The sequence below is a fragment of the Tachypleus tridentatus genome, chromosome 10, assembly GCF_004210375.1.
Source record: "Tachypleus tridentatus isolate NWPU-2018 chromosome 10, ASM421037v1, whole genome shotgun sequence".
Classification (NCBI taxonomy): domain Eukaryota; kingdom Metazoa; phylum Arthropoda; class Merostomata; order Xiphosura; family Limulidae; genus Tachypleus; species Tachypleus tridentatus.
Genome location: NC_134834.1, coordinates 140,070,073 through 140,142,161, shown reverse-complemented (window position 1 = coordinate 140,142,161; position 72,089 = coordinate 140,070,073). Strand labels below are relative to the sequence as shown.

Here is a 72,089-nt window from a genome sequence, read left to right as displayed (position 1 = left end):
AGTAGTTTAACAAGGAGTGTAGTGTTTAAAACGTATATGCCTAATGATAATGATTACGCCTAGTAACTGTTGTGGAAATATAACATAGTAGAGTAGTTGTTTAAAAAATCTAGTCTGTAAGAGTACATTCTGATAAAGAAGCGTGATATGTAGGAATGATTATAACTAAAATATAACCTTTAAGATTAATTATTACAGAGTTTAACAAATAATTACAAATTCGTATTTCGCTTCTTGTACTAAGAAATTAGAAACTTTGTGATAGCTAGACTTGAGTGATAATACAGGGTACTATAACCATAATAACAATCGATATTTACTTGTTATTATCGGAATAGTTGGGATATATCATCCATGAAATAAAATATGTTCATACTTAACCGGAAAGTTTCTTCTTGTTTTTATTAACCGTATAGACCCTAACATAAATATTTATATATACTATTAAAATGATCTGATTTTATCAAATACATTTTTTGTTGCTGTGCTTTGGCGTATCCGGAACATTTTATGATTTGGTTACCAAGTAAAAAGGTTGCCCAACCAACATAAAAATAATTTATTTTTATAAAAAAGATATTAAGAAAAATAACCTTATTAATACTATTTTATGAAATTGTTTATTACCAAAAGCGCTTACAGTAGCCTCGGACACACATATGTGTCTTAGACGAATCTCTGAGAAACATCTATTATATATCATACATAAATACTTGATACAAACATGACTTATTTTAAGAAAAGAACACGTAAAGCAAAAAAAAAACATACACTTATATTTTAAAATTAATAAAACACTAACCATGTCTCCACAAGAACAAACTCCTTTTAGTATAATTATTTCTTTAGTTATCGAAATGTTTCAATTGTTTTGATTTCAAACTTCTATTTTACAATCCATTATAGAAGAATATTTCAACTTTGATTATTACAATTTTCATCTTTAATGATGAATTATTTTAGCTGAAAAGTTGTATTTGAAATATTTTGCGGTTTTAGATCACTTTGAAAAGTTAACAACATTTGTTATTAACAATATTGAAGACTATTATTACTTAGTATAATGAATTAGTTAAATTTGAACTACATTGAAATCATAATCAAGGCATTTTAAATAATAAAATAATTTGATATATCAGAATGTTATCTAGTCTAAATTCATGCTCATAAAATTAATAACACAAAATCTGGTAGATTTTATTAACTACAGTAGAGAAATTCTGTAAAACTGGAGACTACAGTAAATAAAGTAATTTGTTACTGTATCTGAAAAATTTGCAGCCAAAACAACCTGTATGTTATCAACAGTAAATTTCTACTTTATTTAGCTCGGATTGTGATAATCTAAACTACCACATATTTTCAGTAGATATTTATGATTGGATCTTTACTTCAAATTTCGAAGCTATCCATTAAAATATATACCAGAAATAAAACCTACAATGTTGATTGAATTTCTCTCTATTTTAGCCGCGGTTAAACGGTTCTGAATTTGTATTGTCTTTTGTTTTTCAATACATATTCTTAGCTTATAGCTCCATCATCTCTTGGCCGATTTCAAATCTAATGGCAGTTTTAGATTTAGGAGGACAAACTTTATTGATTGATTGTTTTTTCACACCCAAAGTCTCGTATATTAATTTATTCTAATCCTGTCTAAAATAATTTCAATTAGAGGGTAACCTGGTAGATATCCTGACGAGTAATAAAATCGAATGGGTATAAGTGCGCCACACTTTTAGTACTACTGGAGAGCAAAAATATAGCTGATATAAAAGGGGAAAAAATGTCTCATACATTAATTTACTCTAATCCTGCCTAAAATATGTCATATACCTTGGCTATTGAGAATTCTCTCTTGTTTTCTTATTCATACCTAAAGTACGGAAACTTTGATGTAGAAATATGCTTAAACATCATAGATTATTTTCAAATTTGGTATATTGATAGATGCTTAGAACCTACAATTATATGTTAATATTTGGCTTAAATATAAACCACATATGCACAGTTCTTAACTTCAATTTTGACCAAACTTTCTGGCACACCTAGGCATAAAATCGCTGTAGAAATCACTCTAAAATGTTCACTAAAGCTTCACCTAGTAAGAGTGAATTTTGTAATTGCAAGCTCTATCACCTCTTTTACATTTAAGTTTTCAAAAGAATTATATGGATGGGTAGGTGACAATGATATTAAATTAAGCAATTAGCGTAAATGATGATGCTTGAAACGGCTGTACCGTGTTCATGGGAAAGATGACAAGAAACTGTTAATCTAGTTTCTATGGAGTTACTATAAAAAAAAAGTTATTCATACTGTTTTATAGAGGAAAACCAGCATCACATAATTTAAATAATATGGTTGGTTCCGTAAAGAAAAGATCTGTTCCAAATAATAGTGTCTTAGTCCTAAAGCTAATGTGTGTTACTGTCGAGCGTCAGTTTATTTGCCGTGTTTTGTTAGAGTGTATTTGATATTCAATAACACCTTACGTGTGAAGTAAACAAAAGCGTGTCAGAAAAAGAAATGAGCTACTTAAATGAATGACTGGTGGCCAAAGTAGTAACTACACTTATAGCAGTAATAAGTATTTTACAACATATATTCATGTCGCGATTTTTGTTCAATTTGGTGTGTGATGGTGTGTAACAAAATACGCGGCCTAAATAATTAATGAATGAATATTTGCTGTCAACTTCTCATCAGTGCTACTATAAGTGGTTATCAGTTTCTCCGCAAAATTTGATTTCATTTCTTTTAGTTTCACACTCAGTTATTTTCTGGCTGCATCTTTCTTTCGCATCTAAGATTATTGTATAGTTGCAACGTCTAATCATGTTTATCTGGAATTATTAGAAACAACAATTGTAATGAATGAATTCTTAGTTTAGGTGGCATAAATAACTAGTGGAAGGATACATTGGAAATTTCATTGGTTTATTTTGAAAATGGTTAGAACCGTTAGATGGTAGAAAAATAAATAACTGAATCAACAAAACGTAAACTAAGGAAAAATATTTGGAAAGCAAAACTAACGTCAATATTATCCTGACATCAAGATTGACTGAATAGTAGTTAAAGCGTTATCTAATACCAATAGTAACTGTAATATGATACTAAGGCCAGAAATATGTACGTTTTTATGTTTCGTTGTTGGCATAATTCTAGTTGGTTAACCTCAAACAGAGGTTAACCTAAGTTTGAAAGAGCAATATATTGAAGAATGCTGATATTTTTATAGTCGTTAAGAAAATCCACAATAAAGCAATTATATATATATGTATTACATAATAGCGTATGTGTTCAAATCATATTAGTAATTTATGTTAGGTTACTTTCGAAGGGTCATGACAAAGTTATTGTATTGTGTTATAAAACCACTTTAAACATAAGAAAAAAGAAAGAGATATAAGTACACAGAAATCAATATTTGATTGTTTGTAATTAAGCACAAAGCTACACAATGAGCTATCTGTGCACTACTCATCATGGGTATCGCAACCCGGATTCCAGTGTTGTGAGTCCGCAGACATACCGCTGTGCCACTGGAGGGCATACAACAATAAAACGTTAAAGTGTACAATAACCGTAAGACCGGCAAGGTCAGGTAGTTAGGACGCTTGACTCGTAATCTGAGGGTCGCCGCTTCTAATCTCTGTCACACAACACCTACTCGCCCTTTCAGCCGTGCAGGCTTTATTTACATTGTGGCGGTCAATTTTTCTATTCGTTGATTAAAAAAAAAGATTAGCCTAAGAACTGGCGGTGGATGGTGATGACTAACTCCCTTTTCTCTAATCTTACACTGGTAAATTGGGGACGGATAGAGGAGATAGCCCTTGTGTAGCTTTGCGCAAAATTCAAAACAAACAAGTTATTGTACATGATAGCAGGTTAACTTATTATAAGCTGTAATATTACATATTATACTCTATCAGATAGAGTGATTAAAGTGTGACACTAAGTGCTTACTTCTTATCTGAGCACTCACTGATTTAGATCCAAGTTGTATTAAAATGTTTTTGTAATATTAGTTAGTTAAATTTCTGTTTCTGTTTGTGTGTTGTTATAATTCATTCTCTTTCATGAAAAAAAAAAAAAAACAGTGTGACGAAAAGCAATAACAACATGCTTCAAGGTATGGCAATACATAAGAAAATTTATTGTGTACAGCTAAATTTTTATTGGATTAGAATATAAATATTTAGTATGGAGATGTTGTTTTTCATAGAGAATATGTTTTTTTATGGGAAAATTAGAAAATTACCCAAAACAAGTACGTTTTTTGTCTTAAATTGGTACTCTACTGTATGTGAGAAACAGTACAGTATCAACCATTCTGAGAACAGTGGCAGTGCTTGTGTCTTAAACACTGTGTTGTATATAATATGCGAAAGGTAAGATAAATTAATAAACATAGTATGCAGTGGTTCTCATACATTTATAATTAAAACACATTGCCTTCGTTGCAAGTTTTTTCATAAACGTTTTACTATCTATGTTTGTTTTGGCTATATGAACTACGAGTAATTGAACCCAGTATTTCGCATTTTAAGTTCATAAACTTACCGCTGATCCAATAGAGAACTCTTATACTTAAAATATACTCGGAGACATGACGTCATGATGAAAAATCTCTGAAAAAAATATTTTTTCTCATAATATACTCTAATTTCAATAAATAATAAAAAGCCTTCTAATAAATTCTTCCAGCTTACACATTATCACTGCTTCAACGAACGATAAAAATACCTTAAATAAACCAACTTTCCTTGACCATGGTATGAATAAATAACAGGAAGCCGTTGAAAAAACTCTTCAGAATTACAACATGCTCTAATTTTAATGAACCATAAGAACACATTTCTTTCTACTTACAATATATCCTTGTTTCAATGAATAATAAGATCTTTTTAAATAAACTTTTCCAACGTACGAGAATACTGATTTGAATGCACAAAAAAAGCTTTTTAAGAAACACTTCAAACATACAACAAAGGTAACCTTTATTGAAGGATAAGAAGCTGTTGAATAAACTCTTCAAACATGTAGCATGCCCTGATTTTAATTAAGCCTCTTAATAAACAATACCTACTTAGAATATACCTTGTTATAAATAAACAGTTAAAAACCTTTGAATAAACTACTTAAAATTACATGTTCTAATTTCAATGAACAATAAAAAGTATATCAATAAATTCTACCAGTTTAAAACACACCCTGATTTTAATAAACCATAAGGAGTCTCTTAATAAACTATTCCAACACACAACAATCTTGATTTCATTGAATTATAAGGATCCTGTTAAAAACTCTTCCAATATATAACAACCTTCATTTCAATAAACTATAAGGAGCTTGTTAAGAAACTCTTCCAACATACAACAACTTTCATTTCAATGAACTTTAAGGAGCCTGTTGATAAACTCTTCCAACGTACAACAACTCAATGAACCGTAAGGAGACTGTTAATAAACTCTTCCAACACAAAAAAATTTTCATTTCAAAGAACTATAAGGAGCATGTTAATAAACTCTTCCAGCATACAACACTTCATTGAATTGTAAAGAGGCTGTTAATAAACTCTTCCAACATAAACAACTATCATTTCAATGAACTGTTAGGAGTCTATTAATGAACTCTTCCAAAATACAACATTCTTAATTTATTAAACTATAACGAGCTTGTTAATAAACTCTTCTAACATAGAACAACTCATTGAACTGAGAGAAGCCAACATACAACAACCATCATTTTAATGAAATGTAAGGAGCTTATTAACAAACTCTTAAAACATAGAACACTTTTAATTGCTATGAATTGAAAGGAACTTGTTAATAAATTCTTCCGACATACAACAACTTTCATTTCATTGAACTGTAAGGAGCCTAGTAGTAAACTGTTCCAACATACAACAATTGTCATTTCAATGAACTGAAAATAGCCTGTTCATGAACCCTTGAAACATACAACATCTTTAATTTTAATGAACTGTAAGGAGTCTGTTAATCAACTCTTCCAAAATACAACAACCTTCAATTCAATGAACTATAAAGAGACTTTTAATAAACTCTTCCAATATACAATAACTTTCATTTGAATGAACTATAAGAAGTCTGTTGATAAACTCTTGCAATATACAAGAACTTTCAGGGTTATAATGCGACTGTTAATTTAATTTTCCGACATAAAACAATCTTCGTTTTAATGAATTATAAGAAGCCTGTTAATAAAGTCTTCCAACATATATCAGCCTTCCTTTAAATGAACTATAAGGAGCCTGTTAATAAACTCTTCTAACATACAAATCCATCATTTTAATGAACTGTAAGAAGCCTGTTAATAAACTCTTCTAACATACAAATCCATCATTTTAATGAACTATAAGGAGCTGTTAACTAACTTTTCCAATTCACCAAAAACTACTGTTTGAATGGACGATAAGCAGCATTTTCTGATTCTCTTGTCGCTGAGTTCGACTTCCAGCTTTTGCAAGTGAATTGATATATTATTAGGGTATTTTAATATATTCTCGTGGGTAATTTTTACAAGCTATCATTTCGAGAATTTTTTTGTAAAGAGAAAAGAAACAACTAGGATACCATGTAATATAAAATATGTATTCAATTGAACAAATTCCGACAAGTTACATTTGCATTGCTTTCTCTACCATTGGGATGTCTCATGAATAGTTCCTCTATTTCGCTTTATTACATCTCCGCGATACTCAGTAAATAGTTAAGTAACTTATTTTTTACTAGACACTGTGCTATGATAAACTGTATACTAGTTGCTTTACTAAACAAAATAGAAGGCATTTAAACTAAGATGAAATGTTAGTGAAAAGTTCTCTTCAGATCCTAAAGTTGCCATCTTCCGAGAGTATTCACTGATCATGGGATCTGGTTGGTTATTTGTTGCGTACGAATAAGGTGTCACGTTCTTCAGTTTTCTGTGTGTCTGTGACGAGCTTAATATCCAGGTTACCCAACTCCGGCCTATATTTTTCTTTCCACACATACAGATACACTAGTTTCCCAATTAAACGTTTTCTCAAATGCGAGTATTCTCTTTGTAATCTAATTTGTTTCACAGAACTGCAAATTTAAACTTTCTTAAAGTTGTTTTGGTTTTAATAACGGATTTTCAATAATTCAACTACTCCGACTTCGAAAACAATATTCATCTTTGTATCACGTAAGGAATTTTCGAAATCGGTAAAAAAAAACCTTCTTACTTAGATTAATTATACCACAAGTATAAAATAAAATATGCTTGGGTCATTTATACAACCTTTGTTGTCATAGTAACGAATAAAATTATAAAAAAATAAAAGTAATATCAAAATGCACGCACAAAATAATACTATTCAGAAATGACAAGTCATGCGGTCACATTTTTTGTTCATGATTAACATGACTTACATCTTATACTACCTCAAGATCATCATAGTTATGAGTCTTTTTCATTCATGTGGTTAAACACCTGTTTCTCTTGATCTCCTCTATTCCCTACCCTACTTAATGCATCCACATCAGAATGTTTCTTACCTCAGAATCATCATATTGCCAAAAAATGGCCATCTTCCTACTCCCGATAATGGATCTTCAAGAACTATTAGTTACCTAAGGAGTGCATGACTTGTGATAATGGTAAACTTTCTACCATATAGATAACAAGAAAATGTTCTAATGCCAAGCATTTCTACTAGACATTCATGCTGGTGTAGTGGGTACTTCATTTCTGGTTTAGCCAGCTATTTGTTCTGATAAGTTATTTAATGTTTCTACCTGATTTTGTCTAACTATGATAATGCTGCTCCTATAGTAAAACCTGATACATTGGAACTTAGAATAAAGTTCTTACTGAAATAAAGATGCTTCTAATAATGATTTTTTTTCTTAAACGCTTCTTTTATTTTTTATTTTCACTGAAAACTTATCTCTCTTTGTCAGTTCAGTTAATGCTCTTGCCAGAACTGGAAAATGTAGTGGAAACAATTTCTATAAAATCTTACAAGTCCTTAAAATATGCATATTTCTTTTACTGTTTTTTTACCCTTTCTTTGTAGGAGTTGGCATTTACTTGACCTCAGCTTTACGTTTGTCCTTCTTAATATGCTAAATACATGCTTAGTTACTCTAAGTGTTCTTCTAAACTTGTGACAACTATAACATCATATAAGTAACAGAAATATTCCAAATCTTTGAAAATTTACATTACATAACCCAAGTGCCATTTTATAAAACTGGTATTTCCTTTATCGTAATATGAAAGCAGTTTCAACTTTATCGCCTTCTTCTATCTTTATTTGTCAATAATTTGCAAGTCTATAGTAAAAACGTAACTACTTTAACCACACCTAGTGGCACAGCGGTATGTCTGCAGACTTAAAACGATTTGTGATTAATTAGAAACAAATGAACTAATTTAACCTCACATGCAGGGGCGTAGATCCTGGGGGGATGGGGGATACTTCCTCCTTCATTTTAGGTGGGGATATGGTGCATACAATTATTCCCCCTACAGATTGGTCTGTTGAATTGTTTTATTGCATCACAGGCCTACAAACTGTGTGTTTGTTCTTGTGATTCTCGTGTTCTTACCAATCGAATTACATAATTAGGCCTAGATGTAGGCTTTTTTAGTAGCCGAAGTGTACATCTTTAATATAGGCGTGCTTTTAAGTTTTTCGATCTAAGCGATAGTTCGTAAGTATCAGTCAATAGGCCTAAGTATACATGCAAGACTTGTAAGCACTATCACAGAATCTACCTACGTCTTGTATGTAGAAAATTAAGTAAAATTTTCATCACAACAGATTGAACAAAGCATAAAATTCAAAAATATTACTCTCAAGCGTAAACTCCTGTGATCTAGAACCGGTTTTATTGGCGAACGCCTTACTCTCCTTAGCTGCCGAAGTCGCTGACCATAGTGTACGTTTAGTGTACAGTTAACAACAGGTTCGGGCCGCTCGGATCCAGACGCGCCCTACATCACCCCCTCCGCTCCCTTTTAGTCTGAGCCTCGATTTTACAACAGGGCTCATTAGACCTGTGTTTGTGGCCCTCATTAATCCATGAAATTTCAGATTATCACCGCCCTTTAATAAAGTGCTGGTGCTTTATGGTAAAAGAACAATATATTCTTTTATCATAGATAGTAAAAGTATTGTATTTCCTTGTATAATTAGAACACAAAAGGAGCGATTTCAACGGCCTTAAGCCTCTACTCGAATTTTATTGCTAGTTTTTGTTTAGATGTTTTTATTTAATAGAAGTGCTTATAGACATTATATCACAACGTGTTTACCTTTTGATGAGCTTTAACAGGAATATAATATATTTGTGATTGTTTAAGTATTTTTTGAGAAACGTGCAATTACTTGTGTTGTAACTAGCACACATTATTGTCCCAGCGATGCCCAGGTGGTCAGTCGGCTCGGTAGTCACTGTAAGTTTCGCGCGTTCGACTTAAATACATTGTACAGTTCATTCCCACTTCCATTCTGTTCTATCTTCGTTCGTTGTACGTTGGAGTTTTTCAATAAAGACTGTATTTTAGCTTGTTGAGTCATCTGGTAAACAGATTCCAATTATGACAAGCAAGTGTCTGAAACTTTATGATATTAGACAGTTCTGCAAGCCAGTTACTAGTACTACAAGTGACTAGAAACTTGCCATACAGAGGAAATACCGTGTTCATCAAAGGACGAGTCTGAAAATGCTTGTGCAACTATTGCACATCATGAACTACCAGATAGCTGTGAAACAAGTTTGTTCAGTAATGGAAAATCTGACACTCCACAGATACAGCGTGGAAAGCCATATCATCCAGACGCACAAGTAATACCACAACAGAAAGCAAAATATCAAAATATCAACTTCCAGGGTAAGTGGTTTGATGAGTTTCCATGGCTGCACTTCGACAATCAGACTCAAAAAGTCATATGCTTTCATCGTGCCAAGGCGAAAAATAGAAGCCTTTTTACAGGAAAATTAGAGAGGCCAGTGGAGTATACCTTTATATCCACCGGTTTTTGGAACTGGGAAAATGCAAAATAGAAATTCAACGAACACCAATCCTCCTCTCAGCACAGATTAGCTATATCTCCAGAAGGTTCACTTGATGTAACTCCAGTGACTGTCCAGCTACATGGAAAAAAGAAGCAGCAGGAAAAGTGCAAAAGAAGTCTAGCCAAAATATTCAGTAGTTTACGTTTCTTACTGCGTCAAGGTTTAGCATTACGTGGACATACTGATACGGAGGGGAACTTCCTGCAACTAATGAAGCTCCTGGAAGAAGAAGATCCTGAGTTGACGGCCTACTTGTCAAAGAAAACCACATTATCATCACCTCAGACTCAGAATGAAATAATGGAGATGTTCAACCATCAAATACTGAGGAACATAGCACACGAAGTGCAGCAAAGTAAAATCTTTGCATCAATGGTTGATGGCACTCAAGATGTTACAGGTGCCGAACAGGAAGCAATATGTGTACGTTACGTAGATGAGAACCTTGACGTCCATGAGACATTTCTTGGTTTGTACAGTGTTTCCAATACAACTGGTGAAACAATATTCTCGACTATACTTGATGTACTGACTAGACTCAATTTACCACTGTCAGGATTAAGAGCACAAACTTATGATGGAGCCGCAAATATGAGTGGTGCGTACAGTGGAGGCCAAGCAAAAATAAAAGAGAAGCAATCGTCAGTTTTGTTTTTTCTCTGCGGAGCACACAAGGCTAATTTAATAATGCAACATGCAGTTGAAGCTTGTGAATGTGTTCGAGATTCTATCCAGTGGGTATGTGAACTTGGTATCTTGCTTCAGAGATCAAGCAAATACAAGACATTCTTTGAAAATATTGTATCATCAGACAGCTACAATGTTCCAGTTAAATACATCTGCTCACTGTGTCCAACACGCTGGTTGTGCCGCCTATCTGCAATTACATGTGCTAATGATCACTACAGTGACATTGTTGATTCTTTGTCTGAATTAGCAAATGAAAAATCAGATGTAGCAGTGAAAGCACGAGGTCTGCTGGACAGATTTGACAAAGAAAAGACAGTTTTAGGATTGTTGATGGCTCAGCATCCACTAGCTTTATTAGAGGAACTAAACCGTGCATTCCAAGCAAAATCAACGACAATATCTGGCATGATTGAAGCATCTGCAATGACAGTTGAGCAATTGCGGGTATTGCGAACAGAGGAAAATTACAACAAGATATTTGATGAAGCTGAGAAAAAGGTAATATCCCTAGGTCTGGTGCCTATTGAACTAGCACACCATTCTGCAACAGCTACAGATTACTACAGAAGCCAATATTTTGAATTTGTGGACACAGTCATAGATCATCTGACCACTAGATACAATGCAGGCAACAATGACTTGAGGCAATATCTGGCACTTGAGAACATGATCACATCTGGCAAGTTTGACAACTCGGTTATAAACTTCTATCCAGAAATCTCTGAACAACAGCTCGAGTTTCAGTTGCCCATGTTCAAAGGAACAACAAAAGCAGTATCTCTGAAAGGTGCGAAGGATGCTTACTGTAAAGTGCATGAAACAAGCTGGTAGATGTTTAGTGAAGTGTTTCTTCTCATGAAAATTTTGTCCAGTATCCAGCTGCGAATGTGAACGCAGCTTTTCTGCATTAAGACGATTGAAGATGTGGTTAAGGTCAACTATGTTTTAGTGCCGTCTCAACCGTATGGCAGTTTGTCACACTCACAAAGATGAGGTCGACAAGATAAATATAGAAGAGCTTATGAAAGAGTTCATGAACAGATCATCACAAAGGAGGTCTACGTTTGGGAACATGTAGACTAGGGAACTAAATGAATCTTACTTCAATGAAAAGTATGAATAATTATGTGCTACATTGTTAGTTAGTTATCACCATTAGATTCCATCTAGGAATATAGGGCGCAATCGCTTGCGGATTCTTCAACAAGTATTTAGGTGAGTAGGTTGTTAGCCCACAGCACCGAGCCGTCCCTAAATTAGCAGTGTAAGTCATCACCACCCGCCGCCAACTCTTGGGCTACTCTTTTACCAACGAATAGTGGGATTGACCGTAACATTATAACACCCCCATTGCTGGGAGGGCGAGCATGTTTGGCGCGACGCGGGCGCGAACCCACGACCCTCGGATTACGAGTCGCACGCCTTACGCACTAGGCCATGCTAGGCCGTGCTACATTGTATTGATGTGTAATTTTCAAGAGTTCGCAAAGACATTTTAATTATTTTTATCAAACAACATGAACAGTTTTTCAGTAGATATAAACTTTTCAAGGGTAATTACTAATTTTATTAATATTTGAAAACGTAATTTATGCAATGAAAGTTATTAGTAACCTTGTCAAGTATAATGGCCATCTTTTATACTGTGCAGTGTGCAGGAATAAATTCATGTGGCAGCTAATTTGTGACACATTTGTCTTTATTCTATTAACATTTTAAAAACTCTTCATAACTCCTCACTTATACAAACCTATATGGAAACCTTGAAGTATCGTGGCAACAATATTACTCTGTGACTACATGTTTACAGCTTTCAAGTTAACGTAATCAGAGGTTACCAATTTGCAAATTGAACAGTCCACATAAGTGGTTACAAAAATTATTCCCCCCATCGGGTGTAAAAAATCTACGCCCCTGCTCACATGTTTAGTGTTTATTTTATATTAAATAACGTATTTAAGGGCAATTCATTTAATCTTCCTGAAATCAAGGAAAACCTTAAACAATTATTTTTAGAACTATCACAACTGGCGATAGATTAAAAATACAACAATCCTCTGTTACTCTTTGTTCAAGCATCCCTTGTATGCATATTATAGACTTACTACTGTTTAATACAATCCCTGTTTTACCTTGTTTTAACAATACGTGTTTTACCTTGTTTTAACAATCCGTGTTTTACCTTGTTTTAACAATCCGTGTTTTACCTTGTTTTAACAATCCGTGTTTTATCTTGTTTTAACAATCAGTTTAATCACCTTTTCTCACAAATATATTTTATCATTTCTCTAGTATTTACACTAATTATTGTTCGTGCTTATTTTCTTTATTTCATAGAATATAATACCAATCTATATTATTCTGCTTTGTAGATCATTTTTTATATTTCAAATTATGCTCTTCTGCCGCAGCTATTTTCTTTTTGATACTATATGTTTAGACAGTATTTATTTATTTATTCTCACTTACACTTAAAACTATATAGGAATTATTATTTTTCAAGTTATGTCCTCTACTTTACTGCAACAATAATCTGACTTCTGCCAGTTACTTCAGTTATTATAGTCAGTCTTTCAAGTAGTTTTCGTTTTTACAAAATCTCCTGTTGGGATGCTATATTGGCTGATTTAGGTGTAGAGACATCTGTGTAGCTATGTATATGTCTGAAATGCTCTTTCCGTACATTATTTCACTTTATTTCACTATTGTCTACTTTTTTTCCCTTTCTCCTTCACTATCGCGATTATTGTAACAAACACTACTGGTACTGTCTCTAGGATCATGACTTTTCTTTTTAATCCTTTTACGTGAACACTTAATCTTGTTATCATGCTGACTTCGTGGTGTGTCAGGTACAGGTAGGAGTATCAGTGCTTTTGTGTTTCGACTTCTGACCCTTAGCTTCATTATTTTGTTTAATGCTGGTGTTCAGCATTTCACTCCAGATTGAGTTAACAGGAAGATGTTATTTGTTTTCACTTTTGCGCCTAAATCCTTTCAAAACTTAAAATCTTATTTCTACACGTAGCTTACTCATGGTAACGGATATTTCAGTGTCATAATCTTGGATGAAAGTATGCCCTAAAATACCATTTGTTTCCAACACTGTCTGCTTACAGATGTAGAAAGAATGTTCAAGTTTAAGTTTCACTATTTCTATTTGAACATTACATTTGTCTGACGTTTTAATGGGATGTCATATTACAAAAGTTAAGATACTTTTTGAAAAATTTTTCCATGCATTATCTAACAATGTAGGATATTTCTTCATTAAATCTACACTTGGTAGGGAAGATCGAATGCCTGTGTCAACTGAAAACTGACATTTTACGCCTTTTATTGTACCTATTGGCGTAACGTTGTTAAAACGATTAATGCCCAACTCTTTTTTGTTTTTCTTTATCTTTATAACTACTTCTCATTTTGTTGCATAATTCTGGTTGGAATACGTCTTTAGATCTTTTAAGAACACTGGTTTTACATAATTTTTTGTAAACATTTTATTAAAACTTTTGTTCAGCCTGTGGGAATTTTCTTATTTTCTACTTTTATTCGGCATCTCTTTACTAGCCACGTGGCCTCTTAATCCACAATTTAAAAATATGTGCTAGTTTACCGCATTTGAAACATATTTTGCTCTTGGACTTATTTTGATTCGTAATCTGTCAGTTTTCTCAGTCATTTTTGTTATTTACAGAGTTTACAGAAAAACGATAAGGTTTGTATATCTGCTTCTCGCACAGCTTCTCTCCAGTCGCTATATCAGGTATGTTTAACAGAGTTATATTATATGCGTTTGCTTCATTCAGGTTTCTCATGTTACATTACTCAGAATTCGTTCATAGTCTGACTTAAAGTGTCTTGTATTGTTAATTCGTGAGAGTGTCCTTATGCATTGCAATGTTTATTACCTAGCTCCTGTAATCTGTGACTACCCTAACTGATTCTTTTCTCTGCTGGGTTAAGCAGTGAATTTCTGATAGTACTTATTTAGTGTTTCTTGTTTGCACTATTCTTGTGTCACTTACGAACTAGATACTGAAAGTCTGCAGTTTTTGTGAGCTTGTCATGTTATGCTTCACATGCTATTCTTAGTCTTAGTATATCAACTTTCTGGGCGTCTTCCCATCCTGATATTTTAGCAGCTTCAATGTCTTTCATCAAATTTTATATAGAAAAGTAGTGTAGTACTCGTTAAATGTGTAAATCTGCCTATCCCTGCTCTGACACAGGTTATTTTATGGCAGCCTCAAAAACTGCCTATGTCCATCCATTACTTGTAGGTCGTTAACCCTTTTCTATTTTAATTTATTAAGCAGCCTTACTCATATTTTAGTTCGTTTAATACTACTTTATTTTAGTGCTAGATTATTTTTATGGCTAATTTTGGCTTTTTTCCTTATTCTTTACAACCTGTTATTGGTTACCCCAAAACCCTGAAGCATTAATTCACAAGAAACACTATCTAGTCGTTGGGTTCGACTTACATTTGTTAAAAATGAAGTTAGTTATTCATTATCAGAATATTTTGTTATATGTAGTTGCAGGTAAAGCTCACAAGCCACCAACTTGAGGAAATTTATGTGTAGAAGAAAGAAACAACTCGGAAACCGCATAACAAAAAACATATTTTTAAGTAAACAAATTGCGATAGCTCACGAGCAATTCCTCTACTAAAGCTGACATTTTTTCAAAGGTTCTACTGAAGAGTAGAAAGGGTATATTCTTTTCGCTCATCATTTTAACTATAGATTTATGCAAATATTTAATGTTGTGTTGGCGGAACCAAAAAGTTAACAACTGCACATGTTTCTTAGCTTTTCATCGGTTGTTAACCTAGTTCTAAAAACGAAACAAAACCACAATGACTGTTTCTTGGCTCCAAATGCGTATTTATCACGTAACATTAAGGCATCGCACCAGAACTTGGACCTACTGTCCCGATATCTGTGCGTTCCAATATCTTATCTGCATGTCTGATATGCCTAGAATCCGGGCTTCTCAAACTGCGCCCAGTTTATGTTTCCTTTCATAGATCACCATTCTATATGAATCAAGTTTGGTATTTTTATTTCATTATCACCTTAACTTTGAACTCTTCCCTGAACGTAGTGTGAGATATTCATATATACCTTAACAGTATATCCCAGACTATAATTTTCTCGTCAACCAGAAGATTTAATGGCTTCTGCTTCTTGTTAGTAAAGCGACTTGCTGGCTCATCTCTTTTATTTATCTAATGATACAGGCTTAGGATGCATTTTCCAATAAAGCACATGTAACGTTGCTATACGTTTTTCAGGCCATATTCAGCAACCTACTTCATTTGTTTGTTTGTCTATTTTGAATTTCGCAAAAAGCTACACAAGGGATATCTGCACTATCCGTACCTAATTTAGCAGTAAAAGACTAAAGGAAGGTCATCAACACCCACCGCTAACTCTTGGGCTATTTTTTTACCAAAAAATAACGAATTTACCCTCATATTATAAGGCTCCCACAGTGAGACGGATTTGGTTAACTAATATATAGTGTAGTTTTGTATGGCATTTTATTCACCGTAATTGTTACCAACTGAATTATATGTTAAAATGTTCTACTAAATGGTTGTTTTTCTTATAATAAACTATTCAAACATACCCTAGTTCCAATGAACGATAAGAAACCTTTTTAATAATTTCTCCCTACTTACGTCAACTTCCTTTTTATGTTTCCTTTTTTTTCTTGGAAATTGATTAAAACATTTTAAACATTGTATACTTTCCACGATATATAATTTTTACGATACGATTGTGTTAATAAATCAATAATAAACACTCACATGTTATCTATCATGTTTCATGGATTCATAACAAATATTTGTTGAATAGAAATTATTCATAAGACAACTGTATTTTGCAAGTAAATTACTGTGAGGTTTCATTTAAAATTTAGGCTGCTTGTACGAAGAAACCTTTTGAGTTTGAAAATATTTATAATAAAATTCCAAATCTGCTGGAGTTTCAAGACAGCAGTGGGCAACACGTTCTTCATCATGCAGCATCTCGAAATAACGTGGACATTGTGCAGTTCATCTTGGATCATGGAGGTGGTAAGTGTTAGTTTACATTCGTCTTTCTGTGGTAATTTCCATGAAAACATAAAATGTTACATCTATTATTGAATTTATTTTGATTACCATAACATTATTTTATTCAGAAATATTTTTGCACAATATGCATGAATAAAATAATGCACTTCCTAAAATCTTACAGACATACTTGTAAAATTATTTGAATATATTTCAATCTGACACCAGGTTGATTAAATTAAAATATATATGTGTATATGTACACACATATGTGTGTGTGTGTGTATATATATATATTTTTTTTTCCTTAAATAAAACACGAAAAACGCTACAAATTTTCAGTGGATTTTAAATCCTAAATTTTAAAGAATGATCTTTTACATTTGTACAAAATATCAGAATAACGATAATAATAATAATAATAATAAACATTTCATTGACCATGTAACAGTTATTGTAGTTTGTTGTTTTAATTTCACTTAGAAGAGCACTACGAGTTTTAGATAATAAATGTCAGTTATTAGAGAATCAATAATTAAATAATAACTGTTATCAGAGAAGTACTGATTAAATAATAACTGTTATTAGAGAAGTACTGATTAAATAATAACTGTTATTAGAGAAGTACTGATTAAATAACTGTTATTAGAGAAGTACTGATTAAATAATAACTGTTATTATGAAGTTTAAATAACATATATTACCTGTAGCAAAGCACTAAATAGCATATATTTATTTTCACAAAGACACTATGTTAATTTAGTTAATATGTACATATTGACCAAGACCACCTAAAAGTATTATGTTTATTGTCATCTTCAGCATGAAGGTAATTTTACAGTAACTTGGTTGTAAGAATCAGATATTCCCGGAAATATACATAAAGATGTTTCTTTTTTCAGACATCAACTCTAGAGACAAGAATGGCAACACGGCGCTTCACTTGGCCGTGGCAAATAACGCCTTGGAAACCTTAAACTGTTTACTTTCTTATCACGCTGACTCCAATGTCCTTAATAAAGACTTGAAAGGAGCCATTCATGTTGCAACAGAGAACAATAAAATACGTTTGTTACAGGTAATCTTACAATGAAGCTCTTATTCTTAAGGTCGCGCATCACTAGGTGATGCAAAATTACGACGTTCTGAAAATTTATAGTGCAATCAAAGTTTTATATGATACAAACAATAGAAGCAACATTTTATTAATTCCTAAGAAATAATGTTTTCGATTAGTACTGAGCTCATATGTGTATTGTAATAAAATCTACATGCAAATGATTCAGAATAAATTAATGATAAGCAAATAATTGAAAAGTTGAGAAAACAGGTATTACTGTATGGAACGTGGTGTTATAGACCTGCTTACTTTTCACGATATCAGTGAGGTAACTTAAAGTCATCTTAAAGATCATCTCACTTGATACTATTTTTAACATGCATTAATATCCGTTATATACAAAAATGCACATTATAAAGATGTAGGTAGACAGTTAGAAACCAAAATTAGAAAAATAACTGCACAACAGCAATGGTTAACAATCGTATATGCAGAATGGATGAAGATGGTTTTCGTCAACTAAAATAAAATTCGTGAAAAATAAAAGGTTTTAAAATCAGTTCTATTATATCGATACTTTCCTTCAAGATATTTGAAAAAAAAAAATCCTTTCTACGATAAGATTGAATAAAACAGGCCATCAGTATGGTTTAAAAACATTTCTATCCACTTATAAGAATTGCAATTTAAAACAAATATTGTATTTAGAAACTGCATTTGAATCACTTAAAGTGGTCACGGCGGGAATCGGGAAGAGCGGGGAAATTTAGGACTAATATTGGGCAATGGCAAAGACTGCAGTGAAGCATAGACGGAAAATGCGTAATTGGTGGGAGGAAAACGGTCTCTTGAAGATTGGAGGATGGGAAAAATAAACATTTCCCTAAACCTCTCATTGTAAGCAATCGTGCGCTGTAAAACTTCAGTGAACTTGAACTATGTTCCTTTTGTCCTTTTGAGACATATCTTGCTATCTGTAATTCCTCATTGTTTGAAATCAGCAAAGTGAAACGCCCTAAAATATATACTTTGCTGCCACAAAAATTAAAATGCTTATGTGAGTTAAAAGATGTCTAAAATCAAAAATTAAGTTTTCTTTCATCATTCATATTCCCGTTTGTACACCAGGAAGTTTAATGCATAGGGTCAGATGAACAATAGTTACATATATTTCACCCTAGATGACAGCACGTTATGACTGATGATACATAGAAGTAAATGTTGGTGGAAACAGTCGGGGCAGTTGGTAATATTCTCTTTTACACTAGGACAATACTAAAAAGCTCATCAAATGAACCATTATCTTGATAATTTGAAGTAGCAACAGAATAATACTTGTGTGTTACCTTATGCAGTTGGCTTTTATTTTCTATATTTTAACATTTTAGACCCTTTAAACGTAGGCTTGGCATGGTCAGGTGATTAGGGAACTCGACTCGTAATCTGAGGGTCACGGGTTCTATTTCCCGTAACACGATATATGCAGCCCTTTAGCCGTGAGGGCATTATAAAGTGATGATCAATCTCACTATTCGTTGGTAAAAGAGTAGCCCAAGAATTGGCTGTGTGTGGTGGTGACTAGCTGTCTTTCCTCCAGTTTTTACACTCCTAAATTAGAGACGTCTAGCGCAGATAGCCCTCGTGTAGTTTTACGCGAAATAAACAAAAAAAGAAAACACCTTTAGGAGTACGTTGACCTACTGGTCGAAATTCTGACCTCATCTCTCAATTATAGGTTTGTATTGCAACCTTTGATATGATCCTAATTTGAGCTATTGTGACAGAAGCTATCCGTTTAGAACAATTATTTTTCAGCAGCGATTTCGGTGATTTTCGTGTTTTTTGCTTTTATTACTCCATACACCTTTGCCATTTATGTTTTAGTCGTATAATACTTGTTAATAAAATTTCCGAAAGATATGACCTTGAATGACCGTAATAGTACTGTCGCAATGTAGGCTCCCCCCACACTTCTTCCCACACTACTAAAATTATTTTTATAAACGTCTTCTGGTGTGTCAGTGATAAGTTTACGGATTTTAACGCTAAAGTTAAAGATTGATTTTATTGATTGACAAAGTGCAGGTAGTCTATTGTGTAACTTTGAGCTAAAATACCTAATTATTTCTAAGGCCCGACATGAGTAAATGGTTAAGGCGCTCGAGTCGTAATCTGAGGTTTGCGGGTTCGAATTTCTGTCATACTAAACGTTCTCGCCCTTTCAGCCATAGGGGCGTTATAATATGATAGTTAATCCCATTATTTATTGGCAAAATAGTAGTCCAAGAGTTGACGGTGAGTGGTGATGACTAGCTGCCTTCCCTTTAGTATTTCACTGTTAAATTAGGGACTGCTAGTGGATATAGCCCTCGTGTAGTTTTGCACGAAATAAAAAAAAAAAACAAAGAACAAAAACAAACTTATTTCTATACTTCTGGCCCTGCATAGCCAGGTGATTAGGCGCTCGACTTGTTATCTGAGAGTTGCGGGTTGGAATCCCTGTTACCATAAACATGCTCGCTCTTTCAGTCGTGGGAGCGTTATAATGTGACGGTGAATCGTTAAAGTTGGCGGTGGATGGTGATGACTAGCTACCTTATCTCTAGCCTTACACTGGTAAATTAGGGATGACTAGCGCAGATAACCCTTGTGTAGCTTTGCGCAAAATTAAAATCAAACGATACCTCTATATTTTTCAATCATTTTCTATTTAATGAACCTTTGAAACATAATATACAACACTGCTGGTAATTTTACATTTTGAGGGAAAAGCTAAGCGTCTACAGTGTTCAAAATCACTTCAAACCCATGCTAAAACATACTCTTAAGTCTTTAACATGTTTAATACGTTTGAAATGTGTGAAAGGCTCGTTGAATTCATCTTCACCTGAAAATAATGTGTTGTTGTTTAGCTCAAAGCTACACAATGGACTATGGGAATAGGTTTGATGACTGCTAAAGAAGTATGGTCCTTTGGACATATTCATCACAAGCATACTCACAAATATTTATATCACAAGACTGCACTGCGATAGAAGTTAAACAGCACAAATCGATAATGTTTGATCCTAAATGAAAGGAAACGCTGTTTCTTTTCTTAAAGCATACTGCTTTTTACAATTATTCATGTCAAATCAATTAAAGTTTGGTATTATTTCGGTAGTCCTTGCGATTTTCGTAATTTTTTCCAATGACCTTGACCTTTAAAAATAATTTCACAACAGATAGAACATACTATATCGTGTAAACTTAGATATTCTAAGCAAGTTCAAAGCTGTTTTAGTGCAAAAATATCAGGAAGTAATAGTTTCAAATAAACTTAAAGCATTTCAGACTTTGTTGCCTTGACAACAAATTTTGAGAAAGTTTTGAGGGTAAGGATCACCACGACAGGGCATTTCTGAAAGCTGACATTATAAACTTTAAGATGAGGCCTGTTGTTGCTTTAATTAATTACCAATCTTACATTAACCTCCCAAAATACGTATACTAAAACCATTTAGTTGCTTAGTCAATATTAGAACAATAAAGTTAATTTAATGTATTTCTTGATTGTTCGTAATTAAGTACAAACCTACAAAATGTGCTATCTATGCTCTGCCCACCACATGTATCGAAACCCGATTTCTTGCCATGTGATTCCGCAGACATACCGTTGTATCACTTGGGAGCCAATTTATTTCTATTGGCCACTTTAAAAATATCTACTACTTCTATTTTTTATCACTTAATTTGCAGTGAGTACGTGAATAATACATATTAGTTCAATGAAGGCAGCTGACAAAAGATGGTAAGTAAAATAACAATAATCGGTCTAGTTTGCTTGTAATAAACACTTGAAGAAAATCTATCTAAGATGTTAGTGAGCATTGACAACATAAACACGAGCGTAGTAAAAGTAGTAATCTGTAGTGAATACAAGAAGAACGAGTGATATAGTGAAGGTGTTTAACATGTTTATTGAAACCAGTTAAACTTTAGTAACAGCTAAAGAATAAATATTAGTTTAATCCGATACGTAACCTATATTAACCATTTGAGAAACAAATATCAACTCTTTGTTTGTAATTAAGCACAAAGTTCTGCCCATGGTTTCTAGCGGTGTGAGTCCGCAGACTTACCACTGAATATTAATTCAATGAAACGAGTTATCGTTTGATTAAAACCTAAAGATTGTAGATTAGATTGGTGTCGATAATATATGTGACTTTCTTGAGGTAATTCAACCCTACAGGGAATGGCCAAGTACAAAAAGAACATTGATGGATCTCTGAAAGGAAAGTTTGGTCGCACAGCTCTACATGTTGCTGCTGCTTCAGACTTTGCTGATTGTGCACGCTTGTTAGTAAGTACCATAATACTACGTGCAATATTTTCAATATAATTAGGTAGTAAGGTAAACACTACTCTAGACCTTAACTTAGAACGTGTTTGTTTTTATGCATACACTATTGACTTTTGTAGTAAATCAACGGTCTTTTCCCACATAATATGACATATATATCATTATTTTAAACTTCATGACTACTCATCTGCATATTCATGATTTCATAAACTAAATTACATTAATTTTGTTTTTATTTTATTACTCTTTTAAATTTAAAACTTCCACAGAAAGTGGTAAGTAGATAGTGTACAGCTGATACTATTCAGATAAAATAGTAAAATTGAAACCTTCCAAAACTACCCTTAGAAATCATGTTACAGGGTAAGAATTTGAAGATTACAGTGAACGGATGACGTACATCCATTTAGTTTAATACCGAAACTAAGTGTAAACATTTACTGTGTAAATAATGAGATGTAACCTTCTATGAAAAACGAAAGAAGATAAATTGTAAATGTCTATCAACTGTTGCTAAAGGTGATTCAATCAAGTTTAAGAAATTAATGTTTTTCAAGATCCGACAGCTTGGTGGACAAATCACTACCCCATGTGACAACGGTTATTGTCCTATCCACGATGCCGTGAAAAATGGATCAATAAACACCATTAAAGTTTTGTTGGAAGAAGGTAAGAGCTTAGTGATAGATTCACTAATGCTTGAAGATGACCTAGGAAGGTCGAAACGCTGTTCTTTCCTTATCAATAAAAGTGTTAATACCCATACAAGGCGTTCTGAAAGACAATATACAGATTCACTAATGGTTTTCTTTTTAGTGTTCGTAATTATGTTATACATCTAACACGAATTTAATCAAAGGTATTACTAGCCTTAACAGGTTATATTATAAAGTTTTCAGGCTTTAAAGAATAGATAAAGTATTATTTTACGTTCCATTCAAGCTTAATTACATGGCTGATTTACTATTTCACAATATACCCTAGGCTCGGTTAATGTGATTTATTTATCTCAAGACTGCTGGTATGGGTATTAAAACTTTTATTAAAATAAAGTAGAGAACAACGGTCGAAACAAACCGTCTTGAGATACATTTTTACTTCAATAATGAGCTATGTGGTTTACGCTTAAATTTCACAAGTTCATTGTCACCAACAGTGTTAATAATTGCTACTTTAATGTCGACCACGATTTTTCTTTTTTACTTCACACAAGTGTCTAATAATTATATAGGTAAGTATACTATATTTAATTAGTTCATTGAAGCCGTCAGTAACATAAGTCTTACCGATGTATCACACGGTACATAATTAAAAGTGGCTTGTGACCCATCGGTAGGCCACATAACATCTAATGTGTTAACGAACTTTACATTGACATCTATATTCCATACCGACTGCGTCTCAACATTATATTAAGTATTCACACAAAATGAAAACCAAACAAAACGGTAAGAAGATTTTTGTATAATTTACTTTTATCCGTTTTTAGAACTCGCAAACAAGCTCTGTAAATTCGACTATGTCAACTACATAGTATAAAATGGCTGGAAGATAGCGTGTCAAATGAGCACTAGAATTGAGTCATACAAGAACTAAAAAGGTTGTTAATCAGATGTAAAGGCAAATAAAGATTCGTTACAATTGTTGGTCAGGGACTTTGTAACTTTAAGAGTACCAATAGCATTCCAATAAACTGAAACTTTTATTTTAATTTATTTTAAAATAATCATTTTCACTCACTAATGATTATTCTATATATTTTTCAATTCAGACGTTACTTGTACTAATTGAACAAATAGTTCGCAGATACTTGTAAATAAAGGAAATGCTTTGCTATATGTGACCAGGGGTCCTGTGAGTTCCTAACTCGAAAATGTAAGATAACATTTTACACACATTGTAATGGTTTATAATAATTTAATCACAAAGTTGGTGACCAAGTACGGTATAATTTCAGTCAAATTAGCCTGCATTTTTAGAAAGATACGTAAATACAACAAGTAATGGATGGTTAATAAACATATAACTCTATTTTGGTTTATATGTTTGTTAGCTTTAGAGCAAAGCTACTTTGGGTTATCTGCTGTGTCCACCGCGGGAAATCGAACCTTGAAATTTCGCGTTGTAAAGTTGTCACAGTTCGCTGATGATGTTGCAGTCTGGAAAAGTGCCCCCCACCATCCATAGCAGCTACAAGTATACAGCCACAACTGATTAGAATAACTGAATACTGGCAAAAACATAGAATTAAAATTAATCTAAGAAAAACCCAACTAGTAGTTTTCACAAAATTAACAAAATACAAAAAAGAACAACCCGAGTTATATATAAACGGAACACTTCTTCAGATTGCTACATCTGCCAAATTTCAAGGATTAACACTTGACTCAAAATTAACATGGATAAACCACATAAATAATATTAGAAAGCCAAACTATGTTAGAAATCTAACTGGTAAAAACAGTGGAGCAACAGCCGACAACATTAAAAAGTTACAAAACATTCATCTGACCTGTAATTGAATATACAGCCCTAACATGGATAAAAGTAACAAAAAACTAGTAAAACCAAACTACAAACGATATAAAACACATTACTCACAACAACATATAAAGTCCCTAGAATAACTTGCTCTTAAAACAGTAACAGATAGACTCCTACATAGTACGTTAAATTATTTGAATAAAAATTGGAGACAAAATGACTTATTATGTGGACTATACAAATACAGCATACATGGCGAAGGTAGTCCTAATCACCTTTCCCCAGTGAATACATATATAAAAAATAAACACAGGTCACCAAATTACTAAAGTAAAGCACACATTAGTTTTAGACTTAATTAAAAACATTGTAGGGTATTTATGTAAATGTCCTTGATTCAAACTTATAACTAATGAAAGTGTAAAGAATTATTGAACTTTTTAAGAGAACTACTATCTTCACACAAATGTATATGTTGATAATACATGAACATTACCCTAAAAGGGACGGAGCAAGTGCAGGTTTACTCTTGCCCTCGTGTAATATTTATAAATACATTTACTAGAAGCTGTATATCAACGTATAGGAGGGAGGAAGAGGTCAAAAGAACCTGACCCTCCTGTGTCTATATACACAAATACTGACAACGAAGGTGGTAAACATTCTCCTGTCTCACGGGGAGACACTTTATCTCATTGTATCCTGTGACAGATCACATTTACCTGGTATTTAGCAAGCATTGTTTTTTTTAATGAGATTTCTGTTTGTTCGTTGTTAGAATTTCCAATACAACAGAAGATATAGTTAATAAAACAATTTATCAAAAAAAAATTAAAGCACATAAAATATAATTATACATCGATATATAGTTTGTTCTATCAGTAAACTTTATAAACTTGGTTTAATACAACGATTCTCAGAATGACTAAATAAATAATTCTTGTAAAATAGTTGCATGAAGTAAAAACAAATAACAATTCAACTTATGTTCCTGTACATGTTTCACTTGTACATTTATTTTAAACAGGAAAGATAATATTTAATTTCGTTTGTTTGTTGTTAACTGCAAAGCTACTTAATAGATTATCCGTGCTGTGCCCACCACAGGTGTTATAAGCCTTCAAACTTACTGTTAAGTCACTGGGTAGTGGGCAAGAGCTAATACCAACCTCGTTTATTTGAAAATTATGTTCTGTATACTTGTTATTATTTTTGTTTAGGGGAACTCATGGGTATTACACAAGTGGAGATGTTGACTCTTCGAGACTTTGAAGGAAACACAGCACTACACACAGCGGTGAACATGGGAAACATCGATGTTCGTAACATATTGTATGGTAGTAAAATAATATATATTGAAGAAAAAAATTCTTAATGCACCAAACGGAATTTTTTGTAAGATTGCCTAACTTCTGCATAAGAATTATACATTACTTTGAAGTAAATTAATAATATATCATTCAGTTTCATAGTTTTTATTACTTCTGTCTGTTTCTGCTTGTAATAAAGTAATAACACAGCTGATGTAAGTTTTCTCATCAGAATGACATATATATATATATATATAACAATATTATTTTTGAGCAGACTTTGATAACCTGTCTTCAACGTGGTTCACCAATAAACATTCAGCAACGTGACTTGTTGACTCCAGTTCACTTAGCATGCGCTGAAGGAGCTACCGAAGTTGTCAGACTAATGTTTACGGCTAAACCCGAGGACAAGATGCTTGTGCTTTGTACCAAAGATGCCCAACAGATGACACCACTTCATTACGCTGCTATATTTAACCATGAGGATTTAGTAGAATATCTTGTGAAAGAGGTAAAAGCCATGTTTTTAGCAACATCGATCATTAGAAATTATAAATTCAATAAGATAATGATAATGTAGTATTTTGCTAACCTTTAGCATAAGAAAATTATTGTGACTAGTCTTTAATACTTGTAATAATAGATTTATGATAACTCAATTAAGGAAGTCAGATACATTTTCTCTTTCCTGCTAGGGAGCAGACATGAAGGCAATAGGTAAGGAAGGACGATCTGTTTTGCTAAATGCTGCCGCTAGAGGCGCTTGGAAAGCTATGACAAAATTATTGGAAATGGGAGCAAATATACACCATAAAGACATGTTAAGCCGCAACTTGCTTCATCATCTCGTATTGTATTGTGGATCAATGGAGGATTTCTTGTTAAACTTAGAAAAGGTATAAAAGCATATTATATCGAGCTTGTAATTAATTTCTTGAACAAAATTATCATAAAATGTTATCGAAACAAATATATCCAAATATATCTGTACACATATCTATGTAACTATTTATCTTTATATTGTGTTTTGATTATAATAGCATAGTTTTTACGCATTCACTCATAATCTTTTCCACATTTGTAATTATTTATATATGCAAAACTTTAATACCTTATTTACATTCAAAATTATGTGTGCGATTGCAAATGCTTTTAGTTCGCGTCAATGATATTTAAATATACGCAAGATAATCTAAACACAATTGGAACCACTCATACGATTTCAATTCTCTGTATTATTTGTTTCAGATTCATCTGTTTATTTTATTTGCACAATGTGTTATTTGAGCTGCATATGCCGAGGGGTGATGGTAGAATCTTATGGTTATAATACTTATTTTTACACATATGACTTTAATTGTTTGTAAAAATACGATTATAGTTATTAATTACAAAGAATTTATATAAAGTATTTGTAATGTATGTATACATAAAAATACAAAGCTTATAAAGTTTCAAAGAAAGGCTAATACTAAGTCGTTAGTATTTTCTATCAGGATTACAGAACTGAACTCGCTAAGCTTGTAAATGAGAAGGATGTATTCGGATGTACACCAACTCACTACGCTTCGAAAGAAAGAAAGTTGGAGATTATCAAGATTCTGTTTGAGTTTGGAGCTCAAATTAACGTGAACAATAATAAGCTCCAGTCACCTTTGCATTTGGCTGCAATGTAAGGCCTCAACGGATTTATTTTATTTATTTATTTTTTGGAGAAAAGCAGTAATTCACTAAATTATAGCAAATCTCGTAGGCTAAGTGACGAACTTGTGTGTAAAATCTGGTCTTAAAGCAAGTAAGAACAAACTTATTGTTCTCACAAAATGTTTGAATGCATATGACGTCCATTATGTAATAAAAACATTTATTAAGAAAGAAAATAAATAGAACAACGTAAAGGGTTTGGCGTTCAGATTTCCCATACAGTAAGTACTTTGGAAGTAAAGTGTATAACTATACTACAATTATCAGAACGTCCAGGGTCTGAACTTATGATCTAAAAATTAGAAAAATGCATTTTATTAACATTCTTTTGTTTGTTTTATTGCCGAGGCACATAGAACGACTCTTAGTTTGTTTATTTTCAAGTACAATCTTTTAGCTCTTAGCTTCTCCATCTATTTATCAATTTGACATCTCATTACATTCTGGAAACATGAAAACAGACACTTTCGATTGATGTACTTGACCACTCCTAAGTTTCGTTTACTCTACTCCTGTCCAAAATAATTTAAATTTCAAGGTAAGCTGATAGAAGTCCTAATGAGTAAAACATTCAATTGGATATACGTTGGATCCACATTTGGTATTGCTGACACACAAAAACAAAACTAATAAAAAGGAAACTAATTCTCATACATTAACTAACTTTAATTCTGTCTAAAAAAATTCTACTGCCGTGGCTATTGAAGATTGCTTTCGTTTTAAATTTTTGTTAGGATGTAAATTGTCGCATTAATTATGTCCGACAAGAAATCGGTTTGATGTTACAAGTTACACACACATAGAAAACTATTTACATGGATTTTATGTTAATAATATTCTGATAGTATATATATATATATGTATATATATTTAATTATAGTATTGCAAGAAATTATACGAGTAGTCAATTTGACAATATGTTTTCTCTTTCCAGGTTTGGTCAATATCACATTATCTGTTATATGCTTCAAACGACAAAGGGCTATATTGTCATCAACGACTCGGATAGTAAAGGAATGACACCTTTACACATTGCTTCCCAGCACGGACATACTCATGTGGTTAAGTTACTGTTAAGTCAAGGAGCACTTATCAACTAGTATGTAAAATGTTCATCCCATCGCTCATGTTGTTTTTGCTTTTTTACCGTTCCATTTCATTAAATGTATTATTCTGGTTACACATGCTTTATTATTCACACATTACAGATAAAATCTCGGTTTAGGATAAATAAAGTTTCTTTGAACGTTACTGATGAGATACAGATAAATTGAAATCTAATACTTTGTAACCAAAGACGTAAACGGCTAAAATTTACACTTCATCAATTGAAGAAAATACGTTTGTTATATTGGAAGTTGTGCTAATTTTTATTATACATAAATTTAGTGATTACAAGGGCCGAACTGCTTTTCACTACGCTGCCCAGAACGGCTTCACTAACACCATGGACAAGATATTTTGCGTTCACTCTCACGTGCTAAATCAGACAGACAGAGAAGGGGTAAGTTTCATAGTTTTTATATATTCTTTATGACAATAAGTTACAGGTGTTTGTAATTCAGTTGAATCATATAATAATATGATTTACATGAAGTTTTAATCCTGACATTATTGATGCTGTCCGTGTTTGAATGGCATTATAAACATTTTTTTTCAAATTATATGGACAATTTGCCTGTAGGTCCGTGATTTTGTTGCTTTAGGATTAATATGAAACACACAAGAAAAGTAAACAAAAACATTCTCAGTATTGCAAATATTTCTCATTAAATACCACTGGGTTTAAGTATAGTATTGACAGAAAATGAGACTGAATGTTGTAATAAAAAAAGCATAAGATTACTGAACAGATGCAACACCCTGTAACTATTGTCTCATGCTGAGTCGTCATTTTTTCTGCGCTATTGTGGACCTTCTTGCACGAAAATAAATAGTAGACACTTTAAGTATAAATTCAATACACATTGAACATTGATCTGAATTTTTTCTTGTACAATTTTATAATGTGTAAAATGGATTTCAGGACCAAAGAAAAGTATGATGGCCAAAACGTTATTCACGATTATAAAGATGACTGATTATCAGTAAAGGTTTGTATATAACAAGTAGGTATACTTAGCTAATATTAATATATAATCTTTTTATGAAATAATATATTATGAAGGTAGTAGTATTGAAGTGGACCAACAAGAAATTGCACTTAAAGAAAAATGGAAGCATTTGGATTCTAACCAACTTTAATACTTATTTGATTTGATACTACTAGCATTTGTTTGTTTATACGTAAAAAAAACAAAACAATCGAACAACTTTGTGCAAGGAACAGTTGTAGAAAATAAAACTAAAAAATTCATAAGTAATGACTTGTGGTAGATTTACTTAATATCCAAAAAGCTTTCAGTACGATAATGATGTAATACTGACCAATGATGCTTATTATGAGATCAAAATTTTCCTTTGGATAACGTTTTCATCTCATAATAAGCATCGTAGCACAGATAGCCCTCGAGTAGCTTTGTGCGAAATTCCAAAACAAACAAACAGTAAGCATCGTCAATAGTCCGAGAAATTTAGGATGTTAATATTTTTTCCTGAAACTATAAAATTGAATCAAAATACGCTGTACAAAAACGTAAAATATATCTTTAATATGTCACGTTTATCGCGTATTAGGTTTTATGATATTTTATTCTGCCTAACGCTAGACGATTTTACTACGAATGAGGGAAATTCTCGTGGTAAAAGTGTTAATGCAATCTCAGTTAACTTCGACACTGATTACTAGTAGATATGGCTCCAGTAATTTTCTTATGAACCCTGGGTAGTGGCTAAATCTCGAACGAAATATAAACATGACGTCATAGCTGAAACTTGTCCAAATTTGAAACATTGTGATGCAATTAGATGCAGTATAAATTGTTTCAATTTTAAAGTATATTTATATGAAGTATAATTGTATTTATAAGAATTATAATTGGTAATTGCTAGGTTAGGTTAAATTCGTTGTAGTTTAATTAAACAAACAAATAAGCTCTATGACGATATGTTTCATTTTGTTTGAGATTTAGATGTACATTTAAAAAAAATGTAAAAATAATAAGGTTACCCTTTTCCTCTATAAAAATATGTTTATCTAGTGGCCTAGCCTTTTTCCACAAATTTTTATTTTTGGCTTCGTTATGGCAACGTTGGTCTCGATTCAACATGTCATTGTATAATGATAAAACCCAAGTGCTTGAACGAGTTTTCATTAAGAAGATAATTTGTGTCCGTGAAAATACTTTTGAACTGCCAAAGATATAATAATATGTTTTTAGACAAATTAATAATTAATTGTCACTTTTATAATGGATAAGTGACTGAATATCAGTAATAAATCTGATACGAGTAAAAATCTTCCTAGGCCTAGGCTTAACACCAATTCGTCGGTATTATCATCGTGTACAAACACTTCAACGCAGGCTGATGCAAGAATTGCCGAAACAAGAAAGAAAAGAAAGTATGATGAAAGTTTTATTGAATACAGTTTTACATGGACAGGTAATGAAGATGGACCTGGTGGGTTGTGCGTTGAATGTGAAACAGTGTTAAGTAACAGTAGTTTACATCCAGCAGAGTTTAAATGGCATCTAGAAACCACTCTCAATTTAAAAATCCAGTTTTCGAGTATTTCAAAAGAAAGTGTTTGCAATTAAATGCAAGGAAAGCAACATTTCTTTCGTTTGTCCAACAGGACAACAAAGGTGCTCTTATTGCTTCATATCGTGTTAGTTACTGTATTACAAAAGCAGGTGAAGCTCATACAATTGCAGAAGATTTGATAAAACCATGCGCAGAAAATTTGGTAGAGTGCACGATTGGCGAGAAATTTCTTTAAAACATTAACTCTGTACCCCTTTCTGACAACTCAGTTTTTCAAAGAATCAAGGATATGTCAGCAAATTGTTTAACAGAATTAATAAGGCGAGAAAAGCGAGTCCAACTTTTTCGCTTCAGATGGATGAATCAACAGATGTCGCAAGCTATGCGATGATGTTGCTTGTGTTTGTTCGCTATATTCACGAAGCTAGTTTTGATTTGTTTGTTTGTTTTTGAATTTCGCACAAAGCTATTCAAAGGCTATCTGTGCTAGCCGTCTCTAATTTAGCAGTGCAAGACTAGAGGGAAGGCAGTTAATCATCACCACCCACCGCCAACTCTTGGGCTACTCTTTTACCAATGAATAGTGGGATTGACCGTAACATTATAATGCCCCCACAGCTGAAAGGGCTAGCATGTTTGGCGCGACGGGGATGCGAACCCGCGACCATCAGATTACGAGTCGCACGCCTTAACACGCTTGTCCATTCCGGGCCTACTAGTTTTGAAAAGACATGCTAACTTGCAAACCTATGCCTACTCAAACAACAAGCGAAGAAATATTTAAAATGATCGATTTATTTATGGAAGAACATGAAACTCAATGGCAGCTTTGTTCAAGTATTTGGTACTGATGGGGCTGCAGCTATGATTGAAAAATTTTCAGGCGCATTGACACGCATAACAAAGAAAAACCTGGACATCGAGGTATCCACTGCTGTCTTCATCGTCATGCACTTGCAATGAAAAGAATGCCAGAAAATTTAAAAGAGGTATTGAGTGATGTCATAAAAATAGTTAATTGTATCAAAGTATCAGTTACTAACTTTATGTGGCAATAAAATTTTTCCGCCCCTTCTTTCTATCCATTTATGAAGTGTTGAAACAATGAGTTCATCATCCTCCTTACATAGAAACACTCTATGTATGGATGTGATCACATGAGGAAATTTGTATCTCCTAACTCACAAAGTTTAGTAAGTCTAACTTTTTTTGGTCTACACAGACTATGTTATATTGGTTGTTTCGTTGACTTTTAAAAGTTAAACAAAAGATGTTTTACCAAACTTTGTCTGAAAGAAGCTATGAACATGTTTAGAAGTTTATTCTATAGTTTCAGAATATTTGTGAACATGAAAAATTTTGGAGATGTATTTACTGGTGATAAACTATTTGGTTATGCAGAAAAATAGTTGTACGTCATAAATTTGGATGCGAATCATAAATCTGGTATTCACTGGGTTTGTATTTACATTGGTGAAGATGAGAAGAAAATACATATTTTGACAAAATATTAGGACAGCATTCACATAATCTCAACATAATAAAGTCTCCAATAAAAACTGTGAAATGTAAGTTTACAACAAACAATTCTGCAAGAACCGTATTCGTGTGTGTGTGCGCGCGCGTGTGAGTGGTCAACATTGTATATAATATGCTTATTAGCATCATCGACATGTGCACAAGAATGTCCATTCCTCAAAAATTTACGGAAAAATGTTAAATGTTATTATTCTATAATAGTGATTAAAGATATTTATTACATAGTAAAAAGTAAGTTGTGTTCTCATTACAATAACGGATAGTAACAGATTTGGTAAAATACTACGGAGAGTAAGATTGTTATTAAAATAATGTCGTCGTTTTAAAGTAATTAAATCTATACCTTTACGACGTAATTTGATGTAGAGATGTAATGTCGACCCTTGTAAAACACACGTAATATAAAACCATAAAGTATCATATGTAAAATAAAATATTTTGTCTAGTTAATTGATATCATAAAGTCAAACTTTTGGAAGTGTAAGTTCTAATTATTGCATGTTATTTAAATAAGCGTCCTTTTTCAGAACGATTTACATAAAAATGGTCAAAATACTTTGATACATAAACACTCCTACATTCGAAGTTTACCTCATTCAAACTAATTCTCATTATCTTAAAGCGTAGATTAGGCATGCTTCTAGGAATTCTGTTAAATATAGATATTTATTTCCGTTTCAATAGTTGTGTGTTCTTGAATGCACGTTTATATCTAGAATAATTGTAGACATATGTAATATGTGATCGTTTTGGAGCAGGAATTCTGTTCTTGACTCTGAATTATTAGTTAGTTAAAATAATTCCCTTATTTCCTTATTATTTTAATAATTTTCTTATACCTTTTCTCGCACATTCGTGCTAGTGTTTCTGTATCAAAGCAGTAGAATAAGGTCGACGTGAAACGACGGCATTTGACCTAATTATTTTTCTCAAAGTACTTCCTTATTACGTTGTTTAAAACTATCGACGAAACGCCGTTCTTCAGTAATATCATTTGATTTTCATTAGCTGATTTTGATAATACAAAATATTACTGCATAACTGAAAACCCCTTTCAATCAGAAAGTACAAGAAATTCTTTTTAACGCTATTTGGAATAAAAATGTCAACAATAAATCGGCTATTGTATTTTTTGTGATAACCAACAACTTCAAACCTTTCTTTTTATGTGCTGTTAGTATATTGAACGTGTTTTCGCACATTAAATCCACATTTTTCTTCAGAATTTTCATATACCATTTCACTCTATCATTGATCAGTCACTCAAGCATTATGATATACTCACCAATCACTTTAACTTTTTATTTAAAGTTTTCTAGTATGCTTGTATTCAACTTTGTGTTTTTGTTTGCTAATTAATTTTCATCCAGAGAACTATATTCAAGAAGCCTTAAATCAAGAAATGATTAAACAATTCTTATCAGGACAATGCTAAATAAAACGTGACTATACATAATTTTTATCTAAATAACCATTTACAAGTAGTGTGAATTAAATATGATTAAATAGTTATTTTATGTACCGTGATAAATATAACATGATTATAAATTATTCTTATTTGGACAATTATGTCCAAATAAACAAATTGTACTAGCAAAACATTACCAAGTAGTTTCAATCAACCATGACAGAATAATTTATCTGAAAGTTATTTCTTAGAAGCCTCAATAAAGCATTGTTTTTCTTAAAGTTTGTTATGTGAGCCAACCATAATAGCATAATGTTTATTTGGACAATAATCTCCAAAAGGGTTAAATCAGGTATTTGAAGAAATACAACAGAAAGTCTTAAGTTAAGCACAACTAGGAAATCTTCATTTGAACAGTCGACAGTAAGTAGCATCGGACGAGAAGCAACTAAACATATACGTGAACAGTATCAACAAAGCCTTAAATCAAACGTAATTATTCATTAATTAACTAAAAGTGTGATTTCCTACCACAAACAAAAAACAAATGTTTATTAATATGAACTTTCGATTGCAGCAAAGTGCCTAAATAGAATGAAACTAATAATGAAGAAAGTAACGAGTATAGTTAATTAAATATACATTTCTTACTTTTTTATTTATAAAGATCAGAATCTGTTTTGAATCAGTTAGGTACCGTCGCTGTTAACACGTAATTTTAGCCAACTATATCTATATATTTGATATAGTTCAGCCAGTTTAGGAATTTACGTTTGGTCCTAAATCCTTTTATTACAATAAAGCAAAACGATGTCTACCGTAAGAGTATGAGATAATAAAAGTAGGTATATCAAGTAGAAAAAGAAAGAATGATTAAATTATATTATAACTTACTTAACATGTGTTTCACCAGTCGCAATCTTAAGCAGCTAAATGACAAAGAGACAAAGTCAGTTCGATCCCAAACACGCGTATTTGTTATCTGACGAGATATCTTTGAACGTGTTAATAAAGGAACACAAACAAGAAAATATGTGTAGTGAGAATATGCTTTAACACTCTTTACCCCCCAGTGTTTTGTATGATTTCCAAGTGTCTACATACTATAGCAGTATCCTTGAAATCTGGTCTAAACTGTGTGCAACAAATAGTTTAGACTTGGGGTCTGAATTGTATATTTAATAAAAGAACAAAAACATTTGAAACGTAACATTAATTTTATCATCTTTTTAAAAAGAAACATGAAAACTTCAAATATACATTTTAAACAATTAGAAGTATTAATACTTTAAATTTAGGAAAGATCTTCAGGTTTTGTTGAATTTACTAAGCAATTATCTTTACTTTTTCTTGCATTATAATATACGACTTCTCAAAGTATAACTTAATAACATGGACATCACACAATTTTAATATAAAAGTTGTAAGAAGCAAATGTCCCCAGTGATTGAATGGTAAAGTTACGGATTTTCAACCTTAAATATATGGTTCGATCACTCATGTTTGATAGACAGTAGATACTATATTTGTATCTTTATGCAAATATTTATTTCCAGTTTGAAAAAAATAATAGTGTGTAGCGTGAATAATCGTACTAAACGTTAAATGCTTTTATTTATTTCAGAATACAGCATTACACCTAGCAACAATGTATAACAAGGCGAATGCAGTGAAACTTTTACTTTCGCTCAACTGTAAGATTTCACCAAATGCTCATAACATGACCGCAATTGATATTATGCTGTTCTACAAGCATAGTGCTACTGCTGTGGTAATGGTGACGCACAAGACTCGGTAAGCTTACAACTTTATAAAATTTATTCTAGATAAATTAGTCACTCATAGTGATTTATATACTTTGAAATCACTTCATATCATCAGTCATATTTTTCAAAACGTGACTCTTTTATATCTGTTATGAATTATGAACAAGTAAAACGAATATTAATCAAAACTGCAAACAAGATGAAATTTGAACCAAAAATTATATTTGGAACAAAAGACTATTGTAATAAGGTTTAACACAGAGTAATTGTAATACTTAAGAGACAGTAATCTTTGTAGATCCTTCCATTTGTAAATAAAATTATTAAAATTCAAAAATGTAACATTGACTTAGAAATTTGTTATGAATGTATTGTTATTTGTTGAATGTAGTTAATTTATATATTCTGGTAATTTTGACTTGTTAATCCGTTTAAGCTAAATTATGACTTAAAATAAAGCTTATTTTATTTAGAATATTCTTGAAAATTAATTATTAAGAGCTCAATAGGAGATTGTAATATGGAACGTAAAAAAACAACAACAATTTTTAACCCCAGGAATGTTTTAAAATTCACTATGAAGAAAAAGTACTTTAGAAACGTTATTTAAAAATACATAACTTATTTTATGGATGCAAAATTTTCTGTATACAAAATTGGCGTATTGTATCTTACTAAATTTATTTTTTGACAAGAAGACTTGAATAGTTTTTGATCTGATAAAAGTTTGTTAAACAGGCAATTGTATTTTCCTTTTGAACTAAAACTTTGTTAGTATTGTTAGTACTTTCTCTCTAATGTCATTGCCTATTTTCAGATCAATCTTTATCTAATATACTCTATATTACTGGTTGATCCTTTACTAATTAATGCTATATCATACTTTAATTTACAACAACACATAATGTAATGTTTTTCTACAAAACCAACTGTTAAAGAGATTTGCTAATATTATTACTGATATTGTGCGAAAGACCTTTTCTGGGAATTTAAGTGTTTTAAATATAATAGGTCTAATACCGATGTCACCTGATAAATATAAATCAAATTAATGTTATTGCTTGCAGGTGGCAGGAAATAATGCAATACAAACCTATACGATTTCACAGTGTGGTTGAAGGACTCATAGCCTTAATGCCAGAAGTCATGATGGTATATTTTTTTATTGTCTGAGCTTTTAAAGTTTTATAGAAATAATGTTTATTGTAAGAATAAATAATCTGAAAGATAAATATTCGTTTTTACATATAGTGAAAGTGCAAATATATTCAAAATAAAAATCAATACAAATAAACAATTTTTTCTATATAGGCATTAGAGGAGTTCAACGTCTAATGCATGGAAAATAATTTTATTATTATTTCTACTTCAACGAAAGCCTGGTTAACTAAATACCCAGACGCTACAAACATTTTCATAACGTCTTTCAAATATTCTGTTTAATTTTATCATGATGTTATTTGTGATAATTTTACAGGTCGTTTTGGACAGGAGTGTAAAACAATCTGGAACCAACAAAGTTGCGGATATATTTTGTGTAAGTTATAACGTTTATTAGTTACATATACATTATTTGAAATTAATATTATTTATCTAGTAATAATTTCTTGTATATACACGTTCACTTTAGGTTTCTATCTAAACAGGAAAGAGAAACACGAAGACAGTCGCTTATATTCCGGAAACAATTGATTCAATATATTTACAATTTTCATTTTATTTGTATCATAAAAAAAAAATTGTTTGAAATTTCATTTCGTGATTAAATACCATTGAGAAAGACAATTAATCAACAAAAACGTATGAAACCTGACAGTCATTAGTAACGTTAGAACTTTGTTTTATAAGCACAAGGTGGTTCTCCTCCAGTTTTCGCTGTATTGTCGCTTGATGTTATTTGGGTGTTGATCACCTTTGTGCCAGTATTCTTGTTGATGTTTACGGCTCGGTCTCTTGAAGCAATTTCAAACTCTAACGGTGTTTAACAGTTTTCGGGAACATAGAGGAAGTACGTCTTATTCGATCAATTGCAATCTGAATATTTCGGGAGAAAAAACTGTTTATTTTGGTTTAAATTTCGCGCTAAGTTACTTGAGGGTCATCTGCATCAGTTGTCACTAATTTTACAGTGATATACTAGAGGGAAGGCAAATGTCTTAGAACTGCTATTTTACTAAAGAATTGTGATTTTGAATGTCACATTATAACGTCCATAGAGTTGAAAGTAAGACCATGTTCTGTGACGGGGATTCAAACTTGCGGCCCACAGATTGCGAAGGTGATGCAACTTCGAAAACATTTGTTTGTAGTATTTCAAGAACACAATCTTGGCCATATCCATTGCTGACAAGGTGTTTTGCCCTATACCAGATATATTTGGGCTGGTTAGGATATAATAAACATTGTAGAGTGAGAACGTCCTTAACATAAGCCATTTGTTAGAATAACAATTGAAATTGTGTGAATACCATTTTTTAAAACTAGGCGAAGGATGGTTATAATTGACTGTATTTGTTATAAAATATTGAGTTTTTTTTGTCAAAATTTCTTTATTCCGCTCTTTAGGGTTTTTTCACAAGAATTGAATAAGAAATTTATATCATAACAGCTGTTATTATAATAAATAGCAGCTATAAGTTCATACTTATAGCAACGTAATAGGGAATTTGGGATCATAATCACCTAGGATAAATAAAACTCTCAATAAGTAAAATAGGCTTTGCAAAGAGAAAAGCTATATTTATTAGGGATAGCCTTTAGATATACGCTTTAAATATAAAATGTTATAAAATATCAATGTAGTTTTAAAATTAACTACCGTGAAGTACAAACTTTACTACGAAAACCAATGCACTGGATTTAGGTCTTTCTAAGGGGTTGATGAAATTGTGTAACATGCAATGTTACGTATTACGATTTGAAATAGCTTGAAACTGAGTTAACTGATAATTAAATTTAGAAGTTAATTAACTATTATCGGATTTATCAAATTTCTCTCTTATTACACATATATTTGATATGCAAGCAATAATACAATTTATAATACAATCAATGTCTTCATAAAGATACCAACGTCCGATGTTAACCTAATGAAGTTAAACGGTTTCGTGTTCGAAATTTATAAACGTTCCTGGTCAAATTTCTTTAATTTTCTGATTAATAGGCGTTAACCACAGTTATAATTTCTGTGGTTTATAGTATACTAACTGTATAAAAAAACAAACGACAATATATACTGTCTCTCTGCGTGTGGGGATGTTTACTTTTTAAAAGCCTGATAGGAGAGTTTTTAGAAATTTCAGCTAAGGCAACAATAGTGGTATTTACATTGTTGATTTTTTATGTTCGAGAATTTTCTACAAATTTAGTGAATAAGCGAAATTTCACAATGTACATTTAACGGTATAAATTACATGCATTTGTATATATTAAACTAAAACAAATATTGATAGTAAAATAAATATATAATAGTAAATCAGTTACAACACTTACTTCCATAATTATGCACTAACTGAAGGAACATATTTGAATGCAATTAAATTCAATTTAAAGTGAACTTCTGAGTAACGCGTTAATTCGTAATAGCTTTTATGTGTCAAGTTATCAAATGTGAGTTTCTCATTAAAAGGAGATACCAGGGTAAATACTTTTTTATGATTATCTAAATAACGTTTGACCTTCTAAGTCTGTTCAATTTGCCTAAGAAATTATATGCACTTGGTAAAATAAATAATAACGGAAATGTTTATAAATATTTGAAAGATCAAGTGACCCATGTTATCAACTTTCAGCTTTCTATACTTACATAAATAGAGCATTCAACTATTATTTTTTTACAATTAATTTAAAAAACAAACCCAATTACGTAAAAAAAAATATTACTAATGGCAAAGATTTTGATGCTCACATCATTGAACGTTCAAAGAGAAAAAATGTAATTCAGACTTGACAACATAATATAGTAGTTTCAATAGTTCTTATGAAAGAAAACTAATAGTTTAGTAGTGTCACTACCAAGTATACCAGGTGTAACTAGCCAGACTGCCAGTTTATTCAGCAAACATAACCTTATTCCTAATTTGAAACCAAATATAAAATTAAAACAATATTTCCTGATGCTGGAATTAAATATATAGGTAAAAATATGTGCATGAAATTAGAATGAAAGCAATAAAAATTATTGTTCAGATGCAATACAATTTTAAAAATCGTCTTAGTGTTTTGAATTTCGCGCAAAGCTACACGAGAGCTATCTTCGTTAGCTATCCCTAATTTTGCAGTGTAAGACTAGGGAGAAAGCAGCTAGTCATACCACCCACCGTCAACTCTTGGGCTACTTTTTTTACCAATGAATAGTGGGATTGACTGTAACTTTATAACGCTCCTACGGCTGAAAGGGCGAGCATGTTTGGTGTGATGGGGATTCGAACCCGCGACTCTCGGATTGCCTTAACCATCTGACCATGTCTGGCCTTGTCTTAAAGAAGTTAAAGGATACTCTTACAACAAAACATATTAATTTCTCCATTTGCTCAATATGATGTAGAAACAGTTAATTCATAAATTTCCACAAAACAATAATTCTTTGTTAAGTAGAGACAGAAGATTAGCTTTTTTAAATGTGTGGCCCGTAAGTCCATACCCATCCATATGTTATTATGTTATAGTCAATTACGCATGTATTATAAATTTGTTTCTTTTTTTTCAGAGAAATATGGCCAATATAAGCCGATTTACACTTGAAGAGCGTATTGTGCATAATATTATGCAGCGAGAATAAGGGACAGCACACAGATACACTGGACACATAAGATATATGGATTGGTACGGGCCTCCCTGTTTATACGTACCATCTCTTAAAGTTTATAATGAATTAAGCCTCTTTCACTTCCAGCCACACCATTGCCGTGTATCATTTTGTTCCATATGGCGGCATCGTTACGCTGTTTACAAATGTAGAAGAATTATTTTATATTGGCCGTTGCTCAAATAGTTTTCATGTGTATTTTGAGAGCTTATTTCTATTTTCTGCTTTATAAACTATCAGTTTTATTGTAATGTTATATTACATGTACATACATACAATCATTACTATTTATATAATTTATATAAATAGTAATTTATATATTTTGCAGAGAAAATTATATACTGCAAATTTATTGAGTTATATTTTAGTTTTCTAGGTATAAAATTTATGGCGTGTTTTTTTTGGTTTTCTCATTCAGGTACAATACGACTTCCAAGTACTTGAAGATGTTTCCAATGTTGGCCCATCATTCATGATTAAGGAAAGACACTTACCGGTAGTTAATGTACGTAAATTTCACAAGGAAAAAAATACCTTTCTAAACCACAATGTAAATTTTAGGTTAACTAAATCAAAGTAATACTTGTACCTTTGGGTGAATGTGCTGTTTGTTCGCGACTATGCATAAAACTACATGAGAGGGTAACTGTGTTATGCCAATCGTGAGTATTAAAACTCAGTTTTAACTTTATACATCTGTATAGTTGTTGCTTAACTGTGGTGAGTTTTTGAATTTATATTTTAGTACTATTCTTGTATAATAATTGGTAATTTGTTGAACAGTTTTGTAAATGGTTGAATAGTAATACATAAAAATATAATTATTCTGAGTTCTAGTATCCGAGTTAAATAAAGGAAATCGTCAATAACTTAAATATAAAAATATATCTTTTCATTATTCTATCAAAACTGAAACTTTTATTATAGAAAAGTCTATAACTTTGAAGAAAATATCACAGACACATTTTCCACTTTTAGCTATGTGATTCACTCTCGCCATTAGGATAGTTTCATGATAGCGGTATATGTTGTTAGCAGGTTTCTCTCCATATTTTCAGCAATTCTAAATCAGGAATACGTATACCTCCTAGCAATATTTTTAAAATACGTTCACTTGAGCGCGTTATTTTTAATATATGTGTTAGAGCTATGGGACAAGCTAATTCGCATCTTTTATAACTCTTATACTTGAGTAAGGAGTTACATTATGCTAATATAATAATAGGTAGGCAAACAACAGTTTATATACATAAAGAAAAAAATTATTGATTGTTTAACACACCACATAGTTCGTCAGAATATCTGTCTTCATCACGCCGTAACATGCAATATGTTCAACCATCAATAAGAATTTTCCTTGTGTTGATAAATCATTGTTTGTCTTCGTGTTATTACTCGTATAACATAATTTTATAATTACCTCTGATATTTTTTGCTAAAATTTCGAGACAATTAATCACAGAAAGGAATGTTACTTTTCAGGTGTTATTTGTTTTACGACAACATACATCTTGCAGTATTTTTAATATTGAAAATAAAGGAGGTTCGATTTGGCTTGATAGAAATAGACAGTTGTCGTTCTTAATTACATTAAGTTCTATTATTAATACTTTATTGAAGTAATAGCGGCTTTATTTTGCCTATCACAACCTTATGAATTTTATTCTTAATCAAATAGTTAAAACAACGTAAATACTATGTTACACACATCACAGAGAGTTGTTAGCTAAGTTCAATTTATTTAAAACATCTTAACATCTTTAAGTAGTCAGTAAATAATATATCTTGTAGAGAAGCTCATATTTTATCAACTATTTAAAGCAGTGTAATACTTAGTGAAGTATTAAACTTGTCTTTACACTGTATGATATAATGGTCACATGGACGAAAATGTTTTTGTCGAGCATTAGTAAATGTAAAGAATGAAATATAAAGCTTCATAAAATGCTTTTATTAATACTTTGTTAAAATCTTCTGCAAAACAAATTAATCCAATATAAGAGTAAAAAAAATTAATAAAAACCATTACTTGATTTCCTTGACTTTTAAAGAAGCAAAGTGTTATTCTTTCTAATGTGTTGATTGTTGGTATTACATTGTTTAGGCATAACTTTTAAAACAAATAATTGTCTTTCTTTCGCTTCAGTACATGATTGACTACTCTCGTGAAGAACTCCTTACACATCCATTATGTGTGAAGTATCTCGAGACCAAATGGTAAGTTGCATCATGGAACATATTTATTTACGATATTCTTTTATGTTTATGTAAGTGTTCACAGTTAATTTAAACTGTTTCATCAACAGTTATACATAACGACTTTCGTATGTTCAAGAACAACAACCTGAAACAGGATTATCTTTCTTTATTATTAAATTGAGAATTATCTGAAAGCTTAAAGTGTGGAAATTATTTATCTTCTTATCTTCAATGATATCGTAGTTATTTATGAGTGTTGTTTGGATTGTCTGATATAAATTCTCATGAAGTTACTATAAAAGGCTTAATTAAATTTTTCACTTTCAACCCACTTCAAGTTCACTACTGATAAAGAAAAGCTTGTCTTCTGAAAACTCTACGATTATCTGGTTTATCGAATTTTGATTTATTTATTTTAATGATTATTTGCAGGTTTTAAAGTGTCGCAAATATTTTTCATCACTTTTACTCTGTTTTATTAACATTTTGTTAAATAAAAGCTTCTTGAAAATGAATTAATCTAATCTAATAGTAATAAAAAGATACACGATTTACCTGCTCTATGTTTGTTTGTTTTTTGAATTTTGCGTAAAGCTACTCGAGGGTTATCTGCGCTAGCCGTCCCTAATTTAGCAGTGTAAGACTAGAGGAAAGGCAGCTAGTCATCACCACCCACCGCCAACTCTTGGGCTACTCTTTTACCAACGCATAGTGGGATTGACCGTAACATTATAACGCCCCCACGGCTGAAAGAGCGAGCATGTTTGGTGCAACCGGGATTCGAACCCACGACCCTCGGATTACGAGTCGAACGCCTTAACACGCTTGGCCATGAAAAGCAAAGTGTTATTTCTGCTGTTTTGATTGTTGATATTCCACTACCCAACTGCTTATTATATTGTTATTTGTTGAATTTAAGATAAATTATTGTGTTTCTATTGGAATATAATAGTGTTTCAATTTTTCAAAAATTTGTGTGTCTTATAGCAAAGACACATCAGATTATTTGCTGTTTTTACTGAGGGGAATCGTTTTCTCGTTTTCTAAGCGGCATAAAAACACCAATGCGATCGTTCACAAGATGGAACAAAAGAGGCCTCGTTCACCAGATTGTCTTGTTTCTGGCAAATTTAAGAGGACTAAAACTGTGAATCAAAAATTTAGGAAAGAGTACAGTGCAAAATATCCGGTCATTGCATCAAAAGTCAGTGACAGTCACGCGTTTTGTACAGTTTGTCACATCGATTTTTCTGTGGCGCATGGCAGGATAAACGATTATTCCAGACATACAGAATCGGCATCTTACCAACAAAAGGTTGAGGCGAAGACATAAACGATGTAGATAGCGACATTTATAAGTAAGAATTCGGAATTTGAAAAAGAATTTCAAAAGAATTTTTTAAATTTATTTATTAAATACACAAAACACAGTCATAAATGAGCAATTTATAGCAGTAATAAATAATAATAGTTATAATAATAATAATAATATAATAATAAACAGCTTAGAGACATTGGTCAGGCCTAGTAGCCGCAAATGATAAAGGGCTCTGTCTACAATCATTACGCTCAGTCATTTGAAATAGTTGGCATCTCTGAAAAATACTAACATCCGATATTACTCCGCTGAAGTTAAAATTTGTAATGTTCGAAATCTATAAGCGCTCCTGGTCAAATATCTTTAGTTCCCGATTAATAAGCGTTTGTCACTGGTATAGCTTCCGATTTTTATAGTATACCTACTGAAACAAACCGACAATATATACTATCTCTCCGTATGTTTGAATGTTTACTTTTTATAAGCTTAAAAGAAGAGTTTCTAGAAAGTTCAGCCAAGGCAACAACACTGGTATTTACATACATATATACATTGCTGATTCTTACGCTCGAAAACCCTCTGCAAATCTAGTGAATAGGCGGTAATTTCGCAATATACATTTAACTGTATAGGTTACCTGCATTTTTAGATATATATTCAACTGAAACAAATATCAATATTAAAATAAATATATAACAGTAAATACATCAGAAGTAACTGAGTACACCTGGGAGGGAACATGAAATACGATGCTATATTTGGGCTTAATGATACTAAAAACCTACTCTTCCATCATTCTCAGGCGACCTTTCAGGAGTGTTTAAGCCTTTTCTATGTTCTTAGTTGGGTGCTGCGTTATATAGACCATCCTGGGTCCATCTGCAAAGTTTGACCCTTTTGGCTTCATGATTGTGGGAAGAGTTCACGGTTAAACAAATACATCTTCAAATACATAGACTTTTCCCTCCCCATCTTTATATTTTATAACACCACGAACGTAAAGAGTATGACAAAAGTATCAAATGAGCAAAATGTGTGTCGTTGCAATACCCAGCTAAAGAATTGGAACATCTATCTCTTTTCAAGCTTCATTTAACTTAATTCCTTTTTAGATTAAATTAGATCATAATTACAAGTCCTGATCTACATAAATTGCCAGAAATGTTTTTATTTTTACAGGAATTCTTATGGAATGTATTTTCATTTAATCAACCTATTCTCGTACATTGTCTTTTTGGCTTTTATTACACTTCACGCGATCTACTTCAGGGATACTTCTCACAGGATTGCCAGCCAGGTCAGCGAAGGCCAAGATGAACATGTGTTTAATGACGTTGAGCAGGTTAGTCAGAACAGAAATGTCTTTGCTGGTATACTGTCCAGTAACTTTAGTGTCAATCACTTATAACTGATAAATCAGATATTTCATGTTTTAAAATACCATTGCTATAAACGAAGGGTAAAAGGCAAACTCAATTAGCATTTAGTCTTATTTCTTATAAGGACGTTTTGGTGTATGGAAAAAACTGCTAACCCTCTATATCATCAGTTAGAACGTGCTGCCATTGAGAGTAAATTATATTAACTGTTGTGTGTGCATCAACACACAAGCAGACGTATGCAAATATCAGTAACAATAACTTCCGGAGAACCTCTCCCTTTACGAACATATTTACATTTTGAGACAGCTTGAGGGCGCTTGGCAACACGTTAATTACTGTACAATAAAGTTGTCTGTCGAAAGATTGTGAGTATATACTATCAGAGATATCACTCTCGTGTTTCAAACGTAATATCAGTTAATTACGAGATACAGAGTGAACAAGCCATATTTATGAAATCGATGACATTCTGATTACACAGTTTATTCACATAGGTACATATATCAGTGTTAATTAATTAACGTACTTAAACTCTGCTATAATACGTATGTTTGAATTTCTAGTTAATGGTCAAGACAGACATGAATATTGTATATCCTATCCATGCACTAAATACAATTTTAATGAATGACAGCTAATTATAAATTTTCTTACACCATAATTATTCAGTGCTGGCGGGAGAGATTGATAATTCCCAATACTACATCATATAGTAAACATTTAGCCTATATAACATCATAACAAGTGTGAGAGATCTTCCCACAAATTGCTACCATTTCTATCGAGTGATCAATGTGATCACAACCTTTGGCAAAATGCTGTTGACAAAACACTCAGCTACCACTAAATATGCCTCTACCATCTATAGCATCATGCATGAATGAACCTACACCTTCCAGCGTAGTAACTTACTCTTCACTCTAACCTGTTGTTATCAGCTGCTAAGCTCTTAAAATTAGCAAAATATAAGTTAATCCATTCAATTGTCACAATTTGACCTGTTGCTTTTTTAAATGCAAAAATGCGCTGTTAACTGTACTACATATATCAATTTATAATAAGCAGCATTTTCTCACCTGTTTGCGTATTACAGACAGGTAATTTGTCCCTCACTTGTCACATCAATAATAAACTACGTGTACTCTACATTGATATGACAAATATCGCTTGTACATTCAGTATTACGCGATTAACAGCTATGAAAATAACGTTCACTATGATCGTATATAATATATACAATATACTCATTATCTTCAGAGGGAAACCTTTGATGTACAATACAGTAATTATCAAAGTGCCAAGCACGTTCACATTGTCCTAAAATGCAAAGAACATTTTGGCGGCAGTCTTTCGTGTCACACTAATGACCCCTATTTCCGCAATGAATGCTTGTTTGAATTGGAGAAAATTTAAATAGTGAAAATACCCTCTATGTATTTTCTTCAAATAAATACCAATTAATGTATTTATTACGATTTTGGTCCCATTACATAGTCCTTCGTCCGCATTTGTTACGTCACTAGATTTATCAACACATTGTCGAATGTATAGGAAAGCATCGTTTAAAATTTGCATTAGAACAAACAACTAAGACAAAATTTGAGTTAAAAATTCGAAAAAGGCTTTTTACTTACTATTCGTTTTATTTTTAGGTATTCTAATTATACATAAAATAAGCCATATAATAGAAATATACTCTTCAAAAAAAGAAACGCAAAAGGCAAAATATGAGACGTATTGTTAACAAGTTTATTCCGGGTAGTTCTGTATGACATGTGTGAAACTTTGCACATTCACTTCTGAACATTCAAAGTCTGCAAAGGCGAAGTCCACGCTCACTAATTGAAGTTTAACGTCAATCAACGTCAATAACGAGTATGCCCCCGTAAACAGCAATAACTGCTTGGCATCTCCTGCCCATGGAAGCGATGAGATGACGAATCACATCCTGTGGAATGGCTGTCTACTCAGCCTGCAAAGCTGCGGTTGAGGTTGTCGCCGTCGCAGACGTCGGTCCAACTCGTCCCAAAGATCTTCGATGGGGTTTAAATCTGGTGATCTGGAAGGCCAGGGAAGAACGTTGATGTTGTGGTGTCTCAAGAAGACAGTGGTGAGTCGGGCTGTGTTAGGTCGGGCGTTGTCATGCTGAAAAACGTCGTTGACGTTCACCATGATGGGTTCCACATGGGGCCTAAGAATCTCATCGACGTATCGTTGAGCCGTAAGATTCCCTCGAATGTGCAAAAGGTCTGTTAAGGCAGTAGACGTCGCAGTGGTTGTCCTATCCCGGAGGTTACGTAACCGGATGTAGCGATCTTGTGCAGGCGTGTTCACACGAGGTCTGCCAGATCGTGGACGGTCACGAGTTCATCCATGTTGTTGGTGACGATTCCATAGCCTTGTGATGGTGCTTGGGTGGACATTCACAGCTCTGGCAACATCTGTTCGAGATTCGCCTGCTTCCAAGCGACCAATGGCGTTGTTGCGTCGTGCTTCAGTCAGTCTTGGCGTAACTGTATTGCGTGTCGGTGGCTTAACACTGAGCTATGGAAACCGAGAACCCGTCACTTTTACAGGGATTTTGCACATTTGCTCTTGTAGAACATGCAGATCTCTCAAACAAATTTATTGGACACGCATGTGTTTTGGCGAAAAATCGGATGTTTTCCTTCGTTTTCAAAGTGCACAACCGTTATTGTCATGTTGGTTTGACAATCAGTGCGTTAACACGTGTAACATCACATACTCTGAGCTTGTAACGTTATTACATATATTTCTCTTTAAAATAACAAAAATATCCCTTTTGCTTTTCTTTTTTTTGAAGAGTATAGATACATTACAAGCGAAATGATAGCTTTAGCTCCTTATAAATGTATATGCCCTATTATTCAGCCATCAAGATAATGCTTTCATTCGTTAAATATTGTTTTCTTATATATATAAATGCATTTACGTCTTTAAAATGTGTTACTTTGAAGAAAATGTGGATGGTTTATAGAATGGAACGACAACTAAATGCCAACAAACAACACTATGATAATGTATCTTTTCAACATGGCTTCAATATATGATAAAGTAACAAATTAATTGAACGTGTGTTATCAGTTAAAGTTTAGTACCTTAAAAAAAACATATAACTATATTATATTAAGAAATGGTGGATTAAGAAGGCAACCAAAACTTCATTTACAGTATACGCCAATTTAAGATTAACGTTACTAAAAATAACAAAAGGTTTAAAAACGAATCCTCTTTTATTATAAACACAATATTTAGGTAAAGCAAACAGTGGAAACATATTTTTTAGATAACGAAAAAATGCACATCTTGTATGGTTGGAGCCATTAACGTATAAGGTTAGATAAAATGAATCGCAAATGTAAGATAAAACGCTCAACATATATCTCATAAGAACTGCAATTAATTAAATTAAATGCTACATGTCATTTTAAATACTACCGTATGAGTTTCATTTTCCTCTTGGACGGATAAACTTAGTTTTCTACAAAAAACAAAGAAACGAAACCAAATAACTGAAGGTTAAATCATAATTTAGGCTTATGTAATTGTTTTTGTTGTCATTGTTTTTCGCGGGGAAATTGCTCGATTAACAGACACCTGGAAAATACTCTGTTTTGTAATTGGTACAAGATGTCATTGTGGTAGTCTATTTTAAAATATTAAAATAAATGTCAAATGAATGGCATGGGATATTTAATTCTTGAAGTAAATCAAGTAAAGAGAATAGAATTCCAATAGCAATAACTGAGGAAAATAAATGATCTTTCAGTTGTGTAAGAAGGTTTTTGTTATAAAATATATTTTGAAACTGCTTCTTTCGTGAAGAGTATTAAAACTAATTACAGACGCCAACTGTTCAGCGCTGTTTTTGACTAATAGGTTTTATTCACACATTTACACATTTGAGGCACCGAAATGTTGAAATTGAGAAATTGGTAACAGCATGTATGTTAAAAATTATGTGTGTTTCTAGGAAGAAAAGAATTTCAATGTTTCAAATATGGAAAAGACCTGAATAGAAAATAAAAGTGTAAGAAACTTAAAATAGGATATGTTCAAAGTTTTGGTAATGCTGTACTTAAAATATGTATTTCTTTATTGATATTATAGGGAAACAGTGCTGCTTCCTGTATTACTGGAACGATTGTGTTGGTACTTGCTATTTTAAACATCTTTAAGGAATTCTACCAGGTTTATCAGCAGGTAAGTTTATTTATAGTTAAACACAAAGCTACACAATGAGCTATCTGTGCTCTGCTCACCACGGCTATGGAAATTCAGTTTAAAGCATTGTAACTCCGCAGATGTACTGCTGTGCCACTAGACTGTCTAGAGGGTCGGCAGATAAGAATATTGGTTTGGTTTAGTTTGTTTTGAATTTTGCGCAAAGCTACACGAGGGCTATCTGCACAAGAATATTGGTCACTTCAAGTCCTTGCGTACAGTAAAGATTTATTAGTCTAACTTATAAAACACAGAAACATAGGTGCTTAATAAAATACAAAAACAAAAATTAATATTGTGAATCCTAACCTCTCGTCGGCACAGAATCGTTTCCCAGTTTTAGTATTTTCAGATATGTAAAAACTCTAGTTTTAAATAAGCTGTGCATGAAATACAATTGGAAAATATTCTTTGAAAATCAAATATTGTATAATGTTTCTTGTATGTATAGCATTACTGAAAAGAAAAAGTAATATATTTTTGACAGGAACTAGAACTGATTTCATTATCGTTTAAAAAACCAAAATCATATTTCACAAAAGAAACAACAAACAAATATCTGTATATATATTCACATACACTTAAAATTCAATTTACAACTTTACACAAATAAACAAGTTAGATCGTCTAGCTCATGTTTTATGAGGCACAAGGATTTAAACAAGTTAGATTGTCTGGCTCGTGTTTTATGAGGCACAAGGATTTAAACAAGTTAGATCGTCTGGCTCATGTTTTATGAGGCACAAGGATTTAAACAAGTTAGATCGTCTGGCTCGTGTTTTATGAGGCACAAGGATTTAAATAAGTTAGATCGTCTAGCTCATGTTTTATGAGGCACAAGGATTTAAACAAGTTAGATTGTCTGGCTCGTGTTTTATGAGGCACAAGGATTTAAACAAGTTAGATCGTCTGGCTCATGTTTTATGAGGCACAAGGATTTAAACAAGTTAGATCGTCTGGCTCGTGTTTTATGAGGCACAAGGATTTAAATAAGTGAAATCGTCTAGCTCGTGTTTTATGAGGCACAAGGATTTAAACAAGTTAGATCGTCTGGCTCATGTTTTATGAGGCACAAGGATTTAAACAAGCCTTTTTTTTTAACAAACCAAGATGGAATCCACAATAGTCGCAGCACTCGAAAATTTTCTAGGCACGATGAGAGTAAATTAATCTTAGATAACTTTATTTCTATTTTTATTAGATATATTTTTTGTACGCCAGCAATATCAAGCGTGTGGTGCGTGTACCCTTTACGACATTTACCAACATACCTTCAATTTGTAGCTCTTTTAGGCAGGATTAGAAGAAATTAATCAATCGAAAAGATTTGACGTACTGAATCGAAAATGTAATTAGTTCTCAAATCAGTCAAGAGACAGTGACGTTATGAGCTAAAAATTTACACTTGAAGAAAAACGAAAAACTCGAAGTCGATCTATGAGCCGGTCATCTGCGTTTAAAAACTGAACAACAATAACTGTTAAGTGAGCTGAAAACTGCCTGCTGAACAAAAAAAGTTTTTCAGTAATATTTAAAGGAAAGAGGTGTGGTGAATATGACTACTTTGACAAAGTGAAACATTTTCCCAATTGTATGAAATCGTATTCGGTGGATTGCATAATTACAGTGATTCTTTAATGTCCACAGCTGCATAACACATCTCTCTTTTGGTTATTATTCAAGTTCGGCTGTGTTTATGTGTAACATCAATGTTGTCCAAGGTTCTAAAATTCAGCCGTATCGTCTTATTGTTTTTCTAGTTGTTTCATTTTTGGAAGACTAATAACTTAATTGTCTTTACGTATATCACTACAACGAAAAAGTTCAAACTCTTATCTATCTATTTATATATATGTGTGTGTACGTGTGTGTTTGTTCAGGAAGGGTTCGAACCTGTCACTTCTCAAAAGTTTTATTTCTTCATTCATTTGCATAGCCAGACATTCACACAAAATATAAATTTTAGCCTTAGTTGGTTTGTTTGTTTTGTTTTTGGAATTTCGCCTTAGTTGGAAGAATATTAAGTCCAGTATATATCTATAATAAAATCCCTTCACACCAAACATGCTCGTTCTTTCAGACATGAGGGCGTTATAAGTGGTAAATCCCACTATTAGTTGGTAAAAAAGTAGCTCAAGAGTTGGCGGTGGGTGGTAATTACTAGCTGTCTTCCCTCTAGTCTTACACTGCTAAATTGTGGTTAGCTAGCGTATATAGCACTCGTGTGATTTTGCGTGAAATTCAAAATAAACAAATCAAACCATTTACAATAAATATGTTTTAATCAGAGCGAAGACACACGTTGATTTTCACATCTCAACTGCATTTTTGTGGCCACTCACTGATCTACAAGGTATTGTATAAACGTCTCTGGTAGCAGAATCCAGCACAGCAGTCTTACAGTTCTATTCTTCATTCTGTACGGTCATTGGTCTTTTTATAAAATAGATAATATACCTAAAAGAAAGTCTTTTAATTTCTTAAGTCCTTTCACGATTATCAAGCACTGTTTTTTTCACTATCCTTTTGGGTTACTTTTATCAAGTGTTCAATTAATCAAATTCTGTCCAGGTCTATCGTCAAATAAATTCTCAAAATCTCTCACATTCTCATACACTTTCTCCTGTTACTGTGACTCGAGCGTATTAACATGAAATATTCCTTTAACTACTTACTTCCACATAATTTACATCTACCTCATGTATCACTGTACCAACATGCTTAATTATAGGGAAAGGATCTATCCTCCTTGACACTAAGTTATTTTAGGGTACTGGATCCACCGTCGCAACTAAATGCTTCACTTTAAGTTTAATTTCTTAAGCATTCTTATCTTAGCTAAGTTTTTGTTTTCCTGTTTTACTGTGTAGTTTTAGCCATTAACTTTTGTCCCTTTCCTAACCTTTGTCTCCACCTAGTCACGTATTCTAACACATTTCATGACTCGGCTTCGTCTCTGGACCACTCCTTAACGTTTCTATTATGTAATAACTTAAGAAGTGAAAACTCTGTTGTTACACGGGGCCTTCACAATAAACAAATAACTGCCAGTAATATATGTCAGCCAACATGATTCTTCTGTACCATTACTCTTCTCATGACCTTATTTTTTCCATTTGTTCTCTCACATATCTCATCTGTTTGGACCTCATAAAGGCCAGTGTATTGTGTTTTTACTCATGTAGTTATCCATAATTCTTTTATTACTTTCAGTTGAAAAGTTCTATCTAAACCTGATAAGAATCCCTTATGAAACTCGATCCATGAGGACATCACTGTCAGCTGTCGTGCTGTTTTCTGTGTCCCTAGAATCTAGTGCTACTGATTCTACAAATCTAATAGCAGGATAAACCATGGTCGAAACAACCCAAACCTGACACAAAAAGAAAGAAAAAAGTATTATAAAAACAAAATAAACAAGTATAAAAACATTTTATATTTTACAAAAACAAGTAAAAATCGATATATACGTAACTTAGACCGCTACAGTAATATAGAAAGTTTCAATACTACAAAAAAACAACAACACTGAAACAAGAAAATCAAAACAATAAAACTGCTTTAATTGAAACTTGATAAAAACATCCCAACTTTGGTTCAGACTAACCTAATTACAGTCATTTGCCAAATTCATAGTCATGTGAACGTTATATATCTGTTTTGTATGGCGTACACAACCTGAAGAAAAACTGAGTGTTCTAGTTTAATACATCATTGTTATGACACCTCTATCGACATTAAAATTGTACGTAAGTTATTTATGGAAAAGCATCTCAGAATGGCGGAGCATGCTAACATGTTATTTTAGCAGTGCATACATATACGTATATGATAGTCAATGACTGAAAGAACTAATATGCTATTGTTGTACAGAGTTCTTAAATTATTAATATAATTTAACAATTAATAATTACTCTGTACGTTGGTAGTACAGTACAATACTATAATAAAACATATACATTTATCTTAATTTAAGTCTAGCTCCCATACAGTGTTATAACAGAATGACAACTTATTGACTTTACATTAGGTGTTTGTGGATTTTATGTAAAAAGCCATGCAGTTGTTTAAGTTACATTTAGTGCACAATTTCTTCCAAATCTAATCTTGCAGCACCTATTTTATTTTTTTTACAAATATTCTGGGAAGCATGCTGCCAAATCCTCGTAGTATTAGCTTTGCTTGCTAGTGGTGTTTCATACAGTGTGTGTTAGCACTTGATCTCACGATTTACAAACTCCCTTTCAAACATTCTACGTATGGGCCCGTTAGCATAACAACTTTTTTGAAAGCTTTAAGGTGTATCTAACATTTTGCAAGTACATATCAATCAACAACTCTACAATAATTATCCCCTCATTTTATAAAATTTTGAATTATCAATACATAAACGTTTTTAACTGATTCTTTTATTATAAAAATTTGATAAGATAAAATACCGTCTGGTATTTTAAGTGTGAATAACATGCGGTATATCGCCTCAAGTAATTATCAATTGTTATTTAGCAGATTAACAACATACTAATATGTATTGTTGTTTTTGTTGCCATATTGGTATATTTTCTGCCACGAAACAGAGCAGAAAATCTCACAAGAAAATCAACAAAATAACTTCACGTAGATGTATTTTTAAAAATGAAATAAACGTATAAAGCTACATAAAAATAATTGAAATGAAACTGCCCCACTCTCAAAATTTAGGCCCTGCATGGCCGGGTTGGTTAAGGCGTTCGACTCGTAATCAGAGGGTCGAGGGTTCAAATCCCCGTCGCACCAAACATGCTCGCTCTTTTAGCCGTGGGGGATTTATAATATTACAGTCAATCCTACTATTCGTTGGCAAAAGAGTAGCCTCAGAGTTGGCGGTGGGTGGTGATGACCAGCTGCCTTCCCTCTAGTCTTACACTGCTTAATTAGGGACGGCTATCGCAGATAGCCCTCAAGTAGCTTTGCGCGAAATTAAAAAAACAAACTGTATAAAGATAAAATAAAATGTGAAACTATTTGTTGAAAAAGTTAAGAAATAAAGACGTATGTTATCACTTATCGTTGGTTTATTTTTATCAAATAATTCAAAAATATAAAACACAACGAAATATTATTTTGGTTAAAGAACGATGAACGAAAGTAGCTAGATTTTTATCGTCACTAAAGATAAAAATGATTTAATGGAGAAAAAAAACTGCTGTATAAAAAATGACATGTGAATGTGGAAATTTTTATACAGGAGAAACTAGAAGAAACTTTATATACAGAATATGTGTGTGTTTGTGTTTTTATTATAGCAAAACCACATCCGACTCTCTGCTGTGTCCACCCAGGGGAATCAAACACTGAATTTTAGCATTGTAAATATGCAGACTTATCGATGTCTAAGCGGGGAACATATACAGAATAAATTGAGAGGAAAGGAATGTTGAAAAAATAATAATACAAAGATATCCTCGCCTTTAGCTGAACATTGTGATGAAACTAAACACTACAAGCTACAAACATTATTCATTGGTAATAAAATCCGTGAATCTGTTGAGATAATCAAATGTAACAAAAAATCATTTTAAAATATTAAATAAGGATGAAGGACCAACGAAGAATGTTGTTTGTTAATATGTGGGCTGACATTCGTTAAGCGAAGTTACACACTATGTAAATATGATCATTTATTTTTGAAATTGTGTATACGTTTTAACTTGAGGCAAAATATTTTAGTCATAATAATTACACAGTCGAAACATATAGACTGTTGAGTATATGAAGATTTCCAATCTCACTGTATTTTACTTTACCTCTATACAGTGAAAATTTTAAGTAAACATTTTTATTGTATTTTAAAACAGGGAACAGTTTCATTTTTAGTACGTGTTTTGTTCCGTTAAATGTTGGTTTTATTTCTCTTATTTAATACGTCTGTGTGAAAACGTACAACAGAATAAATAACCTATGTATAAGTCAGAATAGCGAATTTTAATTCCATTAGTGAAATTAGATATATATTTGTAAGGTGTACATGTTTGTTCTAATGGGTGACTATTCTAATATGTAGCGAGTCCGATACTTCACAGAACCACTAAATCTGCTCGAATGGGGTCTTTACATCACAGCAGGCCTAATGTCCGATGACTATACACTTCTGATTGAACATCCTGCGTTACGAAATATTGTAGCAGCTCTGGCCGTATTTCTAGCTTGGTTCAACTATCTTCTCTTTCTTCAAAGGTTAGCACATGAAATCTTTACAGAGAACTCATTCCTCTGACATAATATCTTTAGCTGTGGCTTTTATATTCAAAGTACATAGTGTTCTTTTAAGAGCGAATTCTTATATTATTAACACTAAAATGAGACCAAAAAGAACACTAACTTCTAGTATTTGTAGATTTTTTACTTTTTTTGTCAAAGCTCAGACGGTTTGAAATTTGTAACTCCCTGATTGAGGCCTATGACGTAAATATTATGACAGAAACATAGTTTGGATATCAGTAAGATGATGTACAGGTTAACATTGTAGACCAATAACTTGTGGTTACAGGTTTCTTAATAGTGATCACCGTAATATCGTAAAAGTAAACAAGCGTAAATGTTAAAACTCACTAAAAGCGATATTTCTATTAACATTCTTAAATGCATGGTTTGAAATAAGGTCACATTTGCTGAATTAGTGAACTTTCTCAGCTCGACATATTTAAGATTGAAATATCCTCTCAAAAATTTGGTATTTCTCACTGAAATGTAACTTACTTGTGATATGCAAGAATAACATATTTGAAATATGCAATTTTAAAATAACACACAATGCAGTTCCACAGATCAAAGCTTCAAAATTAGGTTTTAGGTATGTTTACCTAGCACGTGTTTAAAAATAGTGTTGAAGTGCCTGATTGACTGAAAACATTAATGCAAAATATCTTTAACGAAGTTAATTTCGAAAGGTAAACGCAAATTTCTCTGTTTTAAGTTACTTTTGCAATATTCTGAGATATTAAGTTTATATGTCACTTGTTAGATTCATTAATTTGTTTGTGTTGGTTTCATAGGTTTAATCGAGTTGGAATTTATGTAGTCATGTTTCTGGAAATTCTTTCTACATTGTTGAAAGTTACGTTAATATTTTCGGTGCTCATTATTGCTTTTGGCTTGAGCTTCTACATCCTGTTGGCCAAAATTGAGGTAATTAACTATTTTAACATATATTAGTGTGTAAATAAGCGACATTTAAGCTAGACTTACTTCAAACTCGTTAATTAAAATGGTGTCATGTTTCTATGTATCATCTCCATGAAAGGCTTTCAGATATGTATTCTTTCCGATAATAATGTAATAATTATTTATCAAAATTCTAACTGTATTTTAATTATATGATTGGAATATTGATAAAAATAACTGATGCATAACTATGATACCAAGAAATACTTCTGCTAACAATACTTCAAGATAGTTTTAGTATCAGAGGTTTTTACGTGTAAATGTTTTAACACACTGCTATTAAAAATAACAAAAAATTGAAAAAACCACTGTTGTTATTAATATCATGTAATATTTGACTTAGGGTCTGGAGGAAAAAGGTTTCTATAATCCCAGCTTATCATTAGCAAAAGTCGGAACGATGATGTTGGGTGAAGTTGATTTTATTGGCACTTTTCTTTTTCCACTCCGCCATTTGATGGTCCCAGCGTGGAAACAACTAGCCGTCGCCATAATTTTACTGATGGGTTTCACTATTCTTATGCCTATTCTGCTAATGAATCTGCTGGTAAGTTAATTTGCGTAATGCATTCTGTCATCACTCTCTATATATATTATATTCTGAGATAATTTCTACTTAATAATATTTTATTAAACATTTATGGTTATATCTTATATATGTCACTGTTAGACATACATATCGGTTAAATTAGCATTTCTAGAAGAGCTAATTATGAGATGTTTGCTTACGTAGCTGTTTACGAATCATTTGTTGCATAGTTCAATTGTTGTGAATTGACGTCATGTTACTCGATCCTCCTGAATCTTTCTCGTTGCTTTAAATGAATATTGCTACATCATAAAGTCTTATAGTTTGCAGAAGGTGCTGGGTCTCAGTTGGGCAACATATATGTATAGACAGGCGACCAAGTTAGTTAATGAAAGTCAATGTGAAAAATTGAAGTTATATTTCGTGATTAATAGAGTAAACGTAATGGGCGATTTCTCAAGTGAGTTTCACAATTTATATTGTAACAACAGAGTGTAGGATAATAATTTTCTTGTCAAAAGGTATTCTAAGGTAACTGAACCCGCCTGTGTGGAATTTGACGAAAAAACGAGAGAGTTACTCAAAACTCTGGATACAACTATGATAATCAATAGTGTAACGAATTTATGTACATATGTTTGATTTGTTTTGATTACATTATTTTAAAAGAAATTAATTGTGTGCTGTCCCTTTTTTGTTGAAATTTATCGCCAACAAGTCTCATACACCTATTGTAAAGAATTAATTCTCTATAAAACTGAACTTGATTTGTATAGAGCCAGGATTACATAGAGGTAAAAGGAGACGCAAGTTACATCGGAAGTAGACTATTATGTGCTTGAATGTAGTGGTGACAAAAAATGTAGCGATTACAAGCACGCTATATTATAACCAGGTTACCTGATGTAGATAGTGATCAGTGACTAGGACGAAAAGATGGCGATCTGTAAGAGTTTGCTTAACAAACACAATGTTTAGATAGAGAAGAGCATAAACAAAGAAGAACAACTGAAAGAAAGAAAGAAAATATTAATAGATGGGTGAAAAGAAAAAATAAAGAAACAGGTAAAAATAGAAAAGATTGATAAATTGATAAAGAAGAAAAGAAGAGAGAGAAGAGACTGCAAATTAGGAAGAATAAGATCAGAAATTGAGATCACAAAGCTCACTGAACAGAAAAACAAAAGACACAATAATTACAATGGAGTCAGGGCCTGTTGATCCAAATTGCCCAACTTTGATAAATAAAAACAGGTGACATGGATGCTTTCTTGAAGAGATATGGAAGATTCGTTCATACTAAGAACTGGGATAAAGGTAACTGGGCAGTCTCTCTCACCCCACTTCTCAAAGAAAAGGCCTACATGTTTAAGCAGCTATGACTTTACAAGATACAATAGACTATAACAAATTAAGTATTACGCCGCTGAAATGCTATGAACTCACCAAGAAAGGTTTTTCTTTTTTGGCAAGTTCAGAAAAGTTAAACTTGACATTAGAGAAACTGCACTTGTGGTACATCTACAGCAATACTTATAAAGGTCGACTGGGATGGCCAAGTGTTAAAATGGTTTTGAGGGATTGGCTGATCTGTTAATAAATGAATAGTTCATGACTACATGCTCTACTGACATGTTACTCCTGAAAAAGATAGTACCAAAAGATGTAGATGAGATGATCAAGCTGGAAAGAAAGTATATGGAAGCACAAAAAAGGCGTATAACTGGCAAAGCCTAGAATAATCAATTACATTTGAAACCAGAGGTAACTGATCAGAGACAGGATCAAAGGTGAAAAAAGTGAACAGATAGAGGGGAGAATAGATGCTGTGCTTGCTGTGAAATGGAGCTCATTGTGAGTGGGTGCTAGTATGTCACTAACAAGCAACTGCAGGAATTTAAACATAAACTAGTAAAAGCTAGCTATAAAGATGAAGCTAACAGGAAACAAAAAAAGAGTTATTTTCACCGTGGCTACTGCTGCAAGTAGAAGCGGAATAGATACAACATATCAGGTTTCCCACAAGAGGGAAATTCTACCTCTATGATTAAACAGTGCACGATTGACTATCAGCTCAAGTTATAAAATAGGTAAATGTGCTGGTCGTGGTTGGAGCATGTGACAAACATGAAAAAGTTCCGTAAAATCACAACATTGTAGTAGGTGAGTGCTGTGTCAGGAACAAGAAGGTGAAAGGCCTATGAAACACTTTGTGTGGGAGTAAGAACCAATCTAGTATGTGATCTTCAGTTGACAGGCAAGGTACATCTACATGAAGTGATTTATAGGATAGTGAAAAAGTTTCACTGCTGATTGCAGCAGTCCTAGAAAGTCTACAGCTATAGGAGTCAAGCCCAATGAGGAATCGTGAACAATTTTTGGACAAGTAAAATATGATAACTGCTACCTCAATAAACATCTGATTGCATACTACTGATCAGAGAAAAAACGAGCGAAATCATGATATCCACTTTTGACAAATTGTGATACGTCCCCACACGTTGTCTCCAAAATAAAGTTACAACTGAAATGTCGGGATGTCAATTTTAATTTTGATATAATTTTCTTTACATTTGTTTTGCTTGAAATAACTGACAGAAAATATAAAACTTTAACCCTAATTTCCTATTCTTAGCCTTTGTTGGAATTTTTATTCTGATTGTGAAAAAAAAATCGCAATCGTGCAAACAATCTTTTTCAACAGACGATACAAATGCATAGATTTACAACAATTTTCAAACATTTTTAAAATTTTCGCTAAAAAGTCTCTTTCACACTGTTAACCCTTTTTAAAAGGGTATGACTTATAAGTTTTAATTCCTTTTGTTAGTATCTCAAAATTATGAAGGAGAGTTTGGCCATAAAGAGTGTTGTTAATGTTAAAGTAACGGAACTTAGACAGAAATACAGAGAGTTTAGTAACTTATATTAAAAAAATTTGGAACGTGCAATTTAGCAAGTTACGTGAGAAACGTATGCGATACAAAGTCGCGATAATTCGGCATGAGTCAGAATTACATTTTGTCATTTTTTAGCGTTTTTTTATTAGTATGATTTCACCAAAAGTTATTGCTTCAGGGAATGATATATAACACACTTTTCCGATTCAAAATATTCACACACTCAAATTGCAAAGATATGTTTATAAGAGAAATTAAGAAGTAAGTGCCAATATAAAGATAATCGTTGTATATAAATTACTGTAATCAAAGGTATGTAGCTCAAAGTTGGTGAACATATACATACCATAAAGAAAGGAATCTGAAACAAATTGTAACCCAGCCATGATGAGCAAAGTGTCTTGTAGGAGGTGAAAATCCATTAACACAATGATCAGTGGAAAAAGTCAGTTACGTGTCCCCAGCAACAGTACACAACGTCAAGAAGAATCTCTTTCTGGAAAGGTGATCTATTTCACTTGAGTACAAATTGCTTCCATGGCATATTTGTTCAGTTCTCTTACAATTCAAGCACTTGCAGAATTATGGATGTCCATGCTATTCCTTAGGATTTGCGATGAAACTCTAGAAAAAATGGGAGCAGGAAAACTTTCGTTCTCATACACTAGATGGCATATCTAATAAACAAGTAGGTTCGTTCGTTTAATATTAAGCACAAAGCTACACAATGGGCTATCTGTTTTCTGCCCACCACGGGTATCGAAACTCTTTTTTTAGAGGTGTTTGTCCACAAACATGTCGCAATGCCACTGGGGGCTGAAACAAGTAAGAGGATGAGCTTTAAACATTACAACCTAATTCGAATACTTTTGTAATGGAAACCACGCTCTAAAACTATTTTCAAGATGCATAGATGTGGTGATGTGTACTGTGACGACGTTGTAACGCTTCAAAATCGTTTTAATATAATGCTATAAGCCTCTGTACATACGTTTTATTCATTGTTAGTTAATAAATCTCAGCTATGTGCTTCTTTAATTATAGCATTTACTAACATTCTTTTCTGCTTTAATATTTTTATGAACAATTTGTTGTGAAAAAAGAAAAGAAAATCTGACCTATAGTTTTAAATAAGAAACTTTAACTTGTGTATTTGTTCACCTTTATAATATTACCCTTATAATGGAAAATGTTTCGATATTAAATTTCATTTAATTCTTTGAATTACACAAAAACATCTATTTTCTCTGATCATACAAATTAATTACTTGGTTTCTGTTGATATTATTTTGAAGATCCACGATTAGAATACTTTGCTTTCGAAGTATTGACCATTTTATCCAACATCGAATGTATAGCAAAAAAAGACGAAAACGTCCACAAAACGTTATTCTATTTGTAAAAGAATTTTGTTTCACAGCTTCTTAGGAAGTATTCTACAAATATCGAAAGTTTAATTCGCAAAATGTTCCTAACTAGCTGTAAAAAAACCGGAAATTCGTTACTGAATAGGTGTTTTATGCCATCGTTTCGCTTGTTATTATTAGGTTTGATAGGTCATGAGGTCTTTGTCACTGCTTGAATCATATAATGTATATTACTTTTGCTTCTGTAAAAAACACATCAGAATCAATAAGAAAGTGTTTTTTCGATGATATTACTTGTGTAGTAAAGTTGAATGTTCTGTTAGTGTGTAACTTAATGTTTGATCTTATCCAGATAGGTTTGGCAGTAGGTGATATTGAAACTGTCCGTCGAAATGCTCAACTGAAGCGTCTTACAAAGCAGGTATCTTTGTCTTATGACAAATAATATTAGATATAGCTTTCTATGTTAAATTTTCACGATCAGATGGACAATGTAAGCATATCCATTGCTGAAACTTTAAAAATCGTCTTTACTGATTGTTGGTTCGATACTTTCTAGACATAAATAACGCCCGTGCATGTGAAAGCGTCAAGTGAAAAATATACTAAACGACGATGAAAGAAAATATTTTATTACCTGAGCAGATTCTTTCATTTTTGTTACACCTTACTTGGAACTGAACTTTAAATTCAGGACAAAATTTGATTATAATGTATTGTTAGTTCGTGAAACATTAAGTGTGAGTATTGTGAGTTACATAATAACAAATTTCAAAATTTAAGACAAAACACATCTATGTGCCTTTTTTCGAAAAGTAGCTTCTTTTTCCCAACATATAGAATGACAATGAAATTCTATGAAATTATACCCCTCTAATGTGCAGTTTCAAAAGTTCCACGTTTCGTTATTCAGGTGGAACTACACACAAGGTTGGAAAAGAAGTTACCAAAGTCTTTCCTAAGTCGTGTTGATAAGTCGGAAGTTTGTGAATATCCAAACAGAAAAGTTGTTACGTCATACCTCGTAAGTGTATTTGTTTGTTTTCTTGTTAAGTGCAAAGTTACACAACATGCTATCTGCGCTGTGTCTATCGAAGGGACCAAATCTCGATTCCTAGCTACCTTGTAGGTAAATTGTGTTTTTAATCATCATGTTAATTGTGGAAAATAGCAAATTACGTAATTTTCTATCTAGTACAAGATTTTTGTTATAAGAATGTCTTTTTCATTCTTATATTATTAGTATTATTATTTAGTTGTTCAACCATTTGTTTAAACATTTTGAATAACCAGGTACAACTTGTTAACATTTTTATTTCTATTTGTACGAGCCAGGCGTAGTCTAGTGGTAAATGTTTTGGTGTTATGAATTCAAGGGTCCATGTTTTAAAGTATTATAACCCTGAACACACTCCCCATTTCCAGATGTGGGTACAATAAAAAAGTGACATTTAATACCGTATTCCATTCAAAGCTATTATACTGACATTCTGTTGGCTGCATTTCTTCCCCATAATCCATATTTCAAAATCACAAACAGAAGACAAATTCTGAAAATTTTAATTTAATTACCATTTTATATTCAGAAAATGTATGTTTTGTTGTACCAACTTATGCTTTAGGATTCTTTGGTGAGCCTAATATGTTTGTTATCAGTTTGTAGCATAGTTCGTTTTTGCAAGATTCCCAGGTTAAATTTAATGTTATTTTTGGTGATATTTTGTACTCTTAATTCTTGTTGTAGAATATTTTGCTAAAGTTAACTTTACATTTGAATTTACTTTGTATAGTAATTATTGTTGTAGGAAACCTCGTATTAACATGAATGATAAGTTTAAGGATGTTTTGAGTAAGTGGTTTTTTTTGTAGGGTTTTCACGTTGAAGATAAGTTTAATGGTGTTTTGTAGTATTAGTTATTTTTGTTGTATTTTCAGTTTAAGGATAATGATTGAATTGGTGTTTTTTGTTGAAATAATTGTTGTTTTCGAATTCCCGTGTTATATTTATTTTATTTTTGTTTGTTTGTTTAGAATTAAGCACAAAGCTACACAATGGGCTATCTGTGCTCTGCCCACCACGGGTATCGAAACCCGGTTTTTAGTGTGTAAGTCCGCAGACATACCACTGTGCCACTGGGGGGCAAATTTAATTGTAAATCTGTTGCTATTTTATAGCAATACTTATTCTTGTAAGATGGTTATTATTGGGGGCATTTCTGTAGAAGAAATAGTAGTCGTAGGACTCTTTTCATGTTGTTAGGAAAGCGCGTAAGATCAAGAAATCAATTGGATACAAGAATATGTAAATCTATAACCAGAGCGCTTCCTAAAGATAAATTATTCTTCTTAGGGTCAAACTCTTCACTCTTGAGAATATTCGAGGTTTTCTTGTCTGTCTGAAGATCTGGTGGTATCTTAACCTGACTAAAATGTTTAAAATTCATAAGCAATATACGATTTGAAGTATAACTGTCACACTAACAAGCAACTTATGTGAATAAATAAAATTTAATTTATGAATTTTATGTAATATCAGCGTAAAGTGTTTTACTGAATTTTTGTACTTTAGTGGTCAACGCTTCAGAGCTGTTTTGTAATCCCTTGGAGACAAACAGGGGTGAGAAGGTTCAGCAGCTGCTTACAAAATAATTCAGTGAGTTACGTTGAAAACTTGGACCAACAGAGAGTCATGTAAGTATACTATTGTACTATTTTAGAGAAGCAAGATTTTGATTTAATTAAAATTTAATTCAAGAAAAATTTATATTGTAAATTAATCAGATTATTCCGCAATTAGAGGCTTAGTAAAACTTGTTCATTTTTAAGATACTTATAAATGAAACGTTTGGTTTGAATATCGCACAAAGCTACTCAAGGGCTATCTGCGCTAGCCGTCCCTAATTTAGCAGTGTAAAAGGAAGGAAGAAAGGAAGCTTGTCATCACCACCCACCGCTAACTCTTGAGCTATACTTTTACCAACGAATAATGGGATTGACCATCACATTATAACTGAAAGGGGGAGCATGTTTGGTGCGACTTGGATTCGAACTCGCGACCCTCACATTACGATTCGAACGCCTTAACCCACCTGGCCATGCCGGGCCCTAAATGAAACGTTCATGTAAAACAGCTAAGCCTATCTAAGGGTCCCTACGTGAAACATTACTAAATAACAAAGCTTTCACATAGTGTTTGTTAATTCTGTATCCCAATGTGCGTTTCTCATTACTACTCCTTGCAACACAGTATTAATATAATAGTTAATTTAAACTTCCTTCAGTAAACTAGCTTTTCTAATATACCTGCGACTTAGCTGAGAGGGTAAAATTAGTTTTCAGCATACATAGCCTTAAGTTCTTAACGATTATTGATATTATCAGAGAGCAACGTATTAGAGTTTGTATTGTTTTATGTTTTTATATGTAACAAGTTTTACTATACTGAGTTAGTCTCATATATTTTACTTCAAATGTTAGTCAGTATAGATAAATAACAGTGAAAGAGAATATTTAAAATAAAATTGGAAAAATCACCATCTGCAGATGCACGTACCATCTTTAGATATCAGTCTCTTAAAATTAATTGTGGTTCTTGTATATTTGTAATAATATATTTGATCAAAATTAGTTGACTTACTGATACGTAAATAAAAACAAACTTTCAAGCGAATTACAATTGTGTCCAGAAATAACCAATCTCACTATTCCAGCTGAGTAGATGTCACAGTCGATAAATAAACGATTCCAGAATGAACTTATGTCATGGAGGGCCATAAGTAATGAAAAAAGTACTATGTAATTGTCTAGACATAACCAGATATGCCATATATGGTGTGATGTATAAATAAAACACTGTCTTGTTGCCATGAGCAAAGTTGAAGCTGCATGACTAAAGACATCTGACTTGTTCCTAGATCTGAGGGATATTTGTATATATGTACTCATTGTTTTGAAACGTATATCTCGTGCACATAGACGTCTATATTTATCACATTCGTCGCAGAAACACTGAGATATAACATTAAGGTTTTATACAGGGAGTCGTACTATATTTTCATTTTGACGTGTTAATTAATCCTCATTTGAAACGTCACTTCCTGTTTATTTCACATCCATTCTATTAATTTCATGTTTATTCTACATGCACTGTAATAACTTGTTCATTTCACATGTACTGTATTAAGTTGTTGCTTATTCTACATGCACTGTACGAACTCATTGTTTATTCCATTAATTTCATGTTTATTCCACATGCACTGTATTAACTTGTACAGTGCATGTGAAAGAACAGCAGTGAATATAATGCATGTAAAATAAACAAGTTAATACAGTACATTTAAATAAGCAACTAGTTAAAACAGTGCATCTGGAATAAACAACAAGTGAATATATTGCACGTGGAATAAACAATAAGTTAATACAGTGTATTGCACATGCATTAAACAACAAGTTAACACAGTGCATGTAGAATACACTGTATTAACTTATTGTTTATTCCACGTGCAATATATTCACTTGTTGTTTATTCCAGATGCACTGTTTTAACTAGTTGCTTATTTAAATGTACTGTATTAACTTGTTTATTTTACATGCATTATATTCACTGCTGTTCTTTCACATGCACTGTATTGACTCGTTGTTTTTCTGAATGCACTGTATTAATTTCTTCTTTATTCTAAATTCATTAGACAAATTTCTTGTTTATTCTATAGGCACTGCATTAATTTTGTGTTCGTTCTACATGCTCTGTGTTAACTTGTTGCTTACGATATAGTGCTTCGAAAATAACACAATTTTAGGGTGCTTTCTGATGCACAAGAATACTTTGACTTATTTGTAACAAATCTAATAGCACATCATCATAAATTGTGTATGTGTATGTTCCTGAATGAGATTCTAACTTATTGTTCTAAAGTTAGAAGCACACCTTCTGCTGGTGCTTTCCCACGTGCTGTAACTTCTTGGTTTAATGATCATCATCGAAATAAAATCACGTATGTGTGTTTTTTTTTTTTATAAAATAGCCTGTCATAGATTGATAAAGGAAATGAAATAAATTTGAATACGTATTTGCACAAAAGTAAATTCTAGTAAGAAAAATGTAAAATATGTAAATTAAATCTAAACTATGTAAATTATAGAACATGTAAAAAATGTGTATTTTTTATATTTGGCTATAATTATGTAAAATGAATGTGTTAACAGCTCATGGTCCAAACAAATAAGCGTTAACTGTTTTTATCATCAATAGAATAAAAATATCCTGTGATTATAAATACCTAATACGTTTTTGCGAATTAAATATTTTTATTTTTCTCTTATACTAATGCAAAGAAACCGAGTTCCTAAATGTTTTAGAAATAAGAACCGAAATTTTGTATGACATTTTTTTAGGCTAAATAAGATGTCAAGAAAACTAGATACCCAGCAACAGCTCCTGCGTTTGATTATGCAGAAAATGGAAATACCCAGAGACTATAACGATACAAGTGATGGATGTTCTGAATCAAGTATCAGTATCCACTACAGTTCACCAACTTCCTTATTCTGAAAAATTAAGTTTGTATTATTATTAAATTGCCAAAACCCTGTGAAACATGTTCTTAATTAGATAAAACTATATGTAACTCTAGCATTAAGATTTGCTATTTGTTCTAGTAAGGGTGTTATATTAATGGATAGAAATACGAAAGGAGTTGTGATTACTTTTGTGGTCTTTTATATTTGATTCCTACTTTCGAGAATATACAAAATGATAAAATAAAAGTAAGAAAATACATATTAATAAAGAACAATAAAAGTATTATAAAAATCATATTTCTTATATCACAAAAGTAAAATACTTAGTTTTTTAAAACATTTAGCAAAATTTCACATTCAGAACAATTTCAAAGTAATTATCTAATAATGGTAAGTAAGATTTATTTAATTTATTTATTATTGTCTTACGGACATACGTTTTATATGAAAGTTTTTTTTTATAGTGCGATCATTTTCTGTATTGTAACTAATGAGTTGTCTTTGGAAAATGATAGCGTATTAATCAAATGTGCTCTTTATTTTATGCTTGAAAATTGGATACAACTGACCTAGTAATAGCATAATAACCTTAATATATGTAACATACGAGGGCTGTTTAAAAAATGCGCGGACTGTTTGAATTGCGCGGCTCCAGTTGGTTTCAGGGGAATCCGCTTGGTGTCGCTAGGTTCGCACAGATCAGCTGATTACGACGCCATTTTCCGATTGCAGATATCTTTATTTGTGTATTAGCTACGGGGTTTTAAGTGAAGTGCGATTTTTTCGTTTGGCGGATATCAGAATGAATGACCTGAAGGAGCAACGACTTGCTGTGAAATTTTGTGTTAAACTTGGAAAATCTGCGACTAAAACTTTTGCTATGCTTAACACGGCTTACGGTGATGTTGCTTTGAAGCGTACGGCATGTTTCAAGTGGCATGAACGTTTTAAGGATGGTCGACAATCCATTGAAGATGATGAGCGTCTTGGACGTCCTTCCACGTCAACTGACGACCCACACGTCGACAAAATCAACACTCTGGTGCGGGCAACTCGACGTCTGACTGTCAGGGAGCTTGCTTAAGAGTGTGGGATATCAGTTGGATCTTGTTACGAGATTTTGACCGAAAAATTGAAGATGCACCGCGTTGCTGCGAAATTAAGCCCTCAGAACTTTTGAGTTTTTGGCCAAACACTCGATCACTGTTCGTCCCCACCCCCCTACTCACCTGACCTTGCTCCTTGCAATTTTTTCTTGTTCCCCAAGCTCAAAAGACCCTTGAAAGGAAGAAAATTTGAGACGATTCTTGAGATTAAGGCAAATGCGACGAAGGAGCTGGAGGACATTACAAAAGAAGCGTACCAGGACTGTTTCAACAAATGGAAACACCGTTTGAATAACTGTGTGCGTTGGGGAGGAGAGTACTTTGAAGGGGTCCAGACCTATAACTTCTAAATAAAGTACATTTTGTTTTATGACGTCAGTCCGCGTATTTTTTGAACAGACCTCGAATAGTATAAATGCTATATTGTTAATTTATTTTGTGTTAAAGCTATAGATATATAATGATAGATATTATTAAATCGTAATAAATAATAAATATATCATTGTTAAAGTGACGAAAAGAAACTTATTAATCCACAAGGTGTCCCTTGCAGCTCCCAACTATAACCATCCCTTACTACTCGTATTCATTCAATCTTTTCTTCAACTCGATTAAATATTCTGCCTCCACTCCCCTTGAAGGCAGCTCATTACAAAATCTCAACCAGCCTGTTTGAAAAGTAATGCTGTCTAAACTGCATATGATTCCTGTGCAGCCAAAATTTATAGTTATGATTTCTTGTCCAATTTTTTCACTGTTAAACGCGAAAAGGTTTGGTGGATAATATTATCATTTTTCTTAGTAATCTTAACTGCCTCAATCAAATCTCCTTTGATCCTTCTCTTCTCCAGAAAAAAACAAGTTTAGAGATTTCAGTTTCTCTTCCCAGAACAATTCAACCATCCCAAGTGTCATCCTAGTGGCTCTTCTTCAACAATTTAATATCCTTCTTGAGGAAGAGAGCCAAAAACTGTACACAGTACGCTAAATGAGACCTTACAATATATCTATATAGTGAAACAATAATTCCCTTGTCTGCTATTCAACATTTCTATACATGCTACCCACAATCCTATTAGCACTTTTGCAAGATACAATACATTGTTTAGACGACATAAGTGATTTTTTATTCACAATATCAATAACCGTTTCTTCAACTGCAGTATTTAATGTATTTTCACTTAAATTGTGAGAGTAATTTGAATTGTGAAAGCCTACATGCATCACCTTACATTTTGATAGTTAAAAATCATGTCACATATTGACTCAATGAACCAAATGATTAAATTTCCCTGTAAATCTGCAGCATCTTTGATACAGATAGCCACTCGTAAAATGTGTGCAAACCTCAAAACTTTATTAGTCATTCCAGAGTCAATATCATTAATATCAGTCACAAACAGCAGAGTACCTAGCACAAAGCCCTGGCACACAGTTTGTAATTGTGATCCAATAAAATATAAATTTATTTTACGCTCTACGAGAAATTTTTATCCAATTTAATAACATTTCCCCACACCCACAGATTTACTTTTTGTAACAAGTCTTTTGTGAGGCACCTTATCAAACAATTTCTGAAAAATTAAGGGAAATCGGATCCACAACATTTCCTTCATCAACTCTTGCAGTAACATCCTCAAAGAATGTTAAAAGATTTGTTAAACAAGACTATCCCTTACTGAAATCAAGCTGATTCTTTGACACAATATTAAAGTGAGTCTGCAGTACATTTTTAATCACTCTCTTCAAACGTTTCCAACAACATGACTAATGGTTTATAGTTACTTGTACTATGCCTATCAACTCCTTTAAATATTATTTAATATTAGCCAACTTCCAATCTTCTAATACTCTTCCACTGTCAAATAACCTATAAAAATATTATCTAGAGGTTCACAAACCAAATTTTTCAGTTCCTTTAAAACTGTAAGATACTTTTTTTTCTGGTCAGGGAATTTAAGATTTTTTAAGTTTCATTTTTTTTCTTACAGTTTCAGTATTTAAATTAATAACTTTGATATCAATATATTCTTCGTACATTAAGTGTTGTGGTTATGGCATAATACTTGTTTCTTCCTTTGTAAAAACTAAAGAACATATGATTTAATAAGTTTACCAATCCATAATCTCCAAGGTCAGCTACCCACTAATATTTGTAAGAAACCCCAATCCTTGTCAAAACATTTTTCTTATCCATCATACACCTAAAGAATTCCTAATTGTTTAATTTAAGTCTAACAGTCAACTCTCTTCAATATACAGTTTTTCCCTTTTAACTAGCTCTCTTGACTTTCTAGAGTTCTCTAAGCCCTTGATTTCCAGTAAATTTATATTTCTTGAATTTATTATGTTTATCCCTTATATGATCTCCTAAACATTTACTAAACCATATTGGCTTATTATGTTCAACTGCCCTTCTTTTGTGGGGGATATGTACGTTTTATATGAATATAACATTTCCTCAAAATATTGTTCAAGATCCTCTTCTTACTCATAGTTTAATCTACAGAAGTCCGTTCATGTATTCCTGCATCGAAATTGGCATTCTTGAAACTCGGAATCACGATACTATTTTCCCTAAAATTCGACATGTAATAAAATTCCAAACATAATAGCTGTTTGTTCGTTTGTTTTGAATTTCGCACAAAGCTATCTGTGTTAGTCTCTAATTTAGCAGTGCAAGACTAGAGGGAAGGCAGCTAGTCATCACCACCCACCGCCAACTCTTGGGCTACTCTTTTACCAACGAATAGTGGGATTAACTCTCACATTTTAACGTCCCTACGGCTGAAAGGGCGATCATATTTAGTGCGACCGGGATTCGAACCCGCGACCTTCGGATTACGAGTCGATCGCCTTAACACACTTGACCATAACATAATAGAACAATAGTCACTTGTACTTAAATGCTCACCAACTATAACTGTGTCTGTCATATTCATATTGGATGCTATTAAATCTAATATAGCTTTCTCCCTTGGAGGATTCATCACCAGTTGGTGTATAAAAACATCCTGAAGTATGTTATTAAGTTATAGAAAACAGAGATGATCAAAATCTCATCTTACATTTATAAAATTTTCATCTTTTTTTCTATGAGAAACATTTTCCTTAAACAAATAATATTTATTGCTATCTATCGTCTGAACTGTCACGTTCTAAAATGTGATAACTTCAAACGATATAAACTCGAAATATTAAGACATGCGCTAAAGTATATTTACATAATAAGTTTTGGTGTCTCTGTGTGTGTGTAATCTATCTCCTCCTAAACCGCTGGTCCCGCTGACTTCCAAGTGGTACCAAACGAATCGTCTCAGTCCCGAAATTTGAGGAAAGGTGAAATTTTTGCCACTCCCCTTGAGGAACCCGGGGATTTCACAGAGAACGAGAAATATTCTTCTAAC

At 32.4% G+C, this 72,089-nt stretch overlaps 1 protein-coding gene across 1 annotated transcript; it reads left to right on the top strand.

Moving 5' to 3' along the window:
* Positions 1 to 14,970: 14,970 nt before the first annotated feature.
* LOC143228522 (transient receptor potential cation channel subfamily A member 1-like) lies at positions 14,971 to 67,744 on the top strand. The gene is made up of 24 exons (XM_076459766.1): positions 14,971 to 15,051; positions 16,707 to 16,863; positions 17,745 to 17,920; positions 22,137 to 22,247; positions 22,805 to 22,916; positions 25,952 to 26,049; positions 26,319 to 26,555; positions 26,740 to 26,924; positions 27,528 to 27,716; positions 28,683 to 28,847; positions 29,138 to 29,252; positions 35,965 to 36,134; positions 37,174 to 37,258; positions 41,332 to 41,418; positions 43,060 to 43,130; positions 45,610 to 45,772; positions 49,944 to 50,036; positions 56,101 to 56,273; positions 57,092 to 57,224; positions 57,604 to 57,807; positions 62,409 to 62,477; positions 62,970 to 63,080; positions 64,626 to 64,747; positions 67,451 to 67,744. Exons 1-24 carry the CDS (start codon positions 14,971 to 14,973, stop codon positions 67,605 to 67,607), a joined length of 3,264 nt encoding a protein of 1,087 aa, XP_076315881.1. The 3' UTR covers positions 67,608 to 67,744.
* The last annotated feature ends 4,345 nt before the right edge of the window (positions 67,745 to 72,089 follow it).

Coding starts and splice junctions, on each gene's coding strand:
- LOC143228522 (XM_076459766.1), top strand. CDS start 14,971: ATGTGTAAATCTGCCTATCCCTGCTCTGACACAGGTTATTTTATGGCA. Junction 22,917..25,951: donor TAAAGTTTTGTTGGAAGAAG/GTAAGAGCTTAG, acceptor ATTTTTGTTTAG/GGGAACTCATGGGTATTACA. Junction 28,848..29,137: donor CAAGGAGCACTTATCAACTA/GTATGTAAAATG, acceptor ACATAAATTTAG/TGATTACAAGGGCCGAACTG.